Genomic DNA, 72,089 nt, shown 5'->3' with positions numbered 1-72,089 from the left:
TTATGCATATGAAAGAGCGGGTCTTCAGAGAACCAGCCCAATACTCCTGGAGGGTTTTTCATGAATGAAACCCCAAGATTTGGGAAGCAGGACTGTGCAGGAAACCAGTCCAGGCATTTAAAGCTGGATTCAGGGGTGCCTGGGTGGCTCAGTTGTTAGGCATCTGCCTTTGGCTCAGGTCATGATCCCAGAGTCCTGGGATCAAGTTCTGCATGGGTCTCCCTGTTTGGCAAGAAGCCTGCTTCTCCCTCTCACATTCCCCCTGCTTGTGTTCCCTCTCTCCCTGTGTCTGTCTCTGTCAAATAAAGAAAGTCTTTTAAAAAAATAAAGCTGGATTCATTTAGAAACTATTTTGAAAGAGGTGAAGACCACTGAATTACTAATCTAATATAATCCCTAATGCCCAGATGCCTTTTTTCTAGAACTTAATCCTATCTCTCAGTGACAAGCTATAGGAAGAAGAGAAATAGAGCAATTTTAGCACAAAACCTGATGGTGGGGCCAGCTGCAGACCAAGACTGACTTCTGCCAGCAGGATAAAGGGGCGCGGTGAAGAAGACTGAGAACACCAAAGTCCCTTACTGGACATTTTTTTTAAAGTGGGTGCTTAGCCAGTTCTCGGGACCTGGGATCAGGCAACAGTGTCCTGGGTTGTTTTAACTCAGTGAGCAACTGATTTACAGCTTGGAAGTTTTCCTCTGCTAACACCTGTTTAAAAAAAAAAAAATCCCACTTCCCCTGCCACCTCTGCAGGCCTCACCCCATACACTTGCACCCTTCCTTCTAGAAGGACACCCCACGGAGGAGTCATATGTTGCTTTAAGACAGATGAAACCCAGCTAATACTTCCTATCTATGTGCCATCTCAACTTCCTTTGGGCATGTGTATCTTGAAAGGTAAGACACATCTGTCTGAATCTTAGTTCTTTGGAAATGATCTATATCTGGAGGTATTTAGGTGAAAATGGGAGTTTCAGATTTTTTAAGATTCTTTTGTTTTTTCATGTTGAAGAAGTGGTTTTATTTTCTTGCTTTTTATTTTTTTAAATTCAAATTAACAAGCTGTCTCTCTGCTAGAATTACAAAGCCACCTGGCTCATTACATTTATCAAAGAGGGGCGCCTGGGTGGCTCAGTGGGTTACGCCTCTGCCTTCGGCTCAGGTCATGATCTCAGGGTCCTGGGATGGAGCCTTGCTTTGGGCTCTCTGCTCAGTGGGGAGTCAGCTTCCTCCTCTCTCTCTGCCTGCCTCTCTGCCTACTTGCGATCTTTCTCTGTCAAATAAAATCTTTTAAAAAATTCATCAAGGAATTCTTCCTGCGTAGGTGAACCAGCCCCCCCCCCAGCTAGTTTGGTATATGCTCCTAATAACCACACACTTATTATTCCTTTTTTGTCCATCTGAACACACTGGCAAGATTACACAATGGATGTGTGTGCAGAGGAAAATAATTATTTGCCCTAACATGGAGTATTATGGCAAGGAGGCCGTAACAACCAAGGAGGGGTTTATTTACGTCTCTATCCCAGAAGATGCATATTCAAACCAATCTGTTGGGGGAATATCATGTCCAACTAGTGAAGATAAATTCTGGATGAGTGATTTTGAATTCCGGGCTTTGCCGGCAGAGCAGCCCGATAAGCCGTGCCGTGAGCCTAGCACAGTCCCGTCCCTAGTGTACATGAAGCTCCAAGATATTCCCCCAAAGGCACCCGATTCCTCCCCCATCTTTGTTTGTCTCTGCCAGCCTTGCAATGCAACATTTTTTTTTTTTCAATCAAAGAAAAATCCAGTGCCTGGCCTGAATATCTTGATTTCTCACACCCATTTGCGTCTTGATCTCTGTGCAGCTCATGGCTGCTCCTTCCTTGAACGGAGTTGTGGCCCTGCTGCTCACTGATGTCCACTCAAGTGGATGACTTGAGTGGACAAAAACTTGAGTGATGTCTACTCAAGTCTTTGAGACTTGGGTTGGGGGCCACAGATGCCGAGACTTGCAATCTTGATTGTACATCTAATTGGGTTTACAGTTCTTGTTGTGCCCACGAGAACTGAGTGAGCCTTTAGAAAATTTATAATCTGGGATAAGTTTTGTTGTTGCATTCAAGTCGAAAATCCAAGGGCTACTTTCTCTTGTAAGGGAGTTTTCTGTAGTTATTGCTTTGTTTTTAATGAAATCGTTTTTACTGTGCATTTTTAGTACAAAGTTAGCAGGCTCTTACCGAAACAGCGTATAAACAAGAATACTAACGTATCACATACCCAAGGCAAACACAAAGAATGAACATCTTCATATGTCGATAAAGATGCTGTGCTTTTTCTACAGAATCATCTTTTTTTTTTTAAGATTTTATTTATTTTTATTTGACAGAGAGAGATCACAAGTAGGCAGAGAGGCAGGCAGAGAGAGAGGAGCAAGCAGGCTCCCTGCTGAGCAGAGAGCCCCATGTGAGGCTTGATCCCAGGACTCTGGGATCATGACCTGAGCCGAAGGCAGAGACTTTAACCCACTGAGCCACCCAGGCGCCCCACAACATCATCTTTTTGTGTAAAATTCTACGAATTAATCCAATTTACAGAATTTTTTTAAAAAATTCATCTTTTAAAATAATGTAGGTCTGGGGCTCCTGGATGACTCAGTCGGTTGGGTGTCCAGCTCTTGATTTCAGCTCAGGTCATGGTCTCAAGGTTGCAGGATCGCCCGGCTTTGGGCTCTGAGCTCAGTGAGGAGTCTGCTTGGGATTCATTCTCTCCCTCTCCCTCTGCCCCCTTCACCCCCATCCCTGCTCTTGCTCGCATAGGCTCTTTCTTTAAATAAATAGAGTCTTTAAAATAAATAAATAAAATAATCTAGATCATAAATATTTAATCACCTTTTCACATGTGTAATGTAGGACTACTGTGGTTTGCGAAAAATCAGGTAATTATGATAGTACTTAAGTGTCCCTAAGAGTAGTCCCAGATGTCCTCCACAAAAGTACTTCACCCCAAGTTATTAGAGGTATGTGAAAATCATGTGGTTTGTTTCTTGAAATGTCTACGCTTCTACTGATAATTTATAAATGCATTGTTAATGCAGTTCACATAATTTTTTGAAGCAACCTCTCTCTTCCAAACCTCTGCATGAAATCAAGTAGCTGTTTAAGAACTTTTAAATGTTATTGGCCAGACAACCAAAACTTCCTACCACCCTCTTGGGCCACTATTGCTCCCAAAGGCCCCCTTCACTCCAAATGTCTTCTTCCCTATGTGGCTGTCATGCTTGGCAATTCTGTTGTTCCTGCTCTGGGTATATGCTAAGTGTTATGGGTCGGGGGCTGGCCCTCGAGGAGCTTGCTGCATGAGGGGGAAACCGCAATCAAAGCAAATTATTTCTTTGACCTGAAGATTCCATCATAAGGCAGTCGGGCTAATGTGATCTCAGAGATACGGGATTCATGGGTGTTAATGGACGTGTGTCTGCGAATTCAGTGTGCCTTCTCTCTGGTAAGCCAGGCTCCACGCTTCCTTTTTCTTCTTCAAAGCCCCAAAGGCTGAACCTTTTTTCCTTTGCTTTCCTAAATTTGCTGCCATCTTCATGACCACCAACAATCCTTTCAGACGGTGGAAGGGAATGCAAACGGTCTAGGGCTCCCCCCAGCTTTCCTGTCACCTACCTGTCCCTTCCTCCCTTTCTTCCTCTCTTCCTCCCTCCCTCCTTCCTTCCTTCCCTCCAAGATTTTACTGGATGCACTCTAGGGAAACTGACAGAGCTTTTGAAAAATGACAAGAGGAACGAAATTGGAGATACTCCAGGAATCTTGTGACTTCCTCATGGTAGTCATTTCTGCATGTGTGTTTCTTCATTTCCTGTCCTTGGGTTGTTGTGAAAGCAGAGCTGAGCAGTACAGGGCAGAGCCTCTGGGACCAGACCACGTGTTTGGGATCTGGATGCTGCCACCCATATGACCTTAAGCAAGTGACTTAACCATTCTGTGCCTTGGGTTTCTCATCCATAAAATGGAGATAAGAGGAGTACTTACCTCATAGGGCCCTGAGGGCTTAATGAGTTAATTATCTGTAACATATATAAGCAAGTTATAAATACCATGTAAGTACATTAGCTGTCATTACTTTTAAAATTCGGGAAATCCCAGGTGCCTTTTGGTTTGGCGATGACTTTTGCCATATTTAAGTGCCACAGTTCTTACATCCCAGAGGTACCCCCAAATTTCTCTCATAGAAACAGAAAATGAGAGTAGGTTATACCTTCACTGAACTTTTATCAGATTTTGCCTAGGTCTTTTTTGCAAAATAAGATAGGCTAGGAGAGCCACACCAATGGAGGTGGCAGGAAGTGGAAACGTTTTCTTTCTTTCTTTCTTTTTTTTAAGATTTTATTTATTTATTTGACAGAGAGAGATCTCAAGTAGACAGAGAGGCAGGCAGAGAGAGAGAGAGAGAGAGAGAGAGAGGGAAGTAGGCTCCCTGCTGAGCAGAGAGCCCGATGCGGGACTTGATCCCAGGACCCCGAGATCATGACCTGAGCTGAAGGCAGCGGCTTAACCCACTGAGCCACCCAGGCGCCCTGGAAACGTTTTCTGACTCAAATCCTACGACATAGGCAACCACTATCCCCACCAGTTATGGGGATTTAGGAGGGATGTACAGGCCAGAGCCAAGACTGGGCTCTAGATTCTCCAAGGAAAAGGAGGGTCTTACTCTTTAAATACCCTTGGCATTTGGCCCTTCTTGATGTTCTGAATAACTGTATCTTCATCCTTGTGCTAGTCATTCTGTTTCATGATATGGAGAATGAAAAAAATACAACTTCCCATATGTGGCTCTTAGAATTAGCTAACAATTTGATCAATAGGGCACTCTTTTTTTTATTTTATTTTTTTATTTATGGGAGAGAGCACAAGTAGGGGGAGTGGCAGGCAGAGGGAGAAGCAGGCTCCTTGCTGAGCAAGAGCCCAGTGTGGGACTTGATCCCAGTACCGTGGAACCGTGACCTGAGCCAAAGGCAGATGCTTAATTGACAGAGCCACCCAGACACCCCAGTAGGGCACCTCCAAAAGCATAATCGAAACACAGCGATAAAGAGCTGTCATTCAGGTTTCCTGACTTAGCTAGAGCTAAGAAGAGTGTTCCTGCTTTCATTTAAGGTTATAAAGTCCTTCTTTTCTGACTACAGTGTTTGTCTCACACACAGTTGGAGGTATAGCTTTTTAAATAAATAAATAAATAAATTTGCTACAAACGTGTGTTCAGGGTGCCTAGGTGGCTCAGTGGGTTAAGCCTCTGCCTTCAGCTCAGGTCATGATCTCAGGGTCCTGGGATTGAGCCCCGCATCAGGCTCTCTGCTCAGCGGGGAGCCTGCTTCCCCCCCCCCCGCCCTCTCTCTGCCTGCTTCTCTGCCTAATTGTGATGATCTCTCTCTGTCAAATAAATTAATAAAAATCTTTTTTAAAAAATCAGTTAAACATGTGTGTTCAGGCTTCTGTGCAGATCTTTGTGTAAGTACCAAGGAGTGTGATTGTCGGATCATACGGTAAGGGCATGTTTAGTTTTGTAAGAAACTTCCATACTGTCTTCCAAAATGTTTGAACTGTTTTGTATTCTCTCCAGCAATGAAGACGCATTCCTGTGGCTCCACATCCTTGCCAGCATTTGGTCGAGTCAGTGTTCTGGATTTTGGCCATTTTAAGACGTGTCTCTTGTTGTTTCCATTAGCAATTCCCTGATGACATATGACGTGGAACATCTTTTTATGTGCTTATTCGCAATTTGTGTATCTTCCTTCCTTTTTATTGAGGTATAATTGACGTTAACATTGTATAAGTTTCTGGGTTGCAACATGATTCCATATATGTAGACATTGTGAAATAATCATAATAGTCAAGTGAATATCCATCACCACACATAGATAAAAAAATTTTTTTTTCATATTGAGAATTTTTAAGATTAACTCTCTTGGCCACTTTCAGATATACAATATGGTATTGGTAACTGTAGTCACCTTGTGGTATGTGACATCCCCATGACTTATCTTATGATTATTAGTTTGTACCTTTTGAGTCCCTTCACCCATTTTGCACCCCCTCCCGTCCCCCTCCCTGGTCTCTGTCAACCACATATCTGTTTTTCTGTATGAGCTTGTTTTTAGACTCCACATATAAGAAAGAGCATATTTCTCTGTCTGACTTATTTTACTTAGCACCATGTCCTCAAGGTCCAACCATGTGGACCTACCTTCAATGATTTCCCTAAGCCCTCAATCATTTTTAAAAAGTAAACCAATTTCTAAGTGTATTAGAGGTCGGTATTTCCTAAAAGTATTCTAGGTTCAGTCAAATATATTGATGTGCTGTGATGAGTTAACCTTCTGTGTCAACTTGACTGGGCCACAGGGTGCCCAGACATTTGTCAAACATTATTCTAAGTGTGTCTGTAATAGGGTTTTTGGGTGAGTTTAACATTTGACTTGGCAAACCCAGTATGCAGATTGCCCTCCCCAGGGTGGGTGGGTCTAATTCAGTCAAGGGAAGACCTGAATAAAACAAGGATCTGAGCTGCCCACAAGTAAAAGGGAGCTCCTCCTGTCTGATGGGCTTGAGCGGGCACTCATCTTCTCCTGCCTGTACATTTCAACTGAAACATTACTGTTTTTGGGTCTTGAGCCCATCAGCTTCCAGACTGGAACTCAACATGACCAGCTTTCCCAGGTCTCGCGCTTGCCAACTCATACTGTGGATCTCGGGATGTGTCAGCCTTCATAGTCCCATGAACCAATTCCTTAGAATAAGTCTCCTTTTGTATTAATATACACACCCTAGTGGTTCTGCTTCTCTTAAGAACCCTACTACACATGCATTTGGAAATTGCCTCTTTGTTAGCTATGATGGGGGGAACCTGGCCAGGTAGACCAGAAGCTGCTAGATCTGGCACTTAGTGGGGGAGGGACATGGCTGAGATGGGGCAGTGATGCTGGGGTGGGCTGCCCCATCCATGGGCACGTGGTCAGAAGGGCAGAATCACGTCTACCCAGTTCCTCAGGGTCTGGCATGGTGCTTACACCACAGCATTATTTGTGAAAGGAATGAAGCTTTCAGCAACCTTCCAGGGAACACCCTCCTCCATCTGAAAGTTTTCTGACTAAATATTTAAATGTTAAGTTGAAGCACCTTCACTGATGGGGAAAGGTATTTGATTTGGCTGGGGATGGGAGATAGTAGAGCGCAGGGGAAGCAAATAAAGGAATTTAAGCAAAATAGTAGTCTGACTTGGGGTGATGAAGCATAAAGGAAAACTGGCTGGGGGTTGGGGAGACCAGTTATGATGACAGCAATAGGGCTGGACAAGAGTAGATGAGCCCCTGAGCTGGTCTGCGTGGTAGGGACTGAGGCAGGACCAATGGGACTAGTGACCACTAGCATGTGGTCACGAAGGAGGGCAATACCAAGCCTCACTGGAGTTCCTAACTGGAGTAAATGGGCACTCTTCTCTGAGGTAATTTAGGGGGAAGAACAGATATTGGGAAGAATATGATGTCTGCCATTTTGGATGTATTCTATTTGAGGCAACTGGGACTTGTTCAGTGGACAGTTTCATTCTGTATAGGGGGCACAGGAGGTGGTCAGGACTAAGCAATGGGATCGTGGGTTACTAGCAGAGAGGTTGTAATCGAAGTCGGAGAGATTGAGTAGAACATGAGAAGGGCAGGGAAGGAAAAATGCAACACTGAGAGCCACAACCATTTAGTGAGACACTGAGGCAGAGGAGGTCACAAAGGGGATGAGAAGGAAAAAAATCAGAGAAGTAGAAAAGAACTGGGAGAAAATAGAGTCTCAGATGCCAAGGGAAAGACAAAAGAATGAAAGAAAAATTTCCCCAGCTTCTCACTTCTCCCTGCAGATAGGAGGCCCTCGGCACCCGCTGAGTTCTCTCCAGGCAGAAATGCTTCCCTGGGAGTCACTGGTGATATCACCTCTGGGTTTCTCTCCCATGGGATTCTCAGCCTTCTCTGGATAAAGCATTTCTCCCCGGGCATGGAGGGCCCTTCTCCAGCCACATGGCTGTGGCTCTGGGGGTCAAAGGCCCTGCTGGTCCCCACTCAGCTATTCACGGTTCTGTTCTGCCATAGCCGGCCTGGGCAGTCAGGGTGCCAAAGCTCCAGGGGAATTTGTGACAGAGTGAGGGGGGCATCGTTCCCTCCCCTTTGAGCCACAGTTTGTCAGAGGTGTGGTATTTGTTGATGGGATCTCCAGGTTTGGGGCATCCACTGGTGGAATATTCTAGAAGCACTCACTATAGTATGCTGAAAACTCCTACTTCCTTCCAATGACTATGTGTTGGTAGCTTAGGAGTTTGTTGTTTACTTTTCTCAGTTCCTTTTCTCAGATTGTGCTCTCTCCTGGGAGGCCCCTGTAGACATGACTTCGATGGGAAGGCCTGTCCCATTCCCCCCACATGTTCAGATCCAGCCAGCAGTAGCCAGGGCTGGAGTCTCAGCTCCACAGCTCCTCAGATCCCATGCAACCATTCTCTGTTGGGTCTGTGCTGCCACTTCGGCAACAGATGTGAGCCTCGCCAGTGGACACTAGAGGCCACGCACGGAGCAGGATGAGCTCCCGTCTACACAAGGATAAGGCCTGGTGTGGATGAGTGGATGCCTCAGTAGTTAGAAGTTCATTCTGCCAGATACTTTCCCTTGAGTCAGACTCCAGGAAGTCAATGAATCCAGTGGGAAACTAAGAGTTCTAGACCAAAAGAAGAGACAAATTCTTTCAAGAGGCTAGGCTGTAAAGGAGAGAAGAAAGACGTAGATGGTAGGCAGCTATAGGCAACCATGAAGTTTGTTTGTTTGTTTGTTTGTTGTTGTTGTTTTTACAGTGGGAGAAGTGTGAATGGAAAACAAATACCATAATTTATTTGTCTTCAGTTTATACTCCCTTCTGTTTTAGTGGTCCAGTTGGTTCTCTTACATTATTTACGGAGTCTATACCAAACATACGATGACTTTCTGTAACTTGTACAAATCCAACAGCAACAACCATGATCACTTGGGCCTCTTTGGTGTTTTGTCCTGTTCTGACCTGGGAAAGGGAGTGGCCAAGGTGCCATCAGGATACGGTCTTTGGATGCATGGTGGTACTGGGAGCACAGTCCCTCGCTACACAGACCCTCTGAGGAACCGCATCTTCAGCTCTGAGGCACGTGGAGAGAAGAGGAAGGCAGGGCTCCAGGATGCTTCTTGTCACCCTGCTGTCATGAAGGAGATGGACCACAACTGGCCTGGTTGGGGGGGGGGGTCACAGAGCAGTCTTAACTGGCTAAGACCAGCTCCCTGTTTTGCTCGTTTTCTGGTTTTATATTTATATTTCATTTTATTATTATTAAGATTTTATTTATTTATTTGACAGACAGAGATCACAAGTAGGCAGAGAAGAGGCAGAGAGAGATAGGGAAGCAGGCTCCCCGCTGAGCAGAGAGCCTGATGCAGGGCTCCATCCCAGGACCCTGGGATCATGACCCAAGCAGAAGGCAGAGGCTTTAACCCACTGAGTCCCCCAGGTGCCCCTCATTTTATTATTTTAAAAAGAATATTTTGGGTGTAGTTGACACAGCATGTTAACATTCATTTTCGGTCTGCAACCAGCTTCTTGCTGGCCTCCCCACTTCCTGCCTTCTCCCTGGCCCTCTCTCCCCCCACCAGCTGCAGGCTCTTGTCTCTCAGCTGGTCTTTCTGCCTCACTTTCTCCTGTGGGGGCAGCGGTGATGATATTTTAAGCTCTTTTTCTCCCCCACTTGGAGTACAATTTACCGGACAAGAGATTCACCGTATTAACCATTTTCAAGTGCCCAATTTAGTGTCTTCTAGAATATTCACAAAGTTGTGGGCCCGTCACCACTTTGTAAATTCCACATTTTTGCTTTGACCTTTTAAGCCCATGGGAAGGAGGGAATGGATGAACCTCGAGAGGAACAAGAGTTCTAGTGTTCAGAGGCATTCACGGCTTGGAGAGGGAAGCCCCTTGTTTTGTACTTTCTATTTAAAACTTCTTCCTCCTCGCAGGCTGTGTAAAGAAAGATGGCTTTATTTAGTATCTTTATTTATGTACTAATTCCACTTCATTCATTCGGCATATTTAGAATCTCTTCGAGGCTAGTTAGTACTGATGACCCAGAGGTGAGTAAGTGGTCACTTTTGCGGTTCGGGCTGTGGAGTAGATGGCAGGAAGACAACCATTCTGGGAGTCAGGGGCAGTTTCTCTGAGCTATTGGTGTTGAGGGTGAAGCCTGGAGCTGAGTAGGGTCAGCTGGGAAGGGTGCTGTATCCAGGTATTAGTTCAGCTATGTGTGGACAGGGCAGAGGAAGCTGCATGGGGTGAAGACACGGACAGGAAAAGGAATGACAACCGTGAGGACCTAGGATCCAGCGAGGCTGACGCACCAGGAGCTGTGGGAGAATGGAGCAAGATGGCAGCGGGTGCGGGGCAGTCTCACAGTAACTTACCTCACAAAGGAGAATCCATAGAAGAGGTTAACATGGTGATGACAGGATCCATCCACTAGGTGGAAACTGGCTGGGAGGCCCTTACAGGGTGAGGAAGGGAGACTGAGTTAGGATAGCAGTCCTGAAGTTGGGGAGGAGGGAAGAGATTTCAGTGACATGAGGGAGGTAGACTTGGCAGGAAACGAGATCTTTATGCTCACTTAAGCAACAGGGTGAGTGGTGAGATAGGGAACTCTGGTGAGAAACAAGTTTGGAAGGAAGGGTCACAAGTTCACTTTAGGACAGGTTGACTTTGAGGATGCATCCATGTGGAAAGGTCAAGGTCATTAGTTCATGATATCTGGCAGTTTAGAGGACAAGCCATGGCCAGAGACAGAAAGGTAGAAGAGGCAGGAAGTAACCATAAAATCATCCTTCATGTACGGATATCAGAGTGTCTATTTACATGTCTTTCTTCCTATCTCAGTGATTCTCAATTTTGTTTGCCCATTCCTAGACCGCATGTACACTGCTCTTCCCAGGAATGTCTCTCATGGTGTACAGGGATTCACCCTCTCTACAGCCTCCTTGAGGGGGGGATGGTGTTGCTTATCTTTGCATCCCCGGTGTCCAGAGCACATTTTAAGTAACTCACTAGTTTTCTGACTGACGACTGACAACAGATTACATGAATCAATGATCGCGTTGGAATCCATATAAAAGCACCAGTCCAAGATAATGGTTGACATCAGTCTCTAATGTTGCAGTACCCATTGTTAGAGTTATTATAATCTTTAGTTGTTTATAAGAAAAATACAAAATCATATAAGACATCAAAATGAGAGCAGCTTAAAAAGTATACCATTAAGATATATAAATGGAGTATCACAGAAATTCAGTTGTTTAAAAGCATTGCCTTTATCAGCTAAAGAAATGTCCTCCAGGAAGCTTCTGAGGGCATGCCTCAAAGGAACAGGGGTCACTGGCTGTCACATAACATGGAAGAGTGTGGCTCAGCTTGGGAAGTCAAGAGAAGTCCCCCCACCTTTTTTTTTTTTAACATTTCCAAAAGCGTTTTTTGGAAATCATTTCATCTCAAGTTGCACTGTTGACTGATGACTTCAGGTCAGCTGTGGAGCTGGTTTCTACAAGGCATCCTCAGCCAAGCACAGCTCCAGGAGGGAAGAGAACAGGCTCTTGTCTGTTGTGGACTTTGAGGTGGGGAGCACCCCACTGGGGTCCCATGCACCCCAAGGCTTCAGCAGGCCCAGCACAAGGGTTAGGATCACGGCCATGAGCTTCTCTACACACCAGGGAAGCAAGACTTGCCCTCATCCATTTATACCCAAATGCACAAGCTTCAGTCTGAATTCCCAAGCAGGAAATCGCGCAGCAAATCGGGGTGACCATTTCTCTTCCCTTCTTTGGGCGAACGTAGTTATGTGTGTTTCAGTTACAAGGGTAGGAAACGGTTTGAACATTATTAGGCCCAAAGTGTCATTAAATATGAAAAATGACCCAAAGCATCGTTTCTGCTTGTGTAAGTGAACAGAGGAAGCTGATGTTAGTCTATACGTGGGAGGGAGAGGGCCGTGGGTGCAGCAAAGAAGTCTGACTCAGAAACAAGTGAATGGCTCTAAGATAAGAACCCGAAGCAGAAACATGGGCTCCAGGAAAGGGAAAGTATAGAACAGGAAGGGCAGAAGCGGAGAAGGTTATAAGGAGGATGTGGTCTTGGTTCAAAACAAATATCTATTGCTTTAAAAAAAAAAACAACAACAGGAAATCTGCTAGACCTTAGTTATGAATGTTGTTTTTAAAAGAATATGTTTTTATTTAAAAGAATATATTTTAAAAGAATATCTTTTTATACTTAAATTATACAAGAAGAAGAAAGCTAGTGCTCGTGGTTGATGGCTGCTGTAACTGAGAGGGATGCCTTTGCCTTTTTACAGGAAAGTCACTGTTGCTCACAGCCACTTTCCTGAATACGGAAGAGCACCGCTTAGTCGAAAGGGAGAAAGAGCAAACATCCACAAACAGCGAGCTCTAGAACTACATGGAGGAAAAGTCTCATTGACAGAATTCCCAGAGCCTGGGGGCGCCTGGGTAGCTCAGTGGGTTAAGCCGCTGCCTTTGGCTCAGGTCATGATCTCAGGGTCCTTGGATCTAGTCCTGCATTGGGCTCTCTGCTCAGCAGGGAGCCTGCTTCCCTCTCTCTCTCTCTCTGCCTGCCTCTCTGTCTACTTGTGATTTCTCTCTGTCAAATAAATTAAAAAAAAAAAATTAGGACGCCTGGGTGGCTCAGTTGGTTGGAAGACTGCTTTCGGCTCAGGTCATGATCCCAGAGTCCAAGGATCGAGTCCCGCATCGGGCTCCCAGCTCCACAGGGAGTCTGCTTCTCCCTCTGACCTTCTCCTCGCTCATGCTCTCTCTCAAAAAAAAAAAATTAAAAAAAAAAAAAGAATTCCCAGAGCCTGGACTTATTCAGAGAGCAGGCTGATCACACAACTGACAAGAGGACGAAGGGTCTACTGGACTGTCAGCTCTGCCAGCCTCCTTCTGGAAAATAACTGAGCTTTTCCCATCTTTCATCATTATAGGTGGTAAACCATAATGAATACAAGGTTGGTTCTGGGCTGGTCTTAGGACAGCAGCCAAACCAGAAAGGATGTGTGTGCCCATTTTATGCTCCAGGAGAGGGCAGCACCACACAAAAATTACTCTCAAGGAGACCCTGATATGTACCATCTTCTATTACCACAAATTTTCTATGTTGTTGAATTGGTATCACCAAAATGGGTGCATTCTCCATACGGGATATCTAGAAATATTGGTGGGGGCACCTGGGTGGCTCAGTCGGTTAAGCGTCTGCTTTCAGCTCAGGTCATGATCCTGGGGTCCTGGGATGGAGTCCCATATCCGGCTCCCTGCTCAGCGGGGAGTATGCTTTTCCCTCTCCCTTTGCTTCTCCCTCTGCCTCTCTCTCTCTCTCTCTCATGAATAAATAAATAAAATCTTAAAAAAGAAATATCAGTGGGCAATCCTGGCAAACAACGGAAGCCCTAACCATTTTAAATCTTACAATTGAAGGAAGTGTGGCTCCTCGTGTATGTGTCTTGGGTGTGTGTGGTGTTTATTGTGGCTTTGCTTCCCTTTCTCACATGAAATCTCCACATTTTGTATTGGAAGAAAATAAACTGGGCTCATAACATAAAGCCTCACAACGTAACACAGCAGTACGCAAGTGCTGTTTGAAAGACTGTATCCTGGAACGTAGCTAAAGTGATTTCATCTTTCTACTGGCAAAAAGATCTCATCATAAGCAGTTTCATTCGTAGCATGGACAATTTAACCAAGATCCCCAGGAACATATCATGGGAAAAACTCTTACGTATTCATGAACTTATAACAGTTATTTGATCAATTAATTATCAAGTGATTTCCTTCCTTTCCACTCCCACTTTCGTAAAGTCTCAGCATATTTATGCTGTTACAGTATTTGTGCTAAAAAGTTATTTATTTTAGAGAGAATGAGAATGACCCAGGAGGGGCAGAGGTGAGAATCCTCAAGCAGACTTTCTGCTGAGCTCAGAGCCCCAGATGGGGCTTGATCCCATGACTCATGAGATCACGAACTGAGCAGAAACCAAGAGTCCAACACTTAACCGACTAAGTCACCCAGGTGTCCTGTTACAATATGTATTTGTTGAAAATTAACTTAAAAAGCATTTTGGGTTATTACACAAATGAGTTCTGGTTTTATTTCTGTTGAGGATTACTCTTTGATATGCCTGTATATAACAGAGACAAAAGTCACCCTACATTTAATCAAAGTCTAGAGTCCAGATGAACTTGTATTTAAGAAAACTTCTCGGCTGAATTTCTGTCTACTAATATATTTCTTTTCTTTTCTTCTTTTTTTTTTTTTAAGAATTTATTTATTTGACAGACCGAGTGAGAGAAGGAGAGAGAGCACAAGCAGGGGGAGCAGCGGGGACAAGGGGGAGGGGAAAGCAGGCTCCCTGCTCAGCAGGAAGCCTGATGTGGGACTCGAACCCAGAACCCTGAGATCATGACCTGAGCCAAAGGCAGAGGCTTAACCCACTGAGCCACGCAGGCGCCCCTCTGCTAATGTATTTCTAATAATTCAAACTTATCATAAGGTAAATGCCAATCACTAGAGATGGCAGTAGGTGCAAAGTTATTTGCACCGTTAGGTAGAATCAAATTCAAACAGTATAGTCATGTCAACTCCCCTATTTAAAAAAAAAAACAAAAACCCTGTCTACCCTGCCATTTCCCCCATTCAATTATAAACAGGAATTTTAAGCTTTCATAGCTAGAATTGGAAATTATTCTCAATGAGGTCTTTGGAAGTAATGATGCCAAGTGGGGGGGTTGGGGGGTGGGGGGACGACTCTGTGGTCACATGCTTTTCCCGAAATTCCTGAATTTAACCGTAAAGGAGCCCACACCACTCCATCCATACCTGAATCCCCTGAATTCTGTCTTAACATTTTTTATCTAATTCAAAGTTAAGTTCAGCAGACACTTAGGAACAATAGCCATACTGAAGATACATAAGTTGATAAGTTCTGTTGAAAGTCAGTTTTGAGATTGGAAGTTTGAGTTTGGAATTGGAAATACGCCCCCCAGAAGCAGTGCCAACAGGGACATGTGGACACACGTTCCCAAGCCAGCTTACAAAAAACTTTAAATTCAGGAATTTGTGAAATCTAGAACTGACAGTTCCAAAGAACCTGATCTCCATCTGTAACTGTGTTTCTGTGGGAAAATTTGTCACACTATTTTCCAGATTTCACATCTGGGATATTAGGACCTTAAACAATTTTGAAAAATTGCAGCTGTGGCCCTAACAGAAGGAAATTTAGAAGCCCTTGCTACTGTTCCAAGCACTGGGGGGAGGGCAGAGGGGGAGTCTGTGACTTGCCAGGGTCAATAGAGCTGGGCACCCACTGAGCTGGGAACTCCAGGGGTAGGGGGAGGGGAAGACCAGGGAAGTTGGTGGGGCAGCAGCAGGGGCAGGGCAGGGTAGTGGGGGTGGTATTACTCCAATCCTCTCCTCCCTTAGGTTGCTCTTTCTTCCCTTTGCACCTCTGTTCTGTGTGAGTTGGAGGCAGAGGAAGTCTCTGGAAATAAGGGAAACCTTCCGCCCTCCCCCCACGTCCACCCCCTAACAACAATGATGGCTGGGGGTAGGGGTGGCACTACTACCTGTTATTTTGGGTCTCTGTCTGGGGGAGGTGGAGACCTAGAGCCTGGAGGAGGAAGGAGCAGGCTGAGGAAAGGGAGCCAAAGGGCTTTTCCCTCCCATCTCCCTCCCTCCCCACTCTCTCCCTGCTTCTACCTGGTCAACACCCCCCCCCCCCCGACTGCTGGTGTGACCAGTCTGCCAGGATGGAGATGGACGGGGGGAACGGTAATAAAAAGGTGGAGTTCCCCAGCAGCACGGAGAGGGAAGGGACTTCCTGTGGCACCTGGCCAGGCAGCAGTCAGGCGGACATTTGTCAGGCTCCCTGTATCCCAAGGGTGGCGGGACACAGGTGACAGCATCCCCCCGCTGGAAGTCCATACCATACTGCATTGAATAATCACAACACTTTCTGTTCCCCTTCCCTAACAGGTCAGGAACGAATGCCGAAGCTCATCTGTATTTTCCCACAGCAAATTTTGGGCTAACATATTGGGGGGGGCGTGTCACATGTAAACTTAACAAGAACATGGAACATAAAATCAAATTCCTACAAGACTGGAGCCCCCTTAATGAGTTCTGTATGGTGCCTAGGTCAGGGCTGATGATAAATATTTAACAACCCCTCATTGGACATCAACTGCAGAAGAACCTATTTTTAAAAATCTCCACCTTTTATTTCTTGCTGCTCCTTCAAATACATCCTGTGACAAACCTGACATTTATTGGATCAGACAAGGGCATATGAGCTGGGTGCAAAGAACCCTGGATGAGAAGTGACGAGGAAATCTCCGTAGCTTTTCCTAGCTTAGAGTTTACATTTGATAGTGAAGCTGACTGTATATATTAGCAACCTAATAAAAACCATTAAAACTATCCATGGAAAAATATGTTGGTGGTTGAGAAAATACTTTCCTTTTGCACTAGTCCTAATCTTTTTTTTTTTTGTACTCGCATCAATGCTCTTCATCATTTTTGCTTATTTGAATCGAGGGTGTATACAGAATCCCACCAAACTGTCACAAGTGCCTTAATTTTCTGAACCCACAGCCAAAACCAAATAGCGCCTTTTCTGGAATTGTCAAGCAAGCCTTGTATCTGTTACCCTGTAAAAAATCGAGAAAATCGGATCTCTCCAGGAACAAAACCTTCCCTCATCCACACTTGCCCTCCCTTTAAACCATCAAATAAGAACATCAGATATTGCTTGGACCCAATTTTTCATTTGGTTTAAAATCCTTTTAAGTGTGGATTTTGATACCGATTCCTTGTTCTTGGCTAAATGCTATGTAGTGTTTGTCAGTGGCCCTGGACAGCGGTTAGAAGAGCGGTTAGACTTCAACCACGGGCCAGGTGATTTTTATTTATTTAACTGAGCTTGATCTCAGGGGTGAAACATTCAGCTTTATCTAAAAGACATAAAAGTAAATATTAAGTTAATTTTAAAAAAATCTTGGGTGACAAAGGGCATTTTTTGGTACTCTCTTTGTCAAACACCACGCCCAAGGTCCTTATTCCCCTGCAGATTCTGGACTCTGTCCTCCCACCACCAATTTTGCATTTCTTGGAAAAAACACTTGGACGAATGCCATTTTTGATAGTGCGCAGATTACCAAAGTATATCAATAAAAAAGATGGCACATACGGTCTGAAGGTCTGGTCCATAATACCAACACCCTGCACTTCACCTAAGTACTTTATGACTGAAAAAGGTACAAACTAGGTAACGTCTCTGTGCCGTTTTCTTGTAAGCTGTGGGGACGCTGTCCATCATGAAGGATCCCACGGGGGACGATCGCATGGGGCCATCAACAATCCTCGTTCTTATTTCAGGCTTCCACAGCATTGAAGGGAAAGGGCAATTTTATTTTCATCATGGCATGAATCCATTCCGATTGTAGTCTTCGACCCCAGTCCCTATAGGAGTCTACAAAGCATCCTTCCTGATTCTGGATTCGGATATTAAATTAAAACCGATGTGCAAAACTAAACAAACAAAAATCCGCCACCAAAACATAGCCTAACCCTCCAAAAACAAAACAAAACAAAACAAAACAAAAAACAACAACAAAAAAAACAAACCCCAGCTTTGGGGAAAACCCATGTCCACAGTTCCATGTCCTTATCCTAAACTCTTTAAAAAAAAAAAAGAAAAAAAGATCAGATCCCCATTCCTCCTTAACCTGTGGTTGTCTCCAGGTCCAAAGAGGCCAGTGCGAAGAAGCAGGGGTCTAGAAGTTCCTGGGGTGGTCTCCACGCCCCCTCTTGGGCCACTCCTCATCCACCCACCTGTGTAGGACCTTCTCCACGTCGGCCCTGTGGTACAGCCTGCACAGCTCCATCAACTGACCCACTGGCCTCTGGCTGTTCCGCAGCAAGAACTCCAGGGTGGGGCTCTGAGGCCTCTGCTCCAGGAAACACAGTTCATCATAGGGCATGCCCCATTTGCTGGCAAAATTCCTCCAGTTTTTTACTGTTGGGTGACACGGATCCAGCTTTATCCTGATGACGTCAAGTAAGTCCTGATCATTGAGTAAGTCACTTATGGTCGGGGCCCGGAGCGAGCAGGAGGGACAAGTACAGTTCTCCTTGCAGGATTCGCCTTTGCTTACATCTGTGGGGACAAGCAATACAGCCCACAGGTCAGCCAGAAAGTGAACGCGCGTGTCCATCTCTCCCGTCCTCGATTTTCCTGCTCACATGGCAACAGCGCTGGCGCGCGTGGATCCTATCGATACTCAGATACCTTCAGGATACTCATTCCTAGAGTCTCGCACAACAAATGGGGCATTCTCGACAGCCAAGGGATGGGGGGCTTTGCTGGAAGCACCAGTGGGGTTTTACATAGCTAGGCTCCCTTTCTTTCGGAGGCTGAGTCTCACATCGTGCATTTGCGAGACCGCTGGCTGGAATGTGGGTTCTGAGGAGCGGGGCTGTCTCTGGGGGGTGGGTCCCCGGCGGGAGTCACACTCTGCGGTCCCACAGGTAAACCAGCCCAGACTTGCCCGAACCTCCACTCTTACCCCTTACAAGTTACAAGTCGGCCCTGACAGCGTTTTAATGCCAAACACCGCACAATGGGGTAGGAAGGATTGCACAGCTCTTTAAAAGGCCTTTAAACACACTCAAACATTGAACACTGGAATATCTATTCCATACGCATGCTTGAAACGGAGGGATTGATAACTGATAAAGCCAGAAAACTTACTTTTTTAGATTTATGGCCACCTTATCATTTTGCCTTTATCTGCGTTTTCTTCACCCATGGGGCTGCCTTTGAAGGGGAGCCAATGCCCTGAGGTGGGTGCCGTGGGATGGATGAACAGGAGGCTTCTGAGCTGAGCCTCAGCAAGAAGGGCACAGCCCTGGCCCAGAGGAAGGGCAAGCATTCTCCCATCAGGCAGTCATCTTTAGCCTCATTTCAAGGAAGCATGTTAGGGGGAGGATGAAGGAGGAGGGAAGAAGTGCTGGCAAATGGGGCACCTGGGTGGCTCAGTGGGTTAAGCCTCTGCCTTCGGCTCAGGTCACGATCCCAGGGTCCTGCCGGCTCAGGTCACGATCCCAGGGTCCTGGGATCGAGCCCCGCATCGGGCTCTCTGCTCAGCAGGGAGTCTGCTTCCCTCTCTCTCTGCCTGCCTCTCTGCCTACTTGTGATCTCTGTCTGTCAAATAAATAAATAAAATCTTTAAAAAAAAAAAAAAGAAGTGCTGGCAAGTAATTTACAATTAAGTTGTTAAGTGGTATTTGCACAACGTGGCAAGGGGAGTGTCTTAACTTCTGCATCAGCGCTGGGGCTCCTGACCCTTCTAACCGGGAATTTTAACAGCCAAAGGCTGTGCCAGAGATCACTAGCTTGGAAGATTCCGGGAGGCTGGTTACAATGACCTTTACTATACTGAGCCCTGGACTTTCCCATTTAGGAAAGGAAAGAATTTGGGGAAACGGAGTATCTTCGGTGATCCAAAATTTGAGGACCAGTCATCTGGAGGGAAGTACAAATGATAAGATGACAAGAACCATAAAAATCCTGCTCCTACTCTTTGACCTACTCACATAATTTCTGGGAATCCAGCCCAAGGAGATAATCTAGAATATGACACTTTAATTACAGTCCATTTTATTTTAAAACAAATGCCAAAGCTAAGGGACAGTGGAATAAATTATTGTGCTCCTTGATGGAATTTTATTGAAGTACCTATGAAGACTATGCAGGGACCCAGAAAATGCATGTGCTGTAATGTCAAGTGAAAAACGCAAGATGTACATAATGTGTGTCCTTGACGTTAGGACTGTGTGAAAACTCTGTTACTATTACTACGGAAGGAAATGCACAACAATAGTAATAGCTATTGTCTTAACTCTTAGGATTGTTTCTGTTTCCCACACTTTGTCCAGGGGTGTTTTATCTCTGTGGTAACCAACACAATGTGTTACACGGACAAGCAGGTTGCCACCTGACTTTGAAGGTCACCTGGATCTGTGGCTTCTAATGACCCTCACACTAGCTCCCTTCAGATACAGCTGTCTCTGGAACTGGGCCCAAGGCTCCTTTGCCCCTTCAGACACTGTCTATTTCATGGTAGGGTGTATCCTCCCTGAAGTTGCCTTCTGACAGACAAACCCCAGCACCCAGCCCCAGATCCCAGCTGTAACCCTCCCCCTGTCACCTGGCTGCTGAGATCCCAGCCTGTTTCACTCACTCCCGAGTCCTTGAGAGGGACACGGAGGTGTTCCCGTTTGGTTTTTAGCCCAAAGCTCTCCCTTCTCACACTCCCTCCCCTTGGTCACCTCCTCCACTCCCAAAACCCCCACTGTGCACTCCCACAAGAATGGAAGGCCCCCTCTTTTTGCATCTGTGGGACCATGCAGAGCCCTTGGCATACAGCGAATGCATAAGCAATGTTTCTTGAATGAGTGAGTGACTGCATGAGTAAATAAATGAGTGCGGAGCCCTGCCTGTTCTTCTGGGCTCCACCATGACCATGGGAAGCCCCTCTTGATGTCCAGATGACATCTCCAACTCAAGGGACCTAAAATTGTCCTTAGAAATGTCTCCCACTAAGCATCAAAAGCACTCCGACTCCCCTAAGACACTTATAGCTCCCTAGGTGTCCCCGGAGACTTGATCACTGTATCCAACCAGTTACCATGTCACAGCATCCACTGGAAGCTCTCTGTGCTACAGTTCCTGTCTTCCTTTCCAGAACTTCCTTAAAGATAACCTGTACTTCAAACATGCGGGACCCCTCCATTCCCCAAACTTCATCCGGTCTGAAAAGCCTACCTCAGATTCATTAAAAGAAAGACTCATACCAGCTCAGGGTAGAATAACTGGAAATTATAGACAATCACAGATTTTTCTATCAACTATTGAACATTTGAAGTTTTCCCAGGTTCTCCCGACTAAGAGGAACACTTTGATGCAGACCCTCGCATATGTATTTTTGGCCACATCTTTCCAGAAATAAAGGTGATACTAATTTACACTCCAACCAGGAACAGCGATGCTGCTGATCTCACTTGACCTATGTCAGCACCGAGGGAACAGTATTTGTCGGTTTCACAGGTGGGAAATCGGGCCTCCTAATTCTTCTACTTCCATGTATTTCCTGGTGTTTTATCTCTGATCAGTTTTCTCTCTCCTCTCTCTCCCTCTCCCAGGACTTCCTCTGCGGAACGTACTCCATCCTATAAAACCCACCTTGCATGAAATCTCCCCAGCTCCAGCCCGGAATGCTGCCTCATTCAGAATCCCGTCATTTTATCTGTGTCTCCTAATTGTGCCTTGCGGTGAGATATTCTGCGCAGTTTTCTTGTTCCTTGTGACACCTTAAATGCCCCGAGAACAGATCCGGATCCTTCTGCAGTGTGCTCTACCTCTTAGAGTTTAAAAATGCTGCCTTACATCTCTATGTAACATAGCTGTTCTCAAGCCACATTAATAGTGATGCATTAAGGGGGCACCTGAGTGGCTCAGGGCGCTAAAGCCTCTGCCTTCAGCTCCGGTCATGATCCCAGGGTCCTAGGATCGAACCCTGCAGCAGGCTCTCTGCTCAGCAGGGAGCCTGCTTCCCCCTTGCTACCTGCCTCTCTACTTACTTGTGATCTCTGTCAAATAAATAAATAAAATATTAAAAAAATAATGATGCATTAAGAAGTAAGGCTTTGGGCTGCCTGGGTGGCTCAGTCCATTAAGCATCTGCCTTTGGCTCAGATCCTGATCTCAGGGTCCCCGGATGGAGTCCCACATCAGGCTCCCTGCTCATCGGGGAATCTGCTTCTCTCTCTACCCCTCCCTCCTGCCTGTGTTCTCTCTTTCTCCTCGGCTCAGGTCATGATCTCAGGGTCCAGGGATCAAGCTCTGCATCAAGCCAGGCTTCCTGCCCAGTGGGGAGTCCGCTTCTCCCTCTCCCCCCCTCCCTCCGACTCTTTCTCAAAAATGAATGAATAGTATCTTTTTTTTAAAAAAAGATTTTATTTATGTATTTGACAGACAGAGATCACAAGTAGGCAGAGAGGCAAGCAGAGAGAGAGAGGAGAAAGCAGGCTCCCCGCTGAGCAGAGAGCCCGATGCGGGGCTCCATCCTAGGACCCTGAGATCATGACCTGAGCCGAAGGTAGAGGCTCAACTCACTGAGCCACCCAGTGCCCCTGAATAGTATCTTTTTTAAAAAGACCAGAAAACAACAGTCATTCATATCCATGTAAAGCATATATTGTATACATATTCACAGACATAGAAAAAGCTTGGAAGCATGTATAACAAAAATGTTACCGATGGGTATTTCCTAATTTTTTATGATGATTGTGTTTCTTTGGATACTTCAAAAATATTTTTAAATGTCACGGAAAAAGAAAGGAGGATTTAAATCTTAAAGTCCAGAATTAAATGTATTGGTGCCCAAAGGCGATCTCTGGTACCACCTTTGTAAGATTCAGTGTTGGCAAGGCTTTCTCCTTTGGTATCAAGAAGAATAAAAACAATATAATAATAAATAATATAAAGAAGAAAGACATCAGTAAGGTTTCTGTGAAGCTCCTTTAGGTCCTCTGGTGTAAAAGAAGCTTGTCTTTGAACAATTACACTGACCATTTATTAGTTTGTCTGAAAATAAGGATGTGCCAAAAATCTATCAGTGTTTTCCTTTCGTATTTTCCGTGACACAAACCGTTTATTGAACTGCAATCTCCACGAACTGCCAACACCGGTGAATTTAAACCTGCCTTTTAGAATCATAAACTATAATTAGCTCTCTGGCGGACTTAAGTGGAGAAACATGTTTTGTTTTGTTTTGTATCAAATATATTTTGTCCTGCCCTGCTTTAAACACCTATCATGTAATCGTGCACATAAAAGGCTAGGCTAGGTGATGCCTTGGGGAAGAAACAATTGTAGGGAGAGAGAGAGACAGAGGACCAAAGAAGCTTTCATCAGAAATGGGGAAAAATGGGATTATTATTTGATGTTTCAAAAAATAAGCAGGATTGCTGTACAGTTGAAGTTCAGAAATTGTTTGCCAAACGAATGAAGAAGAACTAGCTTTCTCCTCAGGAGACAAGGGACACTTGCTATTTTTAAGGAAGCTCTACACCAGATGTGGGGCTTGAACTCACGACCCTGGGATCAAGAGTCACTGTCTCCCCACTCAGCCAGCCAGGTGCTCCCAGTTGATTTGTAATTATTGTGTGATGAGTTTTAGGACCTGAAGAGAGAAAGTTAAAAGGAAAGGGAGGGGTGCCTGGGTGGCTCAGTGGGTTAAAGCCTCTGCTTTCGGCTCAGGTCATGATCCCAGAGTCCTGGGATCGAGCCCCAAATCGGGCTCTCTGCTCAGCAGGGAGCCTGCTTACTCCTCTCTCTCTGCCTGCCTCTCTGCCTACTTGTGATCTCTATCTGTCAAATAAATAAATTAAAAAAGGAAAGGGAATGTTGCTGATGTCTCCTGGTGATAAACAGATATGGATGGAAACCAATTCTGCATTGGTCTTAAAACACAAGAGAATGGATTGATTCTAGATTTGAGGGAGGAGAGGAGAGGGCTCTTTCAAAAAGGAAGTTACTGACGTATAAGAAGTCACTCAGATTCTCTAATGAGAGTCCTCACTTGCCATATTTTGGCGCCTGACTTGTGAGTCTTCTGCTGAGGGAAAGCCAGAATGGAACACAACATTAATGTATGATGATTCCTTATTCTAGAGGCCAAAGCCCTAGGAGATTAGCTCTCTGTGAGTCTAGTCTGAGTACTGGCTTATACCTGGGGAGAATTTGTCAGGGGAGGAAGCGCTCAGTGTCTCTGCATCACACCAACTGTCATTTATGGAAGGACTACCATATGACCACCCCGGCTGGAACACTTAATCCTGTCTCATTCTGACCTGTGTCACTGGGGCTAATCAAATCTCAGTGCTCCAACCTCCTAGAGCTTGACTTCTCCAGGCATTAACCCTCCAAAGACTTCAGATTCCTCATCCCTACAATGAAAATGGTAATCTCTATATCTCATGAATTTAATGTGATAAAGGATGTGAAAGCATTTTTGTCAGATCTTATGTAAAGATAATAGATTTTTTTTTTTTTTTTGTAAGGACACTGAGAAGAAAAGAGTCCCTTTGTAGTCTGGCCTCTGCTGATACCTCCCAGCTCACTTCCTCCTCCATTGCTCTTCCCTGCCTGCACTCGGTCCTAGATCACTAAGCTCAGGCCTGCCTCAGGACCTTTGCACCAGCTAGCTTTTCTTCTTGGAGTTCTCCTTCCTCAGATCTGCACAGCTGGCTTTTTTGCATTGTTCAGATGTCCGAGTACCTCTTCAGCTAAAGCAGCATCCTCCCCAGGCAAAAATCCCATTACCCTCGTTTATTTCCTCAAGGCACATCAACCACCATACATAATGCCTTATTTGTGTCTATCGTCTGTTACTCCCACTAGTTTATAACCTCCAAGAGAAGAGAGACTTTCATATCTAATATCGCCATTTCATCCCAACCACACAGTAGGCGCTCAGTAATTTTTGTTGAGTCAATCAAATGCATGAAGAATCTGTCATAGAGAAATAGTCCAATCAGAAACCTCTGGGCAGCCCGAGAGCTATCTGGAAAATTTCAGATCAACCAAAACTATTTTTTTTTTTTTTAGTGCTGAGCATATAGAAAGCAGAAGAATGATGCGTGGTCGCTATGTAGAAGGAGTAGCCTGTGTACCACAGAGATTAGGAACAGCTGTAGAGGCATGCCAAAGGACAGTCAGTACCAGCTAGCACGATGCACGTGTGCAGCTTGGACAGGTAACTGAACTCTCCAAGGCCATAACCTCACTCTTTGAACAGGGACAGTGAGGTCTGTTTCACAAGGTTGTTGCCAGGATTGTGTGAGATCGATTAAAGCCTCATCCCACGGCAGGCATGGTGGGCAGGCAACAAAGGGTTCATAGCTGTGGGTAAGGAAGCACAACCAACAGCCTTTTTTAAAGCCATAGTTCTCAACCTTGGCCACAAGATGGAACTCCTCCTCCCGCAGAAGGCCCGCCCACACTCCCAACCATCTGTCCCCACCCATCGAAATCCTTATTTAATTGGTCTGGGGTGCAGCAGGGACCTGGGAATTTTTAAAGGCCCCCCATGGGAATTCTAAAATGCAGCCAGGGTTGAAAACCATTGCCTTAAAGACATCCGCAGAGTAAGTTCTTAGTCAGAAGGGCCTGCCACAATTACATTTTGGAATCAGAGCTACTTTTCTTTGAGAGAGGGTGAGTCTGCTCCGCGATTAAGTCTTTGAAGAGATAACATGCCCCCACACTCAACTGTGATGAGTGGATTTTCCTCTGGGGTGCTTTCTGTCCTCTCCCCCTACTCTTCCTTCTCTCTCAGACACACATTTACACAGGCTTTAAAGAAGCCGTCAGGATTCCGGAATGTTTGCCAACAAGGCGTGGCAATGACATTTAAAACAAGAGTGAGAAGTTCTCGTCCAACGGTGCAGTGTCTAAGTCCTGTACGGGGCTGGCGGATTTGCAAATACTGGTCAATTGGGGCACCTGGGTGGCTCAGTTGGTTAAGCCACTGCCTTTGGCTCGGGTCATGATCCCAGGGTCGTGAGATCGAGTCCCGCATCAGGCTCCTTGCTCAGTGGGGAGCCTGCTTCTCTCTCTGCCTCTGCCTGCCTCTCTGCCTGCTTGTGCTCTCTCTCTCTCTCTCTCTATCTCTGACAAATAAATAAAATCTTAAAAAAAATTTGTTAAAAAAATATACTGGTAAATTAACAGTTAATTGTGAATTGGAACAAGACTCAGGATTCACAAAGGTCATGATTACTTGAGCCTAGAGATTGGCTCCAGTCAGGATGCTGGCAATGGATCACAGATTGACTTAATGTGTCTCCCTGCAGGGAGGATGCCGTTTTATCTTGTACACTCTGCCTTTTGGAGAACTATTACCACACGGGTGTTTCCCTCCGGTGCACTCAGGACCACTGTGAGCTCTTAGATCATTTATAATAACGTTCGGCAGGGTAACGAGGGCTTGAGTTAATTCAAACAATTAAACGGTAAACATTTTTTATTGGCAACTTTGCAAACAGCACAACATTGTGGTCCTGAAGTAAAATAAGTCCACCCCAGGTGTTTATAAATTATCAGATTTGGAGCTTGCAGAATACCAACAAAATGTCAGCGTGGTGTCAAACACTTGTGCAGTTACACATAAACTCGGGCCTTTTCTCTCTCTCTCTCTCTCTCTCTCTCTCTGTGTGTGTGTGTGTGTGTGTGTGTGTGTATGTGTGGTTTCCAGTGTGGTTGGAAATAAATACATTTAAAATGTCAGTTTATGGCTTTGATATATCACTAGGGCGCACACACACCACATTTTTCATTGGAGGTAGTTTATGTGCTCTGAGCTGGAAAATGATGAAGAACTATTTTTATCTCCCGAGAAACTAACCCAAGGGCTTTTGGTGGGCGTTTGATCTTTTAACCAGAGGGAAAAAAAACAATACAATTTCATTCCCTCTCTCTCTCTCTCTGCCTGAAACACCCTTTTAAGGAGACATCAAGTTGGCAGCAGCACTGGGGAGTCTAACTGACAGACTGGAAGGATCTGGGCTCGGAGATCAAGCCGTGCCTCGATTTTGTCATCAAACAAAGCCGGAGTGTAGAAGGCACTTGAAGAAAAAAAACTCAGCACAGAATGCCATGTTTGGATTGCCATTCGGGTTCTGAAATGAGGGGACACAAACATAGGAACAAAGCGTCCTGTAATGGACCCAACCTGAAAAAAAGTACAGTCGTATTTGACCTTCATTTCTGTGGGGAAATTAGGTTTAGTTTGGGCAAGTGCTGAATTATGCAAGGTCGTCAGAAAGTTATCCTTGAGAAACTGGCCAGGTGTCGAGAGCAGGTGGGTTGATGTATTAGTCCAGGACACCGCAATGAGGGGCTCTGCCTCCCGTGGGCATTTGCTTCCCAAGGCACCAGCCCTGGGAAGGAGGCTGTGCTTTTCTAGTGCTGGGTCACTCTGGTTTGTATTCTTTTTCTTTCCTTGTTTATAAACCGTCAGCTGTCATTTCTCACGTCTGTCTAATCCCTCCCTCTGAGGCAGGGATTCTATTCTCCCCACATTGCTTGTTTTTTTTTTTTTTTTAAGATTTTATTTATCTATTTGACAGATCGAGATTACAAGTAGGCAGAGAAGTAGGCAGAGAGAGAGGAAGGGAAGCAGGCCCCCTGCTGAGCAGAGAGCCTGATGTGGGACTCGATCTCAGGACCCTGAGATCATGACCTGAGCCGAAGGCAGCGGCTTAACCCACTGAGCCACCCAGGTGCCCCACATTGCTTGTTTTGATCTAGGGAAAGCAGCGAGCTTCTTGTGGACAGTATTACAGCGGTTTGGAGACTGACTTTGGGGGTGGAGGTTGAGGGGGGGAATGTGCGGGCTTTGGCTTTGTTCCAGGTTAAGACTGTATCTGAGATAGTCGACCCTGACCCCTCTGTATGACACTTTAGCATTCGATGTGTGGACTACCCGGGCAACGCTTCTGACTAGTAGAGAGGCAGCCTGGTGTGGTGTTTGGGACTGAGCTCCCACGTAGGACTCCTGGGACCCAGCACCAGCCAGGTGACCCAGCACCAGCCACGTGACCCAGCATCACTTCTGTAACCTCCACCTGGTGAGGAAGACAACTTTGGAGCTGTCATGGGCAGTTTTTCTAAGCAGCTCTTTAAAGTGCTTAGAACAGGGCCTGGTATACAGTAACTGCTAAATTCGTGCTTGTAACTAAAATGATAAAGTAAAGCTTACTTAAGGAGCTACTCTCACTCAAAGACCAAAATATACTGATCAGCTTTTGCCAGTTTATCCAAGAGCAAAGCCACTAAGTCTGTGTCTCTCATCCTTCTGTTTATGAAAAACAAAAACAAAACCAAAAATCCAACCAAACACCTGAACACTCACTCTCATGTGCAAAGCAGCAAGCTGGGTATGAAATGTTTTGACTTCAAGAGCATCATGTGCTCTCAATCAATTTACCTGTGGTCACTGTGAAAAGTTTATTCTCTGCAAAAGTCTCCCATTTTATTTGGACACGGGTAAAATTTTTTAAGAGACAATTGAAATTTGGTTAAAGTTAATCCATTAGTCAATAACAACCTTGAGTTATAAAGGTTTATAGATATTCCTAAATAGCATACTTTATCCATTTTCATTTTAGCTCACATCTCACGTTAGTGTATAGGGTGTTAGTCTTTTAGAAGTTTAAATACAGATTTTTTTTAGTTAGAAAGGAAATATGTGCTAATTGTAGAAAATCTGAAAATTCAGATGAGTATCAGGGAAAAAGAATTTATGTTCTTACCACCGTCACTGGTGGATTTCCTTGGTTACTTTACATGTTGTGTTTACATGTATACACATGTATACACTTTGTATATAAAAGTTAAAGTTTGGGTGGAGAGATTTTTTCTGATATCTACTAATATTAGAAATTTTAAAAATATAGGAGAGTGGAAAGAAAACAAAAACTGACTGCTTGGATGCAAACATACTTTCTCTTCCTCATATCACCCAGCTAGTGCTTCTAATTGAAGCTTGTCTGCTGCAGCATTTGTGGAAAAGGGATAATTACTGGCCAGAGGTCCTAGCCTCTGGTAGTGGTGGATAGGAACTTGCCAGGGAAGGCAAGTTCCAGTGGGGTATCCAGATGGGACACTGACCTTGGCCCTGTCACGTGAAACCTGGTGGGAAGGCACCACTGCAAATTCAGCTAGCTTACTTTCCCCTCTGACTTCTCTAATTACAGCAGGGTAGTGGCTGGACTAAAACCAGGATCCCAGCTTCTGCCTCCCAGAGCTGTACTTTTGCTCTGGAACCCACAGAGTAGGTAGGTCCTTAATAAATAAAAATCTACTGAATGAAAAAAAAAATCACCTAGAATCTCACTACCCAGAGATGATTGTTGCTAACATCATGTTTCTTTCCTTCATTTTTTTTAAGTGAAGCCCAATGTGGGGCTTGAACTCATGACCCTGAGATTGAGACCTGAGCTGAGATTAAAGGTGGAATGTGATTTCCTGTCTTGCTAACTTAGCAAGACAGAAAACAACATGTGTTGGAGGGGATGTGGAGAAAGGGGAACCCTCTTACACTGTTGGTGGGAATGCACTGGAGAACAGTGTGGAGATTCCTCAAGAAATTAAAAATAGAACTTCCCGATGACCCTGCCATTGCACTACTGGGTATTTACCCCAAAGATACAGATGTAGTGAAAACAAGGGCCATCTGTACCCCAATGTTTATAGCAGCAATGGCCACGGTCGCCAAACTGTGGAAAGAACCAAGATGCCCTTCAACGGACAAATGGATAAGGAAGATGTGGTCCATATACACTATGGAGTATTATGCCTCTATCAGAAAGGATGAATACCCAACTTTTGTAGCAACATGGACGGGACTGGAAGAGATTATGCTGAGTGAAATAAGTCAAGCAGAGAGAGTCAATTATCATATGGTTTCACTTATTTGTGGAGCATAACAAATAGCATGGAGAACATGGGGAGTTAGAGAGGAGAAGGGAGTTGGGGGAAATTGGAAGGGGAGGTGAACTATGAGAGACTATGGACTCTGAAAAACAACCTGAGGGTTTTGAAGGGGCGGGGGGTGGGAGGTTGGGGTGCCAGGTGGTGGGTATTAAGGAGGGCACGGATTGCATGGAGCACTGGGTGTGGTGCAAAAATAATGAATACTGTTATGCTGAAAATAAATAAAAAATAAATTAAAAAAAAGAGTGAAATGTGAACCGACTGAGCCACCCAGGTGCCACTCACATCATGTTTCCAAGGGAATAAAGAAAGTTGTGTTGTACACCCCATGTTCTGATTTTCAGTAGAGTTACATGGGTACAGTCTAGGTAGGATCAGGGAAAGATTATCTTGAAGGTGTTAGGGTCCTCCCCTACCACCCTCCCCCTAAAAAAGAAAGATACATAATCCTGATGACTCAGATCCTTTGATATGTGTTTTAAAAAGTACAGAAAACATAAGGGAGGTTTTTATATTTTTTTAGTATTCTTTTTGGTAGCTTATTTTAATGCTCACTCCAGATTTTCTCCATGATGAATTAATTAGAAATCTGAAGATTGCCAAAGTTTCCAGCTTACAGTAACATGTGGGGAAGGAGACAGATCTTAGTGTTTCCCTGGTTAAATACACCATCAGGAGACCAGGGACGAGCATACGGCTGATGCGGGAGGGGGTCTTTGGCTGACTGAGCACCCCTCCACCGAGAGGGCAATGGCTTGGCCCTTCCCACATGGACTGCTTGGCCCCAGCCCCATGGCTTTCTTCTACCTGGCAGTTTTCCATCAGTGCCAAGACTCCCAGGACTCTGAGAGGAGGCTCTTCTCTGTTCTGTTTCCTGCTCCTAAACTTTTCCTATTGAGAACCCAGCTGAGCCCCTCATGGAGGGGCCGCTTGGAAAAGTACTCTTTGAAGGCTTTTGTGAAATCTGGTTAACATTTCCTTCCAGTTCCCCTTGGCCTGTGGTTGGAAAGTTCCTCTAACCTGTAATACAGACTTTCAAAGTTAATGATAAACATATTTGCAAATTATCTTTAATTCCGATATGCCAATTATCAGAGAAGCCCAGACATCTGCAGAGTCAATCCTTTACCTGAAAGGGGATCTCCAGTACTGTCTGGAAAGCTGTTTTCTTCTCCCTGTCAACCAGAAAGCAACCTACATTAGAATCATACTCAGATGCGAATGGAGATAGTATCAATTTTCCAATGTAGTTAAGTTTCCACCAGAACCTGGCAGGGCGGGTGGTGATGGAGCTCAACAACAGTATTGTAAGGGGTAGGGAATGGAATAGAAGCTCCTGGAAGGCAGGAGCTTTGGTCTGTTTGCTCCCTGTGCTGGGTCCTCTGTGCCCAGGACAGTGTTGGCACGCAGCAGACCCCAGTGGATGAAACAATGCACTATCGTTTTACTTTTACTTCACATGAGGGATGATTTTTATTTTATTCCCCATTTACTCTTTGGGCTTGCTGTCAGTCTAGGTGGTAATTTGTTTCTGTATCTATAAAATTTTTTAAAAACGTATTTTGATCTCTTTGGACAGTGTCCATATCTCTAGAGATGACCGTGTTTCTGCCCTTCTCCTGGGGCTTCTGTTTTTAGAAGCAAGGCTGTGCTATGGGATAGGCTCCATGGAAGGATTTACTCTGACCCTGCTGGAGGCTGTGTGTGTGTGTGTGTGTTTTCAATGAAGTCAGCAGAGACCATCCTCAAGACATGTTTGTTTATGTTAACACCACCTTCAGACAGTGAAAGCCTCTCTCAGCAGCCTATAGGACCCCTTTATTCGGGTTCCAGAAGCAGCACCAGGCATGGGCTCCAAAGCCCTGGGTTTTCGTCTAGCTGCCCTGGTCACCTGAAGGACCTCACGTACCAGCTCGGCTTTCTGGATCATCATTTGAAGGTCAAGGTGGCCACAGACTGGCTCATCACTAAGGTGCTCTGCCTTCTCAGTTTTGCCCTGAAAGTCGCACTAACTCCCTGGGGTCGAGCCTTTTGAACGGTGTTTTCCCTTCATCATCTTAGAAGCCCTCCCCCTCCCTCCCTCCTCCCTCCAAGCTCATAAATCCCCATGTCTCAGCACTGTAGATACATTTGTCTAATTAGGAGCCTCATTTTTTTTTCCACACAAGAAGCATTCCGATGTTTAACCAGCCAGATCCCCACCCCCTCTTTCCCCCAGCAACGAATCTAAGTATTTCTTGTTTCTGTTTGAGTCTTGCTCCTCACCATTGTCCTAACTGGAATGAAAAGCAACCCGCTTGCTGTGTGCATACAGGGAGTCAGGGTTATAAGAAGTTTTTGAAAGAACAAAAATCTTTTTTTTTTTTTTAAACTTTTACAAGGCTAACCCCAGAAGCTCCCCAAGGGGAGGGCCACTGTTGGACGGGTCGTGCAGAGACCTGCCTTCCCACATCTGTGCAACGGCGACAGGACTGGGCAGGCGTGCTTCTGTCAGCAAAGTCACGGTGCTGCTCACCGAATTGGAAATGCACACGGAGCAAACAGAAACAGCCCCTTCAGCTGGTGTTGACAGACACAAATGTGGAAACTTGACAGGCTCCGTGGGACAATGGAGGTCCCCACTCCCCCACGAACTTTCCTTTCACACGAGACTACGTTACATCTCATGACCCGGAGAACATTTTTACCAAAGACCATGTCTGGCCAGAATCATTCCCGTGACAGACAAGGGACATGACGTGACTCGGGATGACTTGTGAAGGTCGGTGGAGACAGAATAATAGAATAACATCTAGGATCTCTATTCTTGCTCTGATTATTATACTACTTCTTAGGTTAAGTTTTCTAAGAGTGAAGTCAGAAGAGACTTCTTTTTGCATTTAAAAAAAAATGCCCCTCTTGAAACCACACTCATGCCTTTACTCCATGCCTCTTGCTGGAGCAGTCGGTATGTACCAGTTCCCTGTGTCGGAACCTATATACAGAGATTAAGAACTCTGAACCCTTGACCTCAAGGCCTGCCCTCATATGCTGGGGAAGCAGAGACACACACAACTAACTAGAATACAAGGCAGATGGTGTGGAGTTCCAATATGGAGGTGTAGACACAGAGAGGAGACATTTCCTCTGACAGAGAAAAACCACAGGGGGTTTCTTGGAGCCAGAGATGTATGAGATGAGCTTTTCTGAGGATCTGGCAGTGGGCACTTGAAGGCAAGGGCACTGAGCCAAAGGCTCAGGTGAGCCGGCAAGAAGTGGCAGTATGGTGCCTGTAGGGCACTTCGTCCAAAGCAAAGGCCATGAGAGGTGATAGAGGGAGATGCTGAGGCCAGACTGAGGTCTGGAAGGCTGTCTAAGGAGCTGGACTGCAGCTCACAGACAACAGGGTGGGGTTGGAGGGTCACTCAGGAGCTCTCTCAGAAGCAGAGCAGGAAGTGCCACCTGGCTGTGTGTGCAGCACAGGAACATGGCAGTTAGGGACAGGCCAGGTGACATGCACAGGCCAGGTGACTGTGGGGTGTGGGGGTGGGGGAAAGCAAGATGGCCTTGGACATGATGATTAATGAGACCCCAAACCACTCATCTGAATAAAGCTGGAGCCACTGTAGAGATACAGTCACAAGGTCAAAAAAGATGAAATCAAGAGAGTTTGGAAGAGTGATGGATAAGACCACCAGATGTCCATGGGTGCTGAAAACATGGTGCTGGTCTTTGAGGGATATCAGGGCCAGAGAAGAAAATATGGATGTTGATAGGATTATGGAAGAATAGAGAGATGGCTGGAGAGCAAGATGTGGGATCACAGCCTTGAGGAGCACACTGACACCTATGTTTGGGGGGCAGGGAGGGCACAAGGGGGCAAAGCAGACAAGGGAGGTCAGAGAGGAGGGAGAAAAGCAAGAGGGACAATATCAAGCCAGGGAAAGTTCAGGAGCTCTGTGGGTCCTGCCAGACAAGATTTGGTGAGGAGATGAGTAGTGGCATCTGAAGGCAGTTCCAGCCACGAGATGGATACAAAAGCCAGCTCCTATCAGGTGGGTGACGAGGACAGAGGTTGTCAGCCTGCAGCACTACCCTCCCCCCTACCCTTCTATCTGCTTAACCTACTCTTATCGTTGAGGTCCCGGGTCGGACATCACTTCCTCTTGAAAAGCCTTCTGCAAACTTCCTGGGTGGGTCATGTGTCAGGGTGTTCCCATGGCATCCTGTCTGTGCACCCCACGGGATGCTTGCTACACTGGCTGTGGGGGGTTCAAGTGTCTCTCTTCTGCACTAGACTCTAGACTGCCAGGCAAGGGCCCTTGTCCAGACTGTTCTGTGATGAGCACACTGGAAACAGATAACACATAGTATCTGTGTAAAGGACAGCGAGTGGGAGGGAGGAAGGAAAGAAGACACAAATACGGTGTGGAGTCTGTGGTCTCCAGAGCAGGGGAGGAGCTGCCGTCCTCCATGATGCTCTCCCCATGCCTCGCTCATGCCCTCTGATCCTACTCATTGGCCTCACCTTCTCAGTCACTGGTTCTGTGGTCTTCACCCCTGCTCCACTGTTCTGGCCTTACCTGGATTCCTGTCCATTCAGTCATGGTCCAGTGTCTTAGTCATGTGTTTATAAATACCCTAGACTTGTCTGTCAGCTGTGGGCCCCTGGCCACTCCTTAGTTCTGCCCTCCCTTCCCTGTCTTGCTCTAAACTGCTGACTATTGCTTGGGGAAAAAGAAGTGATAAACTCCCACATTCATAAGATCTCAGCAGGGTCTCAACTGCTCCTTGGTCATGCTTGGTTTTTCTTCCACTGTCTTCCTTAAGGCCCTCTCAGGTGTTGATCCAAACCTCTTCCACCCAGCTGAAGGCCTCATACCCATTTGTGTCTCTTACCTCGAGAAGCGGCTGGGCCAGTGTATTTGTCCCCATTCGTCTCCTTTTCTCCTATCTCTGAAGAGATGGTATCTTTTCATCTTCAAGGGCCAACCTTTATTCTTGAACTATGGTCCTGTGCATATGTTTTTAATGGCATGTACCAGGAAGGGTGGGACATATCTTATCACTGCCTAGCACTGAGCTTTGGTGCTGTGTTCAGAAGTGTTAGTTCAATATAACTTCTGTGTTCAGAAGTGTTAGTTCAAGGGGGCCTCTTGCTACAGCACAGGACTTGCCACCAGGATCAGACCAACCTTGAGGAGCGGTCTGAGGTGGGCCAGGAAGAAGAGGATCACCTCATGGACAAGGCCCAGGATACAGAGGATGTGGCAAGTTCTGTGATGGTTCTGAAAGCAGCTGATGTGAGGGATTTCCAAAAGGAGACTGTGGGCTCCACCTGGATATCAGAGGGACATGACATACCAGTAGGAAACATAGACAGATGATCCCTGGTGGAAGACAGGGCCAGAATCAGTCCTCGAGAGATGTGCTGGTGATGGGAAACTAATGTAAGCCCAGTTCTAGGGAATTAGAGTCCAAGGGACCGGGGGAGCTGTGACTTGAGCATGGAGGCCCAGCTGGTGGCATCCTTGGGACCTAGGACTGGGGCCTGAGAGAATGAATGGTGCTGAGTTGCACAAGCTGGACATCTCGCTGCTCCCATTAAAACTGATCCAGGAACATGAAGGACAGTCATGGGTCACAGTGGCACCAGACTTAGCTGTGAGCAAGCCAGGACAGCAGGGGAAATGAGCCAAGGGCTCCTATCACATACGAGTCTCCCCTGTTCTAAGCCAACCTCTGAAACCAGTCCTCTCCTTCTACCGCTTTCTTCTTCCTTAATTCTTTCCAGACTTCTCAAGGACTTACTGCTACAGAGTGGATACTATCTGCCAGGTACGTCATGCTTTGGGTTAGCTCACTGACTACTCCAAGTACTTCTCAGGAGTGAAGAACTACCATTTACAAATGGCAAAAAAGATTTCTGTGTAAAAGCCTTGTTTTAATTATGAATGAAGTTCAAGTATAAACCATTGGTTTTGTGGGAAAGAGCAGCTTCTGGGTATGGTTGGATCTGTGTGCCAAAAAAGAAAGGTCTAGATAAGAAAAAAGATGGAAACAACCCAAAGGACCGTTGACAGCTGAATTGATTAACCAAATGTCCAATATGACCCAGCCTTAAAAAGGAAGGAAATTCTGACCCAGGCTACAACATGGATGAACCTTGAGGCCATTATGGGAAGTGAAATAAGCCAGTCACAAAGGGACAATTATTGTATGAGTCCAGTTACATGGAGGTCCTTAGAGGAATCAAATTCAAAAGGCAGAAAGTAAAATAGTGATTGTCGGCGGGGGGGGGGGCAGTGAGTGGAGAAGGGAGAGTTACTATTTAATGGGTATAGAGTTTCAGTTGAGGAAGAAAGTTCTAGAGATGGATGCTGGTGATGTTTGCTCAGTGTGAATGAACTTAATGCCACAGAACCATATACTTAAAAATGGTCAAGATGGTAAATATTATGTGTATTTTGCCACAATAATTTTTTTTCTTAATCTCCTCAGGAAATCTGAAGAGACCACAAAGTTGAACACCAATGTTTTATATATCCCAGGAGGCTAAAGAAAATCCCTCTTTTGTAAAGCCGTCTCATTGTGAATAGGGGGAAATTACCTTATACTTGGGCAAAGGTGTTAACTGCTCCAAGAATTCTCTGAGCAGAAAGTTGGCTAGGTTACACTTGTTCCGTACTTCAGTTAGCTGATAAACTGTTGCCAGGTCCCATTTCTGCTTCCGGAGCTGAAGGCACTAGGTGACAAGAAGCCACCTCTGGAGATTTCACACATAGGGCTCTGGACATCTCACACAGATTTCACACAGCAGCAGAAACCCCAAGGCCAAGAACGCACTGTGGGGAAAATTTTCTCCTCAGAGAGAATGTGCATCCCATGTGGGGATGGACTGAGAGGCGGAAGACGCTGACAGATTGATGGGGAGGGTACTAACTGGTACCTAGGAGGTAGTCTTCTACAAAACATGCTTTTCCGGACTGTCTAGTTCCATCTTTAAATGTCTATGCTTAGCTAATTAATAAAGAGTTCTGCTTTGTTATTTTGTAAAGTATGGAAAAGATAACTGGGTGGGAAAGCACTCAGCAGGTTGGTTAACCTGATTTTCACCTGAGTCTGGCTGGAGACCACCATGAAGACCAAAACCAAGTTATCATGGCTCACTTTGGGGCAGAAACCTGAATTCTACCCAAAAAGTCAGAAAAGAGCTAGCTTCCATGCAAATGACTTGCCCACTTGAGGTACCAGTTCAAGCAAATGCCTTAAGTAGCTTCTTTGGGAGAACAACCAATGCTAAATCTTGATCTCTCTGCCTTAAGACAATATTTTAGCAAATGGCTTTGAAAATATGATTTTAAGAAGTGGGTATGCAATAGTAACAAATCCTCTATAGCATGGATTTAGACTGTTCTAGACTCTCTGCTGTCACACAGCCAGTGAAACTCAAGCCACTTTCAGTGGTGTGAATTCCCAACACACAGCAGGTATCCGTGTAACTCTCCTGAACGTATTTATCTGTCATCAGCTTGTACTCCTTAGGACTAGACTATGAGGCTCCTGTTGTATTTTTCTAAAGCAATTTATACTTAATTATTTTTTTCTACAAATTAATTATGATTACTACAGTTAACTATTTGCACTTTTACTGAAGTACACTATATATAGAAAAGTTGAGCATATCTATTTACTTGAAAGTATATTCCAGAAACTGGCCTTTAGAAACGTATTTAACTGATGATATATTTACCAAGCACCGACTCAGTATCTGAGACCACCGTAAGGCTTGGAATATGGAGACAAAGAATCCATGCCCTCATGCTTCAAGGTTACAAGCCGGTAATGAAACAAAGATGTGAGCATAAATATTGACACCACAAGGAATGAGTAACGTGTTAGAAAGGCAAAGAGAATGCCAGGGGAGCACAAAGGTGGGCAGGAATTCAAGTGAGACCTCGGGGAACAGGGAAAGTTTCATCGAGGATGAAAGAACAAAATGCAGAAGAATAGAAATTTGGAATAAAGGCTGCACTGCTTTGCTGGGGTGAGAGCAAACCTGTGGGTTTGTGTACACTTGGTTCAAAGGGGGTTCTCTCCAACTGCGAGGAAGACCTGCTATTCTGGGAGTTGAAGTGGGGGTCAAAGCCTGGAGTGGCTGCCCCTAAGGCATGGAGGCTAGGTGTGCGCAGGTGTCATTTCATACCCTCGCTACGGTTTCAAAGGCGAAGGAGGGAGGGGTTTTCCACTGGAGCATGAAGTGTGGTTGATTACTGTTCCGAAATATCGTCAAGTGTTTCCCAGGAGGTTATGGTTTGCACATGCAGGGGCAGAGGCTGTCCCGGAGAGGGAGGGGGTTTCCACCCAGATTCCTAACACTCACAGATCCCAGGTGGGGGATGCACAGGATGCCGGACCACAGACTTGCACAAGGCTGCAAGACCAGCATATACTCCCTATGCCGCAGTTCACCCTCTCGTCTTCCCATGCTGCGTAATTACGCGTGGGCTGAAGACACAGCACTTGGTTCCAAGGGCCAGTACGTGGAAGCTGGTTAGGCCCTTTTGTTGTTGTTGTTGGTTAGGACTTTTAAAAGAAGATTTTATTTATTTATTTGTTTATTTGAAAGAGAGTGAGAGAATATGAGTGGGGGAGGGGAAGAGGGAGAAGGAGAAGCAGACTCCCCACTGAGCAGGGAGCCTGATGCGGGGCTGGATCCCAGGACCCTGGGACCATGACCTGAGCCAAAGGCAGACACTTAACTGACTGAGCCACCCAGGTGCCCCTGGAAGTTGGTTAGGCCTAAATACTATCCAAATGTTTGGATGAGTTATTCCACGACTTTAATTTGAAAAAAAAAAACCCAAAAATATTCAAAAAATAAAAAATCCAGATGGCTCCTGACTGATTTAAAAAAAAAAAAAAGTCCATGTTTTTTCGACTTTACAGGGGTACAAAAGTGATGCATGTTCAGTAGAAACGGCACTTTGGAGTTTGGATTGGGATCTTTTTCCCAGGCTAGCGATCCCTAGTACGATCCTCTCTCCCGATGCCGGCCAGCAGCCCCAGCTCCCAGGCAGCCACACAACCACAACGGGTCAGCAGCCAACACACCGACAACCCTTCCACACCCACACAGCTGTTCTGCTTCCCACTGTCAGTACGGTGCTCGATCAGTGACGTGAGATCTTCAACACTTTCTTCTCAAATAGGCTTCGTGTGAGATGCTCTTGCCAACTACAAGCTAACAAAAGTGTTCTCTCTCGCTCTCCCACTTTTTCTTTTTTTAAGATTTTGTTTTTGTGAGACAGAGCACACACGAGCATGTGCACGAGGAAGGGGAGGGGCAGAGGGAGAAGCAGACTCCTCACTGAGCAGGGAGCCTGATGCGGGACTTGATCCCAGGCCCCTGAGATCATGACGTGAGTTGAGGGCAGATGTCCAACTGACTGAGCCACCCAGGCACCCAGTAATGCATTTTCAACTTAAATTTATCTTTAACTTATGATTTTTTTTAACTTACAATGGGTTTATGAGGGCATAACCCCACTGTAAGTTAAGAAGTACTGTTATTCAAACAGTTTTTAAAAATTTCTTTTTAAAATTCTTTTATTTGACAGAGAGACAGCAAGAGAGGGAGAGGAAGAAGCAGGCTCCCTGCCAAGCAGGGATCCCGATGCGGGGCTTGATCCTGGGACCCTGAGATCATGACCTGCACCAAAGGCAGTCACCCAACCAACTGAGCCACCCAGGTGCCCCCAAAATGTTTTTTTAAAAAGCCACAAGAGATGTGAAAATCTTTCTCTCAATCTCTCAGTCCATCTTCTCCTCCAGAGCTTACTGGTCATAATCTGGGGCATGTCCTTCCTGACTCCTTAGTCATAGGAACCAAGACTGAGACAATATTTTAGCCCCAAATCATAGCAGTCTACACCTTTTATTTATTTATTTTTTAAGTGGAGGAGGAGCAGAGGAAGAGGGAGAGAGAATTTTAAGCAGAATCCCCACCCAATGTGAAGTCCAATGTGGGGCTTGATCTCAACCTGAGATCAAGATCTGAGCTGAAATCAAGAGTTAGACACTTAACAGACTGAGACACCCAGGTGCCCCTACAACTTGTTTTATTTAATAATATCCAATGGAAGGCACCCGGGTGGCTCGGTCAGTTAAGTTGCTGTCTTTGGCTCAGGTCATGATCTCGGGATCCTACATTGGGCTCCCTACCATTGGGGTGTGTGCTTCTCCCTCTGCCCCTCCCCCTGCTCGTGCTCTTTTTCTCTCAAATAAACAAATAAAATCTTTAAAAAAATATTATCTGGGGGCACCTGGGTGGCATAGTGGGTTAGTCTCTGCCTTCGGCTCAGATCGTGATTTCAGGGTCCTGGGATGGAGCCCTGCATCAGGCTCTCTGCTCAGCAGGGAGCCTGCTTCCTCCTCTCTCTCTGCCTGCCTCTCTGCCTACTTGTAATCTCTCTGTCAAATAAATAAATAAAATCTTTTAAAAAAATAAAATAAAAATAAAAAACAATATCTTACGGATATCTTTTAAGGCCATTGGTCTCTCCTTTTTTTTTTAAAGATTTTTAATTTACTTATTTGACAGAAAGAGAGAGATCACAAGTAGTAAGAGAGGCAGACTGAGAGAGAGAGAGGAGGAAGCAGGCTCCCTGCTGAACCGGGAGCCCGATGCAGGGCTCAATCCCAGGACCCTGCGATCATGACCCAAGCTGAAGGCAGAGGTTTTAACCCACTGAGCCTCCCAGGTGCCCCATTTTTTAAATGGGGCGCTCCTTTTTAAAATGGTTTTAATTGTACTAAGTCAAAGTACTAAAACGTATCTAAGCAGTCCCTACAGAAGGGCATGTAACTCATCCACAATTTGTATCGATTTCAAACACACTCTGCTATGATATCTGTAGGATCCTTAAATGGAGATTGCCTGATCAATGAGTAATAGATGCTGCCGAACAGTGTTCTGGAGTATCAATTTCCACTCTCAACCGTGCATGTGGGTAACGACACCCCAACAACCACATCAATGGGAAGTCTAAGTGAAATTCTAACTCACTAGTGAAATTCAAAGGCATTACAGTCAATAAAGCACTGAATGATAATGAGAACAGAAGCCTTTAAGTCAAACAATTAGAGTGGATCTAATGAGGGACTGTATAATTTAGTGATTAATAAACTCCTCTTATGTTGTTCCTAGGGAAATAATTACTAAGTGCTAGAAAGCTGCCATTTCTGCCCTTTGGCTCATATGTGTCTGACCACAAATATATTATTTTGACTTGCCCCAAAAGTAGAAATAAGTTAATAAAACATCAAATTAGACTATCAAATTAGAGTATAGATCTTCCTTGACTTACAACAGGGTTATATACCAATAAACCCATCAGCAGTTGAAAATATCCTAAATTGAAAATGAGATACTATGGCTAACCTACCAAACATCATAGCTCAGCCCAGGAGACGTTAAAGGTGCTCAGAACACTTACGCCGGCCGGGGAGTCTGTGTGGCTCAGTTAAGCTTCAGACTTGGTTTTGGCTCATGTTGTGATCTCTGGATTGTGGGATCGAGCCCCACACTGAGCAGCGAGTCTGTTTAAGCTTCTCTCTCTCTCCCTTGCCCCTCCCTGCCACATACTCACTCTTTCAAATAAATCTTAAAAATAAAAAAAGTGGGAGAGAGAGAGAGAATAATTATGTTAGTCTGTAGTTGGGCAAGAGCATCTCACACGAAGCCTATTTGAAAAGAAAGTGTTGAAGATCTCATGTCACTGATCGAGCACCGTACTGACAGTGGGAAGCAGAACAGCTGTGTGGGTGTGGAAGGGTTGTTGGTGTGTTGGCTGCTGACCCGTTGTGGTTATGTGGCTGCCTGGGAGCTGGGGCTGCTGGCCGGCATCAGGAGAGAGGATCGTACTGGGGATCGCTAGCCTGGGAAAACGATCCCAAACCAAAATCCAAAGTGCCAATTCTACTGAACACATGTCACGTTTGTACCCCCATAAAGTCAAAAAACCATTAAGTTGGCCATCCTAAGTTGGGAGTTCTCTGGCCAAGTTTCTTAAAGAAAACATTTTCAAGGCCCTGGAATGATGACTACAGGGGACACCATCAATTTGTCATGGGGACAGCAGTCTACATCTCATTATTGTGTCTGACATTCAGAAACACAGGATACACATGGTCCTGGTCTACCTCAGCCAAGGGCAAGGCAAGAGAGGTTCTACCAAAAATCAGCAAGGGCAGCTCCAGCCAGAGATGCCTGACAAGGGGAGGGCTATAGATAGCTGAGCCTATGGACAGAGGGAGGCAGGAGGTGGGAGAGGGGAAAAGGGACAAATTTGGGTGTGTGCTGGGGGTCGGGTGGAGGGTTTGCTCCCTGTGATGATGTGGTATCACCTGCTGTGGTTCCCAGGGATGGCACAAGCAGAGTGAGGAGGGGGGCCAGCAGAAGGTCACCTTGCTGGATACACAAATTTAGTCTACAGCAAGTAAGATGGTACAACCTGAGGAAGTTAAATTCTATCCTCAGAGACAAAGTCAGATCTTTATGTGTTTTAGGCAAAACCATGTAGCATTTCAAGACAAAGAGAAGGTCAAATCCTTTGAAAGATCCTAATCAAATTCACCTGGTATTGCTTAAGTTTAACTTTCCTGGGGTTTGTGTATCTGTTCCCCTCATGGGGCACCCCAAACCCCTTAGTAGAGGTGAGGTGATCAAGTGTGCAGACTGGGGGTGGTGTGGGGAAGGAGAGAGGCTGCAGGGGACATGGGAGATGCAGAATACTTATATTTACAGAACAGGTGGTTTCCATCCCAGCAAAACCCACCCTTAAAATTCCTTCCCCTTCCTTGAAACGCCTAGAAAGCTGTGTCTTGAGAGCCCTCTCCCAGCCTGTTTCAAGAAGGGGCCCTCTATTTTGGACTGGCAGCTAGTGACCGCAAAGCCAAAGGAAGTCCCTCTCACCAGGGTTAAAAATAGCGAGTTCCGGTGCCAGGGAGAGTTTTCTAGTTTTACCGAACAGCACTGCTTCCTCATTCTCCAAACGAGGTCTCAGGGATGAAGAGGGCCGACCGAGTATTTCCAACAGCCAGAACTATCTGCCTTTTCCTCTAAGAACAAACCCGAGGGCTTACTGATCTGTTGCACAGATCTTGTTGGTGCTTGAACGGATCGGGGCAGGAGGGCAGGTGGTGGCCTGCTGGGCCACCTCCCGTCAGATACCATCTACAGCAAACGCTGCCTGGGTCCGTTCCCTGTTATTAAAACGCACATAATTGCTTCAGGTTTGCAGAGTCTGCTGGATCGGTGGCTCTGCCAAGGCAATGAGGTGGCTGGAAAGGATTTTGCCAACTACCTCTCAATCCAATTTAAAGAGAAGAGCAACCCCATCGTTTACCGGTTTTGTTCTAGTCGCTTTTACCCACGCTGTGCTGCCAGACAGATAGCATTTAGAACTGTGGGAAAAGCCAAACATCTACTCTGGCAAGAGGCCCAGCATCAACGGGAGACAGCAGCTGTGACTGACTTAGGGATGCTGGACACTGAGGGTGGGGAGGGGGCATGGGGGCGAAGCAACCTAGGACAAGGCACAGGTCCCAACTCTGTCCCTCATCAATGGTCTCTGGTTCTCTCTGCTGTAAAACAAAAGAAACCATGAACGACATGATTTCTGGGGGCCTCTTGGGCTCAAACCCTGCCAAGGTGTCCGTCTGCATTCCTGGGCACAAACCCACGTTCTAAATCATCAGGATCTCTGGGAGCTGGGAGGAAGGTAAGGACCCAGAGATTGAAAATGAAGGTATGGAGAGGCGTGGGTGGTGCAGCTGGTTCAGTAGCTGACTCTTGGTTTTGGCTCAGGTCATGATCTCAGGGTCATGGGATCGAATCCCGCTTGGGGTTCTGTGCTCAGCACAAAGTCTCCTTGAGAATCTTTCTCCTTCTTGCTCTGCTCCTACCCTCTGCTTGCTCTCTTCTCACTCAAATAAATAAATAAAATCTTAAACAAAGAAGAAGAGTAGGCACAGATGGTAGTTGAGGGGTCAAAGCCATGGGGGAAAGTCCCACCAAAGATACAAAACATGTGTCCTTGGAAATAAAAGACTTCTGCTTTTTTGGTGAATAAACAAGATCCAAGATTACCCACAATGTCTTAGGCGTCCATCATTAACTAAGACAGTTCTCCAGCTTGCCAAGGGTTGAGAACTTCAGTCTTGATCCTTGTAGGGTACTTGGCGTAACACTATCAACAAGCACACTTGGCATTCCATGGCTTAAAAATTGGGGTGGGCCCCCTGCCCGCCATCTCCTCTGGGCAATATACTGTGCAGTTTTATCTGTGAAAGGTTTTGTTCAGTTTCAAAGAAATCAGTTATTGAGAGGCCTTCAACAGATAAAACAGCATCTTTTTATTTGATGTCATTTTGTTACTAGGAACTGATGTGAGCTCTCATAACTTGTTGGGAGGACAAGGAGACTGGAGGGCTGTCCTGTGCTGTCCTGTTAGGTCTAGTCTGCAAATCCAGATGCAAATGTCATCTAGGAGATCTGCAGCTTCTGTGGGGCGTGGGAGAGGCAGGGGATGGACGTTTACCACAGCAATATTTCAGATAGCAAAACAGTTGAACCAAACTCAAGTTCCACAATAAGGAAACTCTTCAATTACTCTATGGCCAAGAATATAACAGGATATGAGATGGACATTCTCCTAGTGTCTCAAGAGCTGTGACTGGGGCCCCGAGTGGAGGACAATGGTATGTATCCATTCCCCAGTGAGGGGCCAGGTAAATCCCAAAGGACTAGCTATGAAGGGGCCAAAAGTGGTGGTGTGACCATTAATTACTCTCACCCCACCTTCAGCTTATGTAAGAAGAGATTTCTTTGAAGGAACTGAAAGAAGTGAACACTGTGGCTATTCCCCTTCCCCGGCCATTAGGAAGAAGGGGAGCCTTTCTGCCCACCCAAGCCAGGTGAGGGGGCCTCTGGATCACCACCCTTGCCAGCGTCGGGAAGACCAGGCTCTCACTCCTTGATCGGAAGCTGACTGAAGTGTAGATACTCCGGGCCCAACCCTCTGCCCCTGGGAGGTCCTCCCCTACAGGTATGAGGAAGTGCCAAGGGAGCCGACCATGTCCCTGACAAGTTCCCCATGGCCAAGTGGGCAACTGGACGGGAGCCATCTTGAAAGGGCCCTACTCAGGTAAGATGGTGTGATAATGGCGCTGGGGGAGAAGTGGCCGGGGTTGGCTTTCCCAGGCGGATGTAAACATTTGGCTGGGAGTGCTCTGTCCACACCGTGTCATTATACAGTGCTGTGATCTCACTTGGGGAAGGAGAGGGGAAGCACGTCCACATCTCTTTGGGCCTCAAAATTTCAGGTGTGGAGAGGAGGTGAGGAGACAAGTTTTGAGTTTGAAGGTGAAGAGTTAATGAGGTATGGTATGGTGTTCATTTAAATGCAATACTAGGGGCACCTGGGTGGCTCAGTGGGTTAAGCCTCTGCCTTTGGCTCAGGTCATGATCCTGGGGTCCTGGGATCGAGTCCTGCATCGGGCTCTCTGCTCAGCGGGAGCCTGCTTCCTCCTCTCTCTCTCTCTGCCTGACTCCCTGCGTACTTTGATCTCTGTCTGTCAAATAAATAAATAAAATCTTTTAAAAAATTAATAAATGCAATACTAACCAGGTATTTATTGAGCATTTACTATGTGCCAGGAGACTGGTACCCATTTTAGGAAGGAGGAAACAAAGAGATCAGGCCTATGAGACCTGTCTAGCTCCAAGGCCCGTGTTGAGGCCAGTAGCAACCGCAAGCATGGAGTCTGGCATCAATATGCCTGCATGGTTCAAATCTTGGCTCCACTACTCAGTAGCTGAGTGACCTTAATAAATTATTTAACCTCTCTGTGTCACAATGTGCATCTGTAAAATAGGCACAGTAAGAGTTCGTTCCACACAGGGTCATTTGGAAGATTAAATGAATTCATACAGGTCAGTGCTTAGAGTAAGTCTTAGCCTTAAAAATGTTCATTACTATTCTTTCGGTTACATCCCATTAACCTCATAGAATGCTTAGGATACTGTACTAAGTTGAGAAAGGAGGGGCGCTTAGGTGGCTCAGTTGGACTCTTGGTTTCAGCTCAGGTCATGATCTCAGGGTCATGAGATGAAGCCCTGTGTTGGGCTCCCTACTCAGCATAGAGTCGGCTTGACATTGTCTCTCCCTCTCCCACTCGCACTCTCTCTCTGTCTCTAAAATAAATAATCTTTTTTAAAAAAAAACATTACATCGCACAGCATGATTACAACTACATACAAAATCGTTATATCCTCATAAACGAAAAAAAAAGAGGAAATAATACTTCTGTTGGGTCCGTTATCAAAGGAACGAGACTGAGACAAAGTGAAAGTTATGCAAAGCCTTATTCTATGCCAAGCATTGGAAGTTAGACTGACTGGCCAGGGCCGCCTCTGAAGAGAGCGACCCCTCCTTGGTCTTTTTTTAAAAATTTATTTAACAGACAGAGATAACAAGTAGGTGGAGAGGCAGGCAGAGAGAGAGAGAGGGGGAAGCAGGCTCCCTGCTCAGCAGAGAGCCCGATGTGGGGCTCGATCCCAGGACCCTGGGACCATGAACTGAGACAAAGGCAGAGGCTTAACCCACTGAGCCACCCAGGCGCCCCCCTCCTTGGTCTTAAAGGTTAGTTTTATAGGGCACAACCGCAGACCTCTATGTATGTGGCTTTGGCTGATTGGATGTCTCCTACCTGTGTGTTTTAGTAACAGTTACCTGGAACTGATATCAGTAACTGTTGAGGCATTTATTAAACAAAATGGCCTTGTTTTAGGTGTGTGTTTTAGAAACAGTTACCTGGAACTGATATCAGTTACTGCTGAGGCATTTATTAAACAACAAAATGTCTACCTAGGCAACATGGAGTCACTTTGGCTAAGTAGGTCCAGGCAGGCTCTAGGGGTTTAATAGGTTTTAACGTGGAATCGACCCCAACACTTCCCTTTTCTTCATTTCGTAAGAACATGACTTTTATTTGAAGGTTAGTTAGTTGGGAAAGCTCTGGCTTTCCACTGGGAGGAGGATGTAAACAATCAGGGTGTATGTTTTGTGTACGGATTAGTGCTGGCATACACAATACCCCTGGTGCTAGAGGATAGGTATTCATCTGTCCATCCCACTTATTAAATGCCTACCGAATATCAGATTCCAAGATAAATGCTGTAATATAATCAACACCAAATCACTGAATGCTGATTAAGGTTGAATTGTGCCCTGCTTACCCCTGCTCTAAATTCATATATTGGAGTCCTAACCTCAGTACATGACTATATTCGGAAATAAGGTCTTCATGGAGGTAATCATGTTAAAGAGAGGTTATTAGGGAGGACTCTCATCCCAGAGGATGGGCGTTCTTATAAAAAGGGGACATTTGGAGAGAGGCACCATATAGGGCTACACCTGGAGGCAGCTGGTGGGAGCAGCCTGCATGCGTGGGAAATGAAGAGTTAATGTTGTGGGCATGTCTGGACCCCTCACACCATGGATGCATTGTCTACATGCCTCTCAGTGGAATTCCCGGGGCATCAAGGGCTAGCAGTGATGGAAGCCTACACCAAACTGTCTCAGTCAGAATCTCTATGGGATGGAAGTCAGGCACTGGAGTATCACAAAAGTTCTCCAAGTGGGGCGCCTGGGTGGCTCAGTACGTTAAGCGTCTCCCTTCAGCTCAGGTCATGATCTCAGGGTCTGGGATCAAGTCCCGCGTCAGGCTCCCTTTCTCTCTCTGCCTGCTGCTCTGCCTACTTGTGATCCCTCTCTCTGTCCAATAAAGAAATAAAAAATCTTTAAAAAAAAAAAAAGTTCTCTAAGTGATTCCTATGTGAGTCAGGGTCCAGATCCACTGCGCTGAGCAGATCGTAGGAGGGCCTAATTTTATTTTATTTATTTTAATTTAATTTTATTTATTTTAAAAGATTTTATTTATTTGAGAGAGAGAGAGAGAGAGATATCACAAGTAGGCAGAGAGGCAGGCAGAGAGAGAGGGGGAAGCAGGCTCCCTGCTGAGCAGAGAGCCCCATGCGGGGCTCGATCCCAGGACCTTGAGATCATGACCTGGGCCGAAGGCAGAGGCTTAACCCACTGAGCCACCCAGGCGCCCTGGGCCTAATTTTAGTAAAAAAATTTAAATCTGTTTTCTGTAGTTCACTAACAGGTGTTTCCACATTTTGTAAATCTGTCCCTAAGGATTCTCATTCCTGCTGGCAGCGTCGGTTCGTACTTGATGTGTGAAGGACCCCTGCCCCTTTTCTCTGCAAAACCACATGCCAGGCTTGCAGATGATCCAAAAATGGCCAAGATGGGTAGGGTGGCGACAGGATATGGCGGATGAAGGGTAAGAGGTACTTTTGTGATCAATCTCCCAGTAACTGCAACTGCAGATTTATGTAAATGTCAGCCAAAATTATTCATACAGCAGCCTTGCTGTGGGACAGGTGAATTTCACCCATGCCTGGATGCCATGACTCTTATTCAATGATTTTGTTTGTAGGAGAGGAAGTGGGGTGCATCAGAATCACCTAGGGGGCTTTTAGAATCTACTCCTAGGTTTGGGAAGGTTCTGTCTTCTCTCTCCCTATTCTGGAAGCTCAGAGCTCCTACAACCTGCCCCACTCCCTTGTCTCTACCCGGCCTGCCTCTCTTCTCAGTGATGGCCAGCAGGGTGGTCTCACTAAGGCCTCTCCACCCCCTTCCCCTGGGTAACAGGACTGACCCAGTGCAGGAGAGAGTCCTAGTCTCGAGGAGCAGGAGCACGACTGAACCCCCGGAGTCAATGCCTCAAGCACTATCACCAGGAGAAACACTCAGTATCACACCGTTTGTTCCTCACCAGTCCTACTTACTAGTTTCACGCCCATAAAGCATCTGTGATGTGCTGCACGACATTTTAAGAGCTTCAAAAAAGATCAATTCATTTTCATCCCCCACTGCCCAGATTCGTGTTTTCCTATTTTTGACAGTGACCCCCATGCGCCCGGTCACCTGCAGTCACCAGCTTCCCTTCTCTTCAGTCCCAAGCCCCAACAGATGCCAAATCCTTTCACCTCCTTCCAAACATCTTGTCATTTGTTCCCATTTTGTTCTGTTTGAAAATGTTCCCATGAGTTGACTTAGGTACCCTGCACAAAGAGATCCAACACGTTGGGGTCCTAGCACCCAGGACCTCAAAACATGGCTGTGTTTGGAGATGGGCTCTTTACAGAGATATCAAGTTCCAGTGAGGTCATGAAGGTGGGCCCTAAGCCAGTATGACCGGTGTCCTTGGGTAAAGGGGATGTCTGTACAGAGATCCACGCAAAGGAAAGATGGCAGGAAGATGCAGGGAGAAGATGGCCATTGACAAGCAAGTGTAGAGCCTGCCCCCAGCACCCGCAGAAGGATCCACCTTGGACTTGCAGGGTTCAGAGCGGCAAAGCAGCCCTAGGCACCAGCACGGATGTTCAGAACGGCAACCTCCATGTCTTGTACCCGAGCCCTGGGGACCCCATTCCTGGATGAGCGCCATTGCCTCCGTGTTTCTCCCGAGCCCTCCCCTGGACGAGCCACTGCTGAGAGGACTTGTCTAAAACTCTATTCTGTGCCATCACTCTATGGGGAGACTCTTCCAGGAAGCTCCCCAGGTCTGGGAGACCAAGACTGCTTTGCCCAGAGCGGCACTTTGCAAAGGGGAGCTTTGGAATTCCACCGGATGCCTGGGTTAACAGTCGTGGGAGGTGGGAGGTGTTTCTCTCAGGTGGTGGGAGAAACAAGGCTTCCTCCTCTGTTCAGAGACATCTGCTTACCTGTCAAACGAACTCAACCAGCAGTCTCCTCTCTCTCCCTTCCCTGATGGAGATGTTCTGAGACTCTCTGAGAACATAAGGGAGAGTTTCTCAGCTTACCTGCCTACAGAGCATCTTGAAACATTCCTACTCTGCTTTCCAGGCTGGATATGTCAAATGGTAACTTTGGAGCTCCAAGCATTCACCATTATATCCCCAACACCTAAGAAAGTGGTGGTATCAAAGACTGGATGGATGGATGGACAGACGGATACCAGATACGGCATTATCTATCCTGTTGCAATCCATTTCCAACTTACCAAATGCTGCCTCGCCCCTGCCTCATTCACGATGGCCTCTGGTCTCCCTGCTGTATGGACGGAACACACCCTTGAGCTTCCAATCTCCTCACTAGATGTCCCCCCTTCTGCCCCACTCAGGGGTCACCATTCAAGGCACTACTCAAATTTGCCATCAGCTATCTCAGCTTCCAGAATCTTTTTTTTTTTTTAAGATTTTATTTATTTATTTGACAGACAGAGATTACAAGCAGGCAGAGAGGCAGGCAGAGAGTGGAGGAGGCAGGCTCCCTGATGAGCAGAGAGCCCGATGTGGGGCTCGATCCCAAGACCCTGGGATCATGACCTGAGCCGAAGGCAGAGGCTTTAACCCACTGAGCCACCCAGGTGCCCCTCAGCTTCCAGAATCTTTACATCTAAAAAGAAGGCTTGTGTCTTTACGAATCCAGGCTTCTTTTCATCCTGTCTCTGAAAACGTTGAGATTCTTAGTTTTATTTATTTATTGTTGAAGATTTTATTTATTTATTTGAGAGAGAGAACATGAGCAGGGGGAGGGGCAAAGGGAGAATCAGACTCTTCACTGAGCAAGGAGCCTGATGCAGGCCTTGATCTCGGGACCCCAGGATCATGACCTGAGCCAAAGACAGACACAACCAATGGAGCCACCGAGGCACCCCGAAATTCTTTTAAAATGATAACTCATCAATATGTGCATTCAATATATTGGGTGTTCCCCACAGAACATTTTTTTTTAAAATAGGCATCATACCCAGTGCGGAGCCCAATGTGGGGACACTAAGATCAAGCAAGACCTGAGCTGAGATCAGGAGTCAGACACTTAACAGACACTTAACCTGGGCCACCCAGGTACCCCCACAGAACATCTTCAAGCACATTATCGGTCAGTATTTTTGAGGAACATTAATCCTGTAAGGAAAACCACGCCCACTAATTGTCACTTCTCCTGTTTCTGATCACCCCACTCCTGGTGATACTTTATCCTTTAAAATCCACTGTTTCCCATCTTGAAAAGAATCAGCTTTTGGGGCGCCTGGGTGGCTCAGTGGGTTAAGCCGCTGCCTTCGGCTCAGGTCATGATCTCAGGGTCCTGGGATCGAGTCCCGCATCGGGCTCTCTGCTCAGCAGGGAGCCTGCTTCCCTCTCTCTCTCTCTGCCTGCCTCTCCATCTACTTGTGATTTCTCTCTGTCAAATAAATGAATAATAAAAAAAAAAGAATCAGCTTTTACTGTATTTTCTAACATACTCAAATAAGAATTTAATATTTTTTCCTTGCTCCCTTAAAGAATCTGACAGGACTGCATGAACTTTCTTATCACCCACTCACTCTTTAAGCCTAGCAATTGCATTTTGTCCCAAGGACTGATTTCTGCTTCTGAGCTCCTTTTCTTCCTCTGGCCTCTAACATGACATGTTCCTCAAGTTTCCGTCCTTGGTTCCCCTCTTTGCTTTTCTACAAGGACTCTGTCCTTGGCAGTTTCATCTACTCCTGAGGCTTCAGCTGTAACCTAAAGATGCAAGAGGCCTAAACCAGGACCCAGAGCTGCATTTTCTAGCACTTACGGGGCATGGTCACAAACCTCAGACATCCCAACCTCTAACAAACCTTCACATCTTGTCTCACAGCCCATAAACAAACAGAACTTAATCCCTGCAACACGAATCTCATCTTCTTCCTGAATTCTCTGTATTTTTGGTAGGAACTGCTCCCAGTTACAGACTTAAAATTTACCTTCATCTTTTCTACAGTCCCCCTGGGCTCCCGGATATGGTCACTGGGCCATCACTCTCCACACCCAATACCTTCCATCCACCTGTGTCTGGCATTCAAGCTCTGGGGCCTGGGCTCCAACTCATCCTCAGTCTTATCCCCTAGGATCTTCTTCTTCTTTTTTTTAAAGATTTTATTTATTTATTTGACACCGAGAGAGAGAGAGAGAGAGAGAGAATAAGCAGGGGGAGCAGCAGAGAGAGAGAGAAGCAGGATTCCCCACTGAGCAGGGAGCCTGATGCAGGGGCTCGATCCCAGGACCCTGAGATCATGACCTGAGTGAAGGCAGACGCTTAACTGACTGAGCCACCCAGGCACCCCTCATCTAGGATCTTACAATACTTCAATCCAGGCAAAGTACTTGTCAGTGGCTCTCTCCTCAGAGTGCTGACAGGTACCACTGCTGGTAGCAGGGATGCTTCCGTCCTGCCCTCAGACACGCACCCCAGAATCACTTCCGTGTCAGAGACGGTAATACCACACAGCTGCTCAAACTGATGGCACAGCCATGTGGCAAGCTGGATAAAGTTTGTGAAATAACATCACATGACAAAAGCAAGATATATTTACAAACAGTTTTTATAATCATTCACACAAAAAAAGTATATGAAGGAATACATTCAAATGACAAAAAAATGGTTATAGTAGAGTAGTAGAATTGTGAATGAGGTTTTGCATTTTTCTAGATTCTAAATTTTACTTCGTGTGGTTTTTAAAATACATTTTTAGTCTAGGGCTGCCTAGTGAATCAGTTGGTTAAGCTTCCGACTCTTCATTTGAGCTAAGGTCTTGGGGTCGTGGGATTGAGCCCCGCATCTGGCTCCACGCTCAGCATGGAGTCTGCTTGTGATGCTCTCTTTCTCCCCTTCTGCCCCTCCCCCCACCTGCACGTACTCTCTCTAAATAAAACTTTAAATGAGATAAAATACATTTTAATTTTAGAATAGTTTTAGATTTACAGATAACTTGAGAAAATGGTATAAAGAGTTCCTATATACTCTCTACCCCATATTCCTTTATTATTAAACACCTTTCTTTAGTCACAACTAAATGAACCCAGTACTTTCATGTAGTTTTTAAAACTTAAAAGATAAAACTTTTTGTTTGGTGAAACCAAATAAATAACTTAAATAGAAGAGAATGTCATTCTTTCTATAACCTCTAACTCTGAGTTAGCAACCTGATACTTATTATTTTTATTATTACTCCAGCTTCCTCTTGGCACAGATTGTTGGCCACAGACTGGAGAAATTTTGCCTTATTCTCATTTGCCTGATGTTTGTGTGTGTAGTCCATATAACTGAAACTTCATTGTTGGCTAAAGTTGTGTGAAGTGTTTTTTTGAACATAAAGTTCCACAGACATTTTCTTTTTTTTTTTCCTCCCCCCCTCTAAGAAGGCTCCATGGTGACTGTGGAGCCCAGCCTGAGGATTGAACTCACAACCCAGAGATCAAGACCTGTGCTGAGATCAAGAGTTGACACTTAACCGACTGAGCCACCCAGCTGTCCCAAGTTCCATGAACGTTTTTAAGCCCTGTGAACCATCCCCACACCTAGAATCTCATGCTGGGTGCCTTGCTTCTCCAATGAGTCTGTAAGCTCTATGGGGGTCTTCTCTCACACCCTACCCCCGCTCCTGCTTTTTCTTATGCCCAAGAACACCCAGTCCAGGTTTGGTCTCAGAACATCCATGCAACAAATTCCACTTGTAATAAACGGCAGAAGTAGGATAGGCTCTAGCAGATGGGGTATGGATTTTAAGTTCCTAAAAGTAAAGGATTCTTTATGAAATTTTGTGTGAGAGGTCAGACTTTGACTTTGCACACCAGGATGCCACATTATTTTCCATCTGCTTCATTCAAAGAGGTAGATTTTAGTTTTCAAATGATAAAAAGCACTCACACACCAAATGTTAACATATTCTGAAGAACATATTTTTGGCTCACTTTTAATGTCAGAGCTCTAGAAAATGGACTGTGGGGGTTTTGTTTGTTTGTTTTTTTAAATGTGTCTCCCCTAGTAAGTTTTCTTTGTTCTAACTGCCAAGTTGGTTTCAAAGAATCCTCTGGATATCTAGCAGTTAGAACAAATCCTATAGATTATACAAAGAAATAATGAACTGAATTAGCTAGGTACAGTCCTCCTTTTCATAGGAATATGACGGTTTCTTTTACAACAGAACTAAAAAAATCTCAAATAGGTTTCTGCCCCTTTTATTCGTTGATAGATCTATTTTCATCTTTTAGGAGAGTCTTTACTTCTAATAGCTAGAACTATGACTTAAAATTAAACAGCTTCTCAACAGTGTCCTAAGGTATATTTCGTACCTAATCTTAACTGGTTTTGGAAAATCCCTAAAAGCAGGCTGAACAAACCATGTAGCATTCTTGCCTCTTCCTTGAGTCTATATCACGTTACCAAATATGCGAGGAGCAAGACTTGGTTAAACAAATTGAGGAATGTGAGAAGAGAAAATTTCATACTTTGGGTTTACTATGATTATTTAAATTTAGTCGGCACCAAACTCAATCATTAGATCGTAATTCCAAGGAAAACACTAAGGATGACTAAATAAGAATATGATGTTCATAGTAGGTGACCCAAGAACCCCAAACCAAAGTTAAAAGCAGCATCACTGACAACTTTCGAGAGAGCTGTGTCCAATTGAAATTGGCCGTTCTATCAACAACAGTATAATTTTGTTTTTTCCAAAAGTGATCTGACTACCCAAGAGCATCACTATTAATGATTTATGCCAGACTGACATTTGACAAGCAAGCCTAAACAGAACTTTTAATTTGTCTCGCTAAAAATCACCTTGGTGTTATGGAACGGGCAGGACCAAACTAGCCCATCTTGAGGTAAGACATGCTTTTTGAGACATTTGATACTCTAAATATAGTTCAGCTGCTGTGAAGCATTGTGCAATTTTGCCAATGAGCTTTGAAAGAGTGGAAAGCAATGGGCTGGACAGTACCAGAAATAAGTGAACCACACAGTGACCCAAGGAAGCTTCTAGAAGGATGTACCTCAAAAGTAAAAAATGGAATGACAGGCAAATCTCATTTTGGGGGGATACATTTCTGTCCTATCTGAAGTTTAAAATAACAAACATTCTTTTTTTTTTTTAATTAAAGATTTTATTTATTTATTTGACAGAGAGAGATCACAAGTAGGCAGAGAGGCAGGCAGAGAGAGAGGAGGAAGCAGGCTCCCTGCTGAGCAGAGAGCCCGATGCGGGACTCGATCCCAAGACCCTGAGATCATGACCTGAGCCGAAGGCAGCGGCCTAACCCACTGAGCCACCCAGGCGCCCACAAACATTCTTTTATAATCAGAAAATAATCTCTAGATTTGGCATTGTGGAAAAGCCCCCCGCCCCAAATAAACAAACAAACAAACAAACAAACAAATAAATAAAGGGTTCCTGAGAAAAGGTAAAGTTTTAAAAAACATTATAAAAATGTTATTAGACTGTCCAGTTTTGTTGTGGCTTTAAAAAAGCTTCCCATTCACAGCATACCAACTCCACCTGAAAGAAAGCAGGCTTTGCTCCTTCATTCACTGACATTGCTGGTCTGTGTTTAGCCTACAGACAAATGCTTTCTTTGAAGAATGGATTAAAGCTACCATAGTTACTGGGAGTAACAGAAGTTGTGTGCATGTACTCTGTCACTGGGCTGTTTAAAGATCATTTCCAGACTTATTTTATTACCTAAAAATCCTCTTCTTTTTTTTTCAAAGCTCTGGCAGAGAATTTCTAAAAAATTCTAGATGGATTAGCAAGAAGCCAAGGGTGAAAATATAAATAAAACGAGTCTTACCTGATGTTGCACGTCAGACTCTGTTGGGCAGTTCAAAGTAATGGGATCGCATTCTTCAGCTGGGGAGGGAAAAAGACACAGGCTTGATAAGGAACACGGTCTGCGGTGTAAGGTCTACCACGAGGACTCAGTATTATGTGCTGCTGGGACATCTGGTGAAATCAGGAAGGCTTCAGGTCTCTGCCCTCTCTGCAGCCATGAGTCAGCTACACCTCACTGCCTGGGAGGGCACCAGCCACCGTCCCCACTCAGCCCTGAGTACTGAGTTTCAGATCCCTGCCGGCACACAGAATTACTCGGCTGAGCCAGTCACATCCCCGCTAGGGAACCAGGGCCCTCCATCCTCTCGCCACCCTTACAACCTGCAGCCCCTGCTTGTTCACGCGCTCCTGAAGGCAACCCCATGTGACCCTGCATGGCTTGCAGTGTCCCCTCCCCCAGGTGAGGATAAAGGACTCATAAACTGCTGTCCATCTCATCTGTCCGGTGTCAGGTATATATAGCCGTCCACCTAACCCCGGGGCAGGGTCCTTCCCTCACCAGCCGGGTGAATGGGAGGTGGTGTGACAACTGACATCAGGAACAGCATGGCCCAAGTACTGTGGCATCTGTCCTCTCTTCCCAGCTAAAATGTCCTCATCCTCAAGGTGAAAACCATTGTTCACGGTCTGTCCCCCAGTATGATGTGTTGTTGGGGTCTGCTGATGTTTGGCAGGCGAGCTTGGAGAATTCCAGCTCGAAGCACCCTGGCTGGTCACTACTTAAGTCCCAGCTATCACAAGCTGGGCTAGAGCTCTCCGGCAGCTGTCTCCAGCCTGGTGGATATCCAGGGAGAGCCGCACCGGCACCATGATCGTACACGTGATCATACACAAAGTGCCATCCCCACTTTGGGAGTTTTGCAGAAAGCCATGAGATCACCATCCCAGGGTGAGTGAAACATGGCGCCCTGCTTGTGGCTGTTTGGGCACAAATTGTGACCCTGCTGTATCCCACACTGTGGCTTCCCTTGCTGCTGGCACATGTGCTCTCCTGACTCCCAAGGGCATCAGGATACGTGACCATGGCAGCCCGTGGCCTAGGAACTGGGGGAAACGGGGAAGGAGCATTTGGCACATGGCTGTTGTCCCCATGCCATGCCCCCAGCCAGTGTGTCTGGGCTTAGCGCAGCTGCTTACAGTGTGCAGAAGGACCAATTCTGGATCACCAGCCTACCGGACCCCACCTGACCCCTCAGCAGTGGGACCTTCCTGGAGGTGGACCCTGACCCCAAGCAGACTGACTGGCATTCCTTGGAGGAAGAGATGGCTCCCAATGAGGTGGGCCGTCAGCCTCCCCAGCCCGTCCCTATAAGCCCCCAGAAAGTCTGCACCATGAATGGCCAGAAAGTGAATGCTGGGGCTTTATGCAGGTAGAAATAAAAATATTCCAAGGGAATCTGTAGAGAAAGCATAAAAGAAATGAAGAAAAGGCAGGGCTGTAGCAAACCCATTTTAGCCCATTGCCTGCTGGGCCCGTGGGCCACCTCTGCCTGTCTGCAGTGAGGATCCTGACCCTTGGTTACAGGGGAAACCCACCCACGGTCCCCCAGCCGCATGACGAGGAGTTGGTTGGAGCCTGACGCAAGCCCGGGGTTCTGAAACCATAAGAAAGCCACCACTGCCCTGTGGCAGGCAGCTGTGGCGGACCCCAACCCCCATGGTACTGATTTGAGTCTCTGTGGAGGAGGAAGCAGAGGGTTCCCCCACCTACTTGCACCCAGAGTTTATCCAGTGACGCAAAAAGAAAAGGGGAGGGGACATGAAAGCAAGATGGAAAGAAACCTGGATACTGGGGAGGAGATAAAAGGAAAACGAAGAACTGGAAACAGAGGTCCACAGTGTGACCTGATGGCAAATCCAACATTCACTACAATAATTCACTCAGGCATTAGATGAAAGAGGGCCGGGTGGGTGGCTCCACTGGCTGAGCATCTAATTCTCGATTTCAGCGCAGATCATGATCTTGGGGTGGTGAGATCGAGCCCCACGTCAGGCTCCGCACCAAGCTTGGGGTCTGCTGGAGATTCTCTCTCCCTCTGCCCACCCCCCTCCCCCGCCACTGCAGGTGTGCACGTAGGTTCTGAATTAGCTTTAATATCTGCCGAAATATCTGAACTGGCCAACCCTCATGGACTTCGTCACCACCAGGGCTCAAATTACAGTTACACCTGGAGATGCCACTAAATGTCACCACAGTGTACCCCCCATCATGGTAGGAGAGCTCCTGAAGGTAAAACAGAGGACAGGCATGCCATACCCTGACCATGAGGACTACCATGTGGCCTCAATTTCCCAGGGTCACAGCACACACTGCCTTAGAGCATCTCATGGGGGCATGGCTGCTCTGACCCCATGAATTCATATTAAATCTTCCCAGTTAGTTGACAAAATGGGACCCCATAAGACTTCTCAGTTCAAATAATTACTATGGCCCAGTGTAAATTAAACAGGACCTCCAGGGGCGCCTGGGTGGCTCAGTGGGTTAAAGCCTCTGCCTTTGGTTCAGGTTGTGATCCCAGGGTCCTGGGATCAAGCCCTGCATCGGGCTCTCTGCTCAGCAGGGAGCCTGCTTCCCCACTCCCGCCTACCTCTCTGCCTACTTGTGATCTCTGACAAATAAATAAAATCTTAAAAACAAAACAAAACAAAAAACAAAGATCAAAACTTATTATATAAGACCTGAAGAGTGAAAGGCTGATTATCTCCTGCTTCTCATTTAACAGCTGAATGTGGCCTTGTCTTAAACCCGGAGGAAAATGAATGGCACCTCAAAGTGCATTACTGCAACCTTACTGCCATGGTCCCATCCAAGAAAGCCCTACACCCCATGCCCAGTGTTATTACCATTACTGACTCTATCCCATCAGCCACTAGTAAATACCTGGCTATTACAGTTTGGCTGATATGTTCTGTCTAGTGTCTACTTGAGCAGCCTCTCAGCTGCAGTGTGCCTTCGTCTGCAAAGGCACCCAGTGTGTGGTGACCAGGATACCCAGGGGGTTTCTAACAGCTTTGTTCTAGCACACGGACTTTGTAGGCAAGATCTTATCTACACCCACCCTTCCCCAGGTTCACAGTTCACATACTCCTCTGAGGACATCCATGTGACGCAGTCATCCAAACCATATAAATATCTGTAAAAGAGCTCACAGAAAGGGATCAGGACATTGCCCCCCGCCAGGGCAGTGCACCGCTTGGTTCATTTCCTAAGAATTTTCTGGTAAACTAAGGGCTGCTTCATTTCTGCCAAGGCCATTAAAGGGTTATGGGGCCTCTGAGTACCTACACATTAATACAAGTCCAACATCTTTTAGTCCTTTTGGAATTCTAGAGACAACCCGTTCCCCATTTACACACTTCACTTACTCCCATTGCCACGGTTACTTGCAGATGGGTCCACCATGAACGGGGCTCCTTCCAACACAAGTCTACAGTGAGCATTCTCAGCAACCCCTTCCCTGTCAGGTAGAAACCTCCTTCCTCGTATTCCTCCCGAAGTCTCTGGACCACCATGATACCCCTAAGCTGTCCATAGGCTTCTGATGCAAGAAACCACCCTCCTAGGTCCTTCTCTCTCTATACCATTAGAGCAGTGATCGCTGCTGCAGGCTGGACTCTTCTGGAAATAGAGGCTCTCACTGACCCTGTACCTGTGAGGCTCCAGGCACTGCTGCCCATTCTGCCTTGGGTCATGGAAGCAGCACCCTACAAGCTTGACATGGCTTCTGTGGCCTTGCTACTGAGTCGAGTCAGACTTGGACCCTCAGGCATATTCCGCTCATGGGAGGCACAGTCACTCACTCTCCTCAGTCTCTTGCTGGATGCCATGGTGCCGGAAGAGGTCACTCTTCCCACTTGCCTGGGTTACCTGGGGGGTCCCCTTCAGACCAACTGAGCGAATAGCTGTGGGAGACTGTAGACACTACAGATGAGATGGCCACCACCAGACATGAAGGAGCTCATGGAGACCTGTGCTTTTCAGCCCTTTCAGGATGTCCCTGATAACAGATGGGATTCAAGAGTCAGCACAGTTGGCCAGACTTCAGGCTGTCATCTCAGTGCTACATGCCCTGGCCAACAAATGGTCCCATCAGTATTATCATTATCATTATTATTATTATTATTATTACTACTACTGCTACTACTACTACTATTTAATATTATTATTTACAAACTCTTGAACCATTGCCGAAGACTTGCCCACTCTGAAGTAAAGAGCCCTGGGAATCTCTTGCCTGACAGATGAACAGAATATAAATCAAGGTAACAAATGTCTCTACCTCTAGTAAGACTACAAATATAAGGCCTTTCTAGAACACTCTCTATCCCCTTGGAGTTCCAGACCAGGGGATAGAGAGTCCCTACTGGATAGGGACCAAGACATTCATTTCACTTCTCAGAATGCACAGTGCCTGGCTCTAAAAGGAGCCTTTGGATGGAACTTCCATTTACTCTGTAGGCAACAGGCTACCTCAAAAGGTATAATGGGCCCCTCACAGAATTCCTGTTTTAGTTACAAAGCGCAAACAGAGCCTTTGCCTGGGGTCACTGTTGCCATAAGCATTGGTTGTCTGAATTCACGCCCTTGGGGGCCAGGCTCTCACTCCCTCAGTGCCACACCACATGGCCCATTCTCTCCTGGGCAAGTTATGCCCTGTTTTGCTATTTAGGGAGGCCCTCCTCTACTCTGTAAGTCTCAATCGTCACTAAGATTTAAATTGATGTCAAGGCACCATGGAGTCAACTGGGGTTGACTTAGAACTGCAGCCCCTGCTTCTTCACGTGCTCCTGAGGGCAACCCCATGTGACCCTGCATGGCTTGCAGCATCCCCCACCCCCAAGTAAGGATAAAGGACGCATAAACTGCTGTCCATCTCATCCACCCAGTGTCAGGTATGTGTGGCTGTCCACCTAACCCCAGGCAGGGTCCTTCCCTGTCCAGCTGGGTGAGTAAATGGCACTCCAAACACATTTCCCTCTGCTTAACACCACAGCAGATGCCACTGGGCTCATCTGCTCATTGGATACTTTACTATGCCTGGCGGATAGCAGACAGTGGGAATGACACATGTCTTCAAAGCTCAGCCTCCTAGAGGACAGAGCAAAGCTACGTCAGTTCTACTGTCCAAGTGTGGATTGCCAGAGAAAGTCAAAGGAACCTGAAAGGCAGGTGCCATGTTTAACACCTTCCAAAAACTTGACTTGGGGAGGAAACCTCCATTCTTAGGTTGTTTGACACAGGGGTTAACTTCACAGCTCCCCGCTTTGTGGTGAGGACAGCACCAATGCGTGGAAATCAGATTTTGGTCCCATCAGATTGGAACCTTTGTAGAATTCCATACTGTGTTCTCAACTTGAAAGTTGACAGACATAGAGAACATTATGAAAGAAAGGCTTATGCAAACTCTGAGAGTTATAAAGCTTTGAAGAAAGAATCATTTATCGGGGGCCAAGAGTTAAGACTGAATGAGAGACTGGTTGATTGATCTCTTTCTTACATTCTTTAACATCCATTCACCTAGTAAGCGGCAGGGTGCTGGATTTGTTCAAACAAGGGGCTACGTTCACAGCCTCCCACACGATTCCAACTAAAAGACACCCCCCCTCCTTAATAGTATTATCTGAGAAGTTTAAACTAAAGGCAGTTTTTCACTAAGATTCTATGTGGTATCTCTTGAAGCGAGAGCAGTAGAGATCTTGCCTTGGCCTGTGTGTCTCAAGAGACAGAGCCCAGCTTTCTGGCGTCTGAACCTTCCGTGCTGGCTAACAATGCAGATTCCCAGGCTCCACACCAGACTTAACTGGAATCTCGGGGGCCTCCGGAAATCTGACATCCAACAGGCATCCCACAGAATTGAGGCACCATGGCAAAAAGTAACAGACGTGTGATTTCAGTCACGCCGGTTCTCAAAATGGCTACTATCATAACAGTCAGCCCGGCATTTTTGTAAAAGCATGTTTTTTTTTTTTTTTCGCCAATGTAGGGACAATTTGAACTTATGTACTTTTGTGAAGTGGTACCCCAAATACTCCTGTGGTCACATCCTTCCCTCTCCTCTCTGCCTTCCTCAAAAGGAAAAAAACAACAACAACTGTGCAGGATGGGGGCACCTGAGTGACTCAGTGGGTTAACCATCTGCCTTCAGCTCAGGTCAAGATCCCAGGGTCCTGGGATCAAGCCCCACATTGGGCTCCCTGCTCAGCGGGGAGCCTGCTTCTCCCTCTGCCCCTCCCTGCTCAGCTCGTGCTTTCTTTCTCTCTCTCTCAAATAAATAAAACCTTTTTTAAAAAATGGTGTAGGATGGTCACTTCTGTATTCAAATCATAATTTGGGGAAGGATGGTTGATTTGGGAGTTTATAATAATAGGAGTCCCAGTCAAGGTTGAGTGGGAGGCCATGAACTTATGGAACGAGCAGGACCAGGACACAGCAAATCATGCAGGCAGGAGGGGTGTTTGGCTTCCTTTTAGAACAGGGAAGCCTATTAACAAAATGCTTCAATCTATGAGAGGAAAGATCATATATAATACAGCATATTGGCTTATGAGTTTTAGGGCAAATATTTTTACTTCTGAATTATTTTAGTGAATTCCTTCATATTTGTTTTTCTCCTTGCTTTTTCAAATTGAACCACTACATCTACATTTAGTTGACAAATTGCTCTAAAACATCCCCCCAAGTATCATCTATGTTTGAGTTCAAATGCCTCAAATTTAGCAACAATAGAATTAGTCTACTTTACTTCTCTTTAACTTAAAACTCACCACAAAATTTTTTGAACAATAAAAGAGCAGGAGCCCTAGATAAAAAGAAGATAAAATCTTGATTACTTTATAATGTATTTATGTGCAGTAATTTCCCCTCACTGGGAGTAGTGGTTCAAAAATGAGAATTTTTTCCCAAACACACTTTCTCTCAAATTGTGAAGAGTCACATTTCCTTCAAAACACTTAAGCCAGCAGTTTCTACAAGATATCAGGAACTCTTTGATATAAAATAAGCCCCACTCATGTCGCAAACTGTACAATCTCATCCTTTTTAATGGTTGTGTAATATTCTAACACACATACACACACTCACACTCACACCCCACCCCACATCTTTTCATCCATTCATCTGTCCGTGGACACTCAGGTTGCTTCCAAAGCTTGGCTGTTGCAAATAATGGTGCTATAAACATAAGAGTGGATATATTTTTTTGAATAAGCATTTTTGTTTTATTTGGGTAAATACCCAGTAGTGAAATTACTGGAGCATATGGTAATTCTATTTTTTTTTTTTTGGTAATTCTATTTTTAATTTTTTAAAAAAGATTTTATTTATTTATATGACAGAGAGAGAGATCACAGGTAGGCAGAGACTGAGGGGGAAGCAGGCTCCTGGCTGAGCAGAGAGCCCGATGCAGGGCTCGATCCCAGGACCCTGAGATCATGACCTGAGCCAAAGGCAGAGGCTTAATCCACTGAGCCACCCAAATGCCCCTATTTTTAATTTTTTTTTAAAGATTTTATTTGTTTATTTGACAGACAGAGATCACCAGTAGACAGAGAGGCAGGCAGAGAGAGAGAGAGAGGGAAGCAGGCTCCCTGCTGAGCAGAGAGCCCGATGCAGGACTCGATCCCAGGACGCTGAGATCATGACCTGAGCCGAAGGCAGCGGCTTAACCCACTGAGCCACCCAGGCGCCCCCTATTTTTAATTTTTTTAAGGAAGCTCCATGCTGTTTTGCACTAGGCCCTACACCTGAAATTAATGTAACATTATGTGTCAACAATACTCAAAGAAAAAACCTTAATAAAATGAACCTCACTCTTATATTAGTACTGAGTTTAGTGCTAGCAGACTCTCCCAGAATAGCTCTCAGAAAAGAGGCCTGACAGAATGAACCCCTGAAATCTATAAAATCAGGGGAGGCGGAAGCTACACATTTGCTCTTGATAAGAAAACAACTTTAGCAGCATGTTTCATCTCAAAAACGGGCTGGTCATTGGAGCTGCATTAGACTTCACTGTTGATTTATGGTGAAAGCAGCTAATTCAGAACCCCTCCATTCAGGACCGTGTGAGGAATGGTTTTATACTGCCCATGGAGACAGCAGGAATATACTAGAAGCATCATATTTTGTGAAACACGATTAGTCTGCTTAAAAAAATAAATTTTGAAGACTTTTTAACCATATGGAAACTGCTGAAGCTAATTACAGGTAAATCCTCTGTTAAAGAAAGCAGGACCCGCTAAAATTCACTTAAACGTTAGAGCCCAAGTTTGGACTTAATTAGATTATATTTGCTTTTGAACCTATACTTTGTTTCTGCACTGATTCATATGGGTTCTTCCCCTAAAAACATTTATGATAAAAATTACCATAATATGGACATTGGGGAGGGTATGTGCTATGGTGAGTGCTGTGAAGTGTGTACACAGACCTGTACCCCGGGGGCTAATAATACATTATGTGTTTATAAAAAAAATTACCATAAATGTTTAATGGTGATATTGGCCCCTTTGGTAGGTTTTTAAAAATACTAGCAAATATCAGGTCATAGATGATATTATTATTATTATTAAAAGATTTTATTTATTTATTTGACAGAGACAGAGGCAGCACGCAAGCAGGAGGAGCAGCAGAGGCAGAGAGGGAAGCAGATTCCCTACTAAGCAGGGAGCCCGATGCAGGGCTTGATCCCAGGACCCTGGGATCATAACCTGAGCCAAAGGCAAATAATTAGCTGAATGAGCTACCCAGGCATCCCAAGTCATAGATATTATTGAATGCAAATGTTGAAGTTTTTAAAAAAGATTTGATTCATTTATTTATTTATTGAGAGAGAGGGAGCATGCATGTGTGTGTTTGAGTGAGTGGCAGGCAGGGCAGAGAGAGAGAGAATCTCAAAGAGACATCGTGCTGAGCAGAGCCTGACACAGGGGCTCGACCCCATGACCCTGAGATCATGACCAGAGCTGAAACCAAGAGTCAGACGTTTAACCAGCTGACCTACCCAGGCGCCCTTAGAGTAAGTTTATAAACTTCTAGACATTATGTATAAGACGATGTATTTCTTTAGAGATAAGAAGTCATGTGCTTGGGGTGCCTGGGTGGTTCAGTGGGTTGGGCCTCTGCCTTCAGCTCAGGTCACGGTCTCGGGGTCCTGGAATCGAGCCCCGAGTTAGTCTCTCTGCTCAGCGGGGAGCCTGCTTCCCCCTCTCTCTGCCTGCCTCTCTGCCTACTTGTGATCTCTCTTTCTGTCAAATAAATAAATAAAATCTTAAAAAAAAAAAAAAGTCACGTGCTTAGTTAGTTCTCCGTGAATCAGGATAGAAGATCTAGTCACATTTCCCATAAAGGTGGTTTTCACTGTCATGTTACTTGTAAAATCTTCACCAGTTTAATTAAGGTTTTGTGAATCTCAAATTCCAGGAAAAACCCAATGATGCAGTTACTGCAGTATCAGGTTGCTAAACAAACAGTCTTCTTTTTTTCCACCCCCTCCAAAACAGGACATCACTTTTAAGGGTGTTAAAAAAGATCTTTTAGACAGATCAAACCGTGACATTGCATTTTCAGAGTCACTGCAGCTCAGCGGTTGTCTCAAGCAGTGCCGTTCTTGTTACTGGACTGGGAAAGCATCCTCAAGCCTGAGTTTGCACATTTCCTTCTCCCGATTTCCCTCCACCATCTGGCTTGCCTGTGTCAGGCACCATCCTGGACTCATTTCATTGGATTCTCCTTAGCATCCTGGGAGGAGAGGAGAACACTGTCCTTCCTGCACTGAGACCCTGAGAGGTGCAGCCACCATTCTAATGGCACTCAGAGTCCAGCTAGTGGTCTGGCTACAGATTGGTTCTCTTGTCTATCTGCCTCCCTGGTGGACATACCAAATCCTTGAGCTTCTTAGGTTAAAGTGAGGTCGGCCTCCCAGCCACTCAGGTATGCATTTACAGGTTCCTGGGCCTGGCCCCACACCTGCCACATGGTGATTTCAAAGCCACTTAGCCCAGAATCTGGATTTCCAACAGCTCCCCCACGCCCTCAATAATTCTTCACTGCACACTGAAGTCGAAGCCATGCCACCTGAGACTGCCTCCCATGTCCCTGGTTGCCTGGTTTGTGTCTTCTACCTTCTGGCTGAACTGGAGAATCGAATCATGGACTGAAGGATTGGGACACTTAGAAAATCACTCATCACTAGGGGAAGGGGAGCTTGCCACAAGCCTCCCCGAATACAGCCGGGATTTGGATTCTGCCACTCCTGGGACATGCACAGACGACAAAAGGAATGAACGCCGGAGGTTTAATTTCTGGGTGTAAGGAGAAGAGTCTGGCCAGTAAGGACTGGAGGAAGGGGAACATTCGCAGAACCCTAGACCTAACCCCAAGAGGACCCAGCAAGGAGCTCCCTCCTCACCCTCCAGTTGGGTGACCCTACGGCTACCCGGTCACAAAGACTGCCAGGAAAACCCACAGCGGCAGGTGCTGGGAAGTCCCACCTTTCCAGGAAGCAGGGGGCCCCTGCCATCTCTGAAACTGCTCAGATCAGATTGTCCTTCACCCCGTCCACCCCTTCTGTCAGGCCTGTCAGCAGAGCACAAGGTAAAGACTCAAAAGAGGGCAACCAGATGACCCCACAACAGATTGCCCCACAGAAGAAATCATGAGAGGCTGAGCCTGGCCCTGTCTACACCATGGATAAACCATTGGTCTGCGAATTACAAAAGATAGGTTTTTTGGATTTGTTTTTGTTTTGTTTTGCTTTGGGGCCTGATAAGCATCCTTTGCCCCTCTGTCTAGTAACAGAGGCCTCTTTCCTGTGGTTTGGGTAGAATAACTCCATGCCCTTCCCCACCCAACCTCAAGGTGCAAACCTGACCCACGTCCTCCATCCTCCTAAGGGCAACAACGGAGTCATGGATGGCCATGTGACCCAAACTCCCCATATGACAGCCATCCCTAGAAACTGGGCACTAGGGGAAAGGCACACCCTTGCTCTGCCATCTCGATGGGCACCATGTACAGCCGGAAGTGTTGGTGACCATCCTTCCGGCCATGAAGGGAAAGCATGCCCCCAAATGGAGCCAACACAGATGAAGACAGAGAGATGAGATGAGAGACACACAGAGACTGAGCCTGAGAGCATCCTTCAAATTTGCACCTTGCAGTATCCGAAGAGCCTAAGCCAGTATGTCCTGTCCCTTTTTAGATGAGATCGGGCGCGTTCAGGGTGGTATGGCCGTAGACTGTCCTGTCCCTTTTTAAAATGAGCTTGAGTTAGGTTTCTGTCATTTGCAACACAGAGCGCTGGCTCTCTTCATTTTATGCATCATAAAAACGCCACAGGGATTTAATGTATAATTTGTAATGAAATAATTTGTAGATTTTAATAAGAAAATCCATGCCCAAGAGAGTCAACAAGTCAAAAGCTAAACTGTCAGTATGTTTCTGTTTAACAACTTTAAGGAATGAGAGATGACTTTCACTAGTGCTTTGTTCAAGACATTAAAATAATCACAAGTTCAAGTAGTTATATTAAGTGTACATACCTTTAGGGAGTCCCGTATCTTGAATGGGATATTTGTCTGACTGTGGAAACCAACAAAAGAAGAGAGTTATTTTTAAACCCCATAGTTCAGTTATAAGAGTAAAGTGAAAAGAAATCTTTGTTTGGGGAAAGTCATAATTTTGGTTTAAAGCCTTGCAAGTTTCTAGTCATGGATTTATCAACAGGCCTGACACATTGTTCATTTTTATCCTCGGTCTATAAAAATGAAATCAAGGTTGACAAGAAGTTAATGTTGGAACATGAGACAGAATAAGGCTTCCAAACTGCTTCAGCTCTGACCGCTAAACCACACTTCCTCTCTTTTCTGCTGGGCTATTACCCCCCACCCATTTCCTGTAGTTTAAAATTGAGGAGTATTTGTTATCAAGAATTATGGGGATAGACCCATTTCTTGTCCCCATTTCTGCGGCATTCCTTTGGCTCAACAAGCCCGTGGGCCAGGCTGTATCTCACTCATGTAGAGCTGCGTCCTGGAGTGAGTAGGACAGGATTCAAAAGCCAACCAGCCTACCGACCGCACAAAGGTCTACAAAGATATACTCATTGCGCCCAATTGTACACAGTTGCTCAGTGCACTGGCTGGCGGCAGTACCATGAGAGAGAATTCAAAATATCAAAGGCTCTTGCAATCACATATTTCTTTCCTGGTACCTCCATGCAGGTATTCTGGAAACTTTGACTTCCGATTAAACAATGTGGTCATTCTCAGATGACTTCCCTGAGCAGAGTGGGAAGTGCCCAGTCTCCCTATCCTGTCCCTAACCCCTGCACAGCTCCCATTCCCCATCTGGGCCTTTGGATCCATGCCTCCAGCCTTTACAAAAAACAAAAACAAAAACAAAAAAGGCTGCACCTTCCAACTTGCCTGTAGGTTTCACACATGTCTTCCTCTGACAGAAGAGAAAAACAAACAAATGTGGAAACAAGGATTTTGTTTTAAAACTCTTTCCTTGCAGTTTCTTTGGAGCTGAACAGTGAAGTTTCAGAACCTCTAGAAGCCTTGAACTCCTCTTCCACAGAAGAAATCAATCAATCAGTCATCAGTCACGGAGAACTTAAAGTCAAATTCTCCCTGAGACTAGATTCTTCTAGATAGTCTGGTCCCTGGAGCACAGAAAACACACCTGTATGGTAACACTTATCAGGCTGTTTTTAAAGTATGGACTTGCCTATTTCCTCAGATAGACTCATAAGTTTTTTTTTTAAGAAAAAGGAACTATGATCTTTGCAGCCCCGCATTTTGACTCAGTGTTAAATAAATATCTACCAGGAGTCTGTGTGAGGGAACCCACAGGTTGAAGCAAACGCAGGTTTCCTGGAGAGACTGACATTTGAGCTTGGTGTGCAGAATGCCCAAGAACTTGGGTGACCAAGAGGAAGGAGCACGGTGGTCACAGGTGCTGGGCCCAGGGGAGCAAGTCCAGGTGGTGTGAAGTGTGACAAGTGTAGAAGCAGAGAGGCACACTGGAGGGGGACAGGGGAGGATAGGAAATGACAGAGCCAGTTTACATGGAGGATTCTAGAAGCAAGGTGAAAAGATTTAGGTGGGTGCCATTCCAGGTTCTTGGGAAGCTTGGCCTGTCCTCCTTTGCTTTGTGTCTGGCACTGAATATGGGAAGACATTCAACACAGTCTTGCAGGAACTCACACAAGCAAACAATTCCAGCACAGTGTGATTAAAAAGTAGGGGTTAGGCTGTAGAGAAAGGAGCCTCCCAAGGCCCCAGGGTGAAGCAAAGAGAGCGTTGCCTGGGAGGAAGCACACGAGTTCCTTAGTTGAGGAAGCTGGGAGATTTTCCTCACTGCATGGAACAATGTTAGTATCCCTGGAAGGGAGAAGGTCTGGGGTGTTTCAGGCGCGGCAAAGAGCTACACACGACTGGCTCATCGGGAGGGCTGCTGAGATGAGGTCCTGGAGGACCTCAGCTGCCATGGAGAGGCACACAGATTTCATCCCAGGAGCCCCTGGAATGTTCTGGGCTGACATGCATCTCCCCCGCTAAAATGTGCTGAAGTCCTAACCCTGAGTACCTCTACCCAGGACCTCGTTTGAAAATAGGGTAGCTAGACAACTACAGACTTAGATAGAGGACTAGTGAGGAGGAGATCCCACTGGGGTAAGGGAGCCTCAATTCAACAGGACTGCTCTCCTTACAGAGAAGAGACACAGAGATGGTCGCCCACAGGGAGAATCCCGCCACTGGGCAAGGCAGCAAGGACACTAGAGGGATGCAGCTGAGAACCACGAGGGGTTGCTGACCACCACACACGAGAAAGGATTCTTCCCCACAGTTTTGGAAGGACAAGAAGGGCCCTGTCCTTTTCAACCTGCAGACATGGGGAGCACTTAGGTCACCTGCCGTGTGGTCTTCTGTTGTGGCAGCCCCAGCAAACCGACCTAGGGAAGGTTTGGGGAAATCACTGTGCCCCGGCACGGAGAAGTGAATGGAGGTGGAGATGGCTGTGACCCTAGGCAGGAAGAGAGCAGGAGTCCAAGAGCAGTGCGGGTCAGGCGCTGGGTAGGGGACTGGAAGGACAAACCGAGGGCACCTTCTAGCAGCCAAAGGCCCTCGTTCAGGACCACAGCACAGGGAATGGGGAGCAACAGCCCCAGGGCTGGCCCATGCTCTGTCTTTCTGGAATGCAAGGACAGAGGATGTTTTCCTCTTGATTTCCACTGCGTGTCCAGCTTTGTCCCCAACGCTGCCCCCAAAGAACTATGCAGTGGGGACTCAAGGCTTAAGGACAAACCCCTCAAGACACTGAGGTGCCTCATGAATCACCAAAGACTTCAGGACATTTCATCAAATTATATTGTCTAATGATATTGATGTGTGTCTTTTACATCATTCTAACTATACTGATCAGGATTTTTCATGGGCTGCACAGTTCTTCTCCAAACACTCTTTTTTTTTTTTTAAAAGGAGCATGTCATCCCCTATATGCACAATAACACATGTAATGTTGCCAGAGGCATGGATTTAGTCCTAACCAAGAGGCAGTATCACACAGGAGAGCAGGGCTCCCGTCTGCATGACTTTTTATGAATCTGTGAACTTTCATCGCTTCATCTGTACAATGGGGTGACTGTCCTTCCATCTTACTGATTACTTGGAGGATGAAGAACCATGTATGTGAAGTCCTTGGTAAGCCGTAAGCAGCAGACACAGCACAGCGTGGTTCTGGGAGGGCAGGGCAGGGACTGGAAGCCAGCTGCTGGGTCTGCATCCCACATGGGCTGCTTCCAATGTGGGCGACTTACCCCAACCCCCGAGTCTCAGTTGTTCATGTGTGAAATGGGCAGTGCTTACCTTACAGGGTTATTGCAGGGAATAAATGCAGTAACATGAGTGAATAAAACATCTGTGCCTGCTGGCCCCCAGTAACTGTATACTAGTCCTGCTTTTGCCTTCCATCTCACACTAAATATTTTGAACTTTGAAGAAGGGGAAATTAAACAGAGGACTGACAAGTATTAAAAATAGACAAGAATACAAAGACCTGATATAATCTAAGAAGATCACAAGAACAGAATCCAATACCATTTTTAGCCCTGAGAAACCCAAACTTCATTACATCACAGAGAACACCATGATAAAGAAATTTATCTTGGGAAAACCTGACTTTGGGGTTTCTGATCTTCATGTAAATACTGAGCAATAAAAACGTAACAAAGGGAAAAAAGAAATAACAAGAGTTGTCACTACTGATGAAAAGATTGTAACCTACCGGGCTAAAGGACAACGTGCTAGGGTCTGTGTCTTCCACTGGCTCCTTTGCCATCGGATCTGTAAAAAACAAAACAAAACAAAACAAAATGGAGATTATTTTAATGTAAGAGCACAGATGTGTCCTTTGAGAATTATCTTCCTATCGATGCAAGCTACCCTAGTCACTGGAAACAAAACAGGAAGGAATGGGGTCAGATAGCACCAAGAAAGAGATTAAGACAAACTTTTCTTAAAAAAACAAAAACAACAACAACAAAAAAACCCCACACCGTAAGACAGTTCACTTGTAGAGATCTACAGACACTCGGAGTTCTAAATAACTATGGATATGCAGACGTGGTACCCATGACTCTTTGGTATAATTTTTTTAAAAGATTTTATTTATTTATTTATTTATTTGACAGGCAGAGATCACAAGTAGGCAGAGAGGCAGGCAGAGAGAGAGAGGGAAGCAGATTCCCTGCTGAGCAGAGAGCCCAATGCAGGGATCCCAGGACTCTGGGATCATGACCTGAGCCGAAGGCAGAGGCTTTAACCCACTGAGCCACCCAGGCACCCCTCTTTGGTATAATTTGATTATAACTTTGAGCAGGAATGACATGATCCAGATTTCTTCTTTTCTCCATGTTTTCCACTCCTCTGTAATTTTTTAAAAATCATTTTAAAATATTAAGCTTCTGGCTGTGGTTTAGGTAAATTAATAAAGTCAGCAATCTCCTGGGATTATCATCAAACAAAAAGTGATTTTTCATTTCCCAAAATTTTGCTTCTTATTTATCGCTTGTTGCATTTAAGAAACCAAATGAGGAAAAACAGAAAAAGGTATAAGCCTTGGTTGAGGCCACCACTAGATCTGAAGAATTTGTTCAAAGTAGAAAAGAGCTCACACTCCAAGTCACCTGACCAGACATCTGCCAGAAAACTATGTTAATGAAGAACCAAATCCGTTTGAGTGGAGTCCTCTAGATTTGTGCAGTGCACAACCTACAAAACCCTAAGTGTAAGCCTTAAATCAGCCAAGAGTCAACTTAAGCTAAATTAAGTAAACACTGTGGACGAGGCACCAGGCCCAGGAAATGCCTTTGGGCATCCAAACGAGCACATCAAGACGATTTATTGATATATTCATTTACGTTTGTTCTCCCTCGCTGTCTCCTTTCTAGAATGTGTCTGGGCTTTCCACAGGTCTCTGCCTGGCAGGTGTTGAAAATGCCCAGAGGAAAATGTGTGTGAAGTGTGAAGGGAACATCTGTTTGTTTTATGACAGCCTCGTCACTAGGGAGATTAAACGAAGTGGCCCAGAGAAGTGAGGA

General features: G+C 45.7%; 1 protein-coding gene across 1 annotated transcript; it reads right to left on the bottom strand.

The window, feature by feature from the left end:
* Positions 1–16,207: 16,207 nt before the first annotated feature.
* Positions 16,208–70,828, bottom strand: EDARADD (EDAR associated death domain). Its single transcript, XM_044236819.1, has 5 exons — positions 70,775–70,828; positions 67,027–67,066; positions 55,448–55,506; positions 30,842–30,887; positions 16,208–18,306 (listed from the first exon to the last, which is right to left on the bottom strand). The coding sequence occupies exons 1-5, from the start codon at positions 70,826–70,828 to the stop codon at positions 17,924–17,926; spliced, it is 582 nt and encodes a 193-aa protein (XP_044092754.1). The 3' UTR covers positions 16,208–17,923.
* Positions 70,829–72,089: the final 1,261 nt, after the last annotated feature.

Source organism: Neovison vison, chromosome 2 (genome assembly GCF_020171115.1).
Source record: "Neovison vison isolate M4711 chromosome 2, ASM_NN_V1, whole genome shotgun sequence".
Taxonomy (NCBI): Eukaryota; Metazoa; Chordata; class Mammalia; order Carnivora; family Mustelidae; genus Neogale; species Neogale vison.
The sequence above is the reverse complement of the archived record's forward strand: the minus strand, read 5'-3'. Positions and strand labels throughout refer to the sequence as shown.

Excerpts from the sequence above, each read along its gene's own strand:
- EDARADD (XM_044236819.1), bottom strand. The coding sequence starts at position 70,828 with ATGGCAAAGGAGCCAGTGGAAGACACAGACCCTAGCACGTTGTCCTTT. Across the intron at positions 67,067-70,774 it reads GCACGTTGTCCTTTAGCCCG|TCAGACAAATATCCCATTCA; the intron begins GTAGGTTACAAT and ends TGGTTTCCACAG. Across the intron at positions 30,888-55,447 it reads AGTCTGACGTGCAACATCAG|GGAGAAGAAAACAGCTTTCC; the intron begins GTAAGACTCGTT and ends TCTGGTTGACAG.